At 38.3% G+C, this 72,089-nt stretch overlaps 1 protein-coding gene across 2 annotated transcripts; it reads left to right on the top strand.

Moving 5' to 3' along the window:
- Window positions 1-23,965: 23,965 nt before the first annotated feature.
- On the top strand, window positions 23,966-71,699 carry LOC126824058 (collagen alpha-1(XXVI) chain). Of its 2 annotated transcripts, none has more exons than XM_050553219.2 (8): window positions 23,966-24,314; window positions 53,914-53,988; window positions 57,039-57,145; window positions 58,492-58,562; window positions 60,606-60,942; window positions 61,799-61,839; window positions 63,172-63,295; window positions 71,252-71,699. In XM_050553219.2, exons 1-8 carry the CDS (start codon window positions 24,220-24,222, stop codon window positions 71,659-71,661), a joined length of 1,260 nt encoding a protein of 419 aa, XP_050409176.1. In that variant the 5' UTR covers window positions 23,966-24,219; the 3' UTR covers window positions 71,662-71,699. The 2 variants fall into 2 exon arrangements, with proteins under 2 accessions (XP_050409176.1, XP_050409177.1); XM_050553220.2 differs by lacking the exon at window positions 71,252-71,699 and adding an exon at window positions 66,307-67,646.
- Window positions 71,700-72,089: the final 390 nt, after the last annotated feature.

Here is a 72,089-nt window from a genome sequence, read left to right as displayed (position 1 = left end):
CAGACATTCAGCAATTCGTCGTGGTATGCTCCTAATCAACCGACCAATCACGATTTGGGGCAATCTGACCCACTCCTCTTGCAGTGCCACGGCCAATTCTTGCAGTGTTGTCAGTTGACGTTTACGTCGACGAACACGTCTCCCGATCAAATTAAAAGTAACACACTAAAGCAAAGATACGCTAAACAGTAAATCTTATGCAAGAACCGATAGGAAAGCAAACATGGATAGATAAATCAGCACGCGGCAGTTTTTATCAACCCTTCCATGAAGTGTCAAATTTGACAATGAACCCCTCCCACGTGTATGGCGCTATTGCGTGTCGCGTGCGCAGCTCAGTGGTTCTGTTGGGGCGATAAGTTCTTCATCTGTGAACATACTCTCAAAGCATGTCAAATGTCCATGACTATTTATCATATTGCAACATGCATAGGTATTTGCATTTCAATATCCCCTACTTTTTTTCAAGAGTGTATTTAATTACATAGCATCATATATTTAATTACATGGCATCATATATTTAATTACATGGCATCATATATTTAATTACATAGCATCATATATTTAATTACACAAAATCATATATTTAATTACCCAACATCATATATTTAATTACATAACATCATATATTTTATTTCACTTCCCAGCACAGCAAAATAAAATATCCTAAAAGCCACTGATCATTATGTCATGGGGAAAGGCGAATTTAAATTTGTTATAGGTCACAATTCAGTCAGAAAGAAGTATGGAGATGTGACAGTCAAACTCATCTAATAACTGCCATTGAAACAATTTAAATTCTGTATTTATCCTTTGTCTAACCCCACGAACTAAGAGCCAATTTTTAAATCGAATTATGAAAACTTCCCGCAAAAATTTATTTAAAGCCCACTTATCATTTAAGGGGAACAGGCAGCCTTAAATTTTGTGTTTATATTTATTTTCCACCCAACATACAAAAAGTCGATTAAATTAAACTAAATGGTATATTTATTCACAGTTGCCACCTAGAACAATAATAAAAACCCTTAAATATCATGTATTCTCAAAAACTCAACCCACCAGTCATATCCCGCAGTACCGAAAATTCACCCCAAAAGTCAAAACCCGCGATATCGAAATTCGCGCCCTCAAGTCAAAACCCGCGATATCGAAAATCAAACCCCAAACTCAAAACCCATAGTATCGAAAGTTACCTCACAAGTCAAAACCTGCGGTAAAGAAAATTCAACCAAATCGTTTGAAAGACTTTGATTATGGTGTTATTTCTCAAACATGTTTTAGATGTAAAGAATGTCATGACCATAACATAGAATAAATGTATATTAAAAATATCAGTCCAACAATAATTTATTTTCATTCAGTATTTACAAAGATATGAAGAACTGGATATTTCTCAATAATAACAATAATAATAATAATAATAATAATGACTTTATTTAAAAATGAAATGAAATGAAATGGAGTTTAACGTCCTACTGTTCTGCTCCTTACCTGGGCTAATGAAGACGGGCATACGCCATACAGTGTGCTATGAGGGAAATTTTGCCCGGACAGCGGCACTACGGCCTGCTCTTATATCGAATTCCAACTGCCAAAGGATCTTTTACGTGCACGCCAGACACGACTAGACAGCTTTCCTTGTCAGCCCCTCCGTCCTGCATCACTGACAATGGAGAACCACGCCGGAAAAGACTTTATTTAAAGGGAAAGACCAACGATTTTCAACAAGGATTCCATAATATCCTAATAAAAGTTCCCTTTCATCAGATGTTCTGCCAAACGGCGAAACAATCTCAAAATACAGCTCTAAACGTACTCGTCCAAACTTGTATGTTTACTATAGAGACCAGTGAGTGTGTTGAACCAACTACGTCACTTCCGGTATTAATAAAAATTAATTTCCCGCTAACAATTTTTTTTTTTTGCATAAGTTACGGGGGGGTGGGGGGGGATATTTCTAAATATACATGTATATTTATTATTTATGGAACCCTTGTTGAAAATCGCTGGTCTTCCCCTTTAAGAAGGTTTGAAGATTAGGCTATGATGGTCTTTCTAACATCCTGCCCTTCTCTGTAGCCGGGGGGGGGGGGGGGGTTGGATGGCTGAACGGTTAGCGTGCGCGCGCTGTATCATAAAGTCTGTCATAGAGTCGACTGGCGTGGTTTCAAATCCCCGGTTGTACGTGGCAAGGAGTAGGGTCGCCTGTCCAACCTCGTGGGTTTTCTCCGGGGCCTCCGGTTTCCTCCCACTGCTAAAGACCCCTACGCGCAAGCGAATTATGTAAATAAAATTAAACCATATGTTAGTCCCGAAATGACCTAGTTTGTGTCGAGTAGACGTTAAACCCCATTTCTCTCTCTCTCTTCTCTTCTCTGTAGCTGATAAATACGCGCCACGACGCTTGTTGGGTAAAACCATATTTACGCCGTTAAAAAAGAGGCCAATTTCGTACTTTTAGTGTAACAATACAAGATTTTCTCTCCTTTTCGTTATATAGTTTTTTTGTATTTATTTTTATTATCGCTGTATCATTTATAATATTTATATATAAAAAAAAAATATAAAAAAAAATTATTATCGATATATAATTTATGAAAAACAAAAGTTTTATAATGTCGCTATATAATTTATACAAAATTAAATTATTGCTGTATATTTTTTTTTATATATATTTTTATTCTCACTACATAATTCATAAAACAATATTATAAAATAACTATTGTCGATATATAATTAATTATGTTAGACAAAGTTTTTGTAATGTCGCTATATAAATTATAAAAAATTAAATTATCGCTGTATATATTTTTTTATCTTTGTTGTCGTTATATAAATTATCACTGTATATTGTTTATTGTCGCTATATAAATTAATATATGTTATATAATTCATAATCTGTTTTAGTTGCTACATAATTATAATTCTGTTCATTGTCGCTATATGATTTATAAACAAATTTTTTAAAAAAATGCCGTTGTATTTGTGTATATGCTTGATAACGACTTGTGAAACCTTGTTGAAACGTCACTGTAAAATAAACCATAGTAATTGTTATCCATAAAAGTGTGTTTACTAGGTTTTTGCGAGTACTTTCCGCTTTATTAAGCTTCTTCAGGCAAATTTTAGCGGATTAAGAATATTAATATAGCGGATTAACATATCCTGTATAGCGGATTAAGAATATTAATATAGCGGATTAACATATTCTTAATCCGCTATACAGGATGATACCCCTGAGCCGACACCTCGATGTTTGTGGCAAATGCAATTTTAATGTCTTTCCGTTATATCAATTAAACAGCAAAAACAACGATCTATTAGAAGCAAAGGAATCATATTTTATTGAAAAATTCAAACCATTGCTTAATTCAAGGTGTTGATTTTTGTTATATTAACATTGTAGTGTGTAAAATATAAATGTTTAATTAATAATATTGTTAATGATACATAATGTATGCAATATTATCTTATCGTGCTTATTATAGACATTATAGTTCATTGTTGTAACCATGACGTTATTACGTCACATCAATTGTTGGAATTGGTAAAATTTGCCTGAATCCTGCCCTTCTCTGTAGCCGGGGGGGGGGGGGGGGGGGTGGGGGTGGATGGCTGAACGGTTAGCGTGCGCGCGCTGTATCATAAAGTCTGTCATTGAGTCGACTGGCGTGGTTTCGAATCCCCGGTTGTACGTGGCAAGGAGTAGGGTCGCCTGTCCAACCTCGTGGGTTTTCTCCGGGGCCTCCGGTTTCCTCCCACTGCTAAAGACCCCTACGCGCAAGCGAATTATGTAAATAAAATTAAACCATATGTTAGTCCCGAAATGACCTAGTTTGTGTCGAGTGGACGTTAAACCCCATTTCTCTCTCTCTCTCTCTCTTCTCTGTAGCTGATAAATACGCGCCACGACGCTTGTTGGGTAAAACCATATTTACGCCGTTAAAAAAGAGGCCAATTTCGTACTTTTAGTGTAACAATACAAGATTTTCTCTCCTTTTCGTTATATAGTTTTTTTGTATTTATTTTTATTATCGCTGTATCATTTATAATATTTATATATAAAAAAAAATATAAAAAAAAATTATTATCGATATATAATTTATGAAAAACAAAATTTTTATAATGTCGATATATAATTTATACAAAATTAAATTATTGCTGTATATTTTTTTTATATATATTTTTATTCTCACTACATAATTCATAAAACAATATTATAAAATAACTATTGTCGATATATAATTAATTATGTTAGACAAAGTTTTTGTAATGTCGCTATATAAATTATAAAAAATTAAATTATCGCTGTATATATTTTTTTATCTTTGTTGTCGTTATATAAATTATCGCTGTATATTGTTTATTGTCGCTATATAAATTAATATATGTTATATAATTCATGATCTGTTTTAGTTGCTACATAATTATAATTCTGTTCATTGTCGCTATATGATTTATAAACAAATTTTTTAAAAAAAATGCCGTTGTATTTGTGTATATGCTTGCTAACGACTTGTGAAACCTTGTTGAAACGTCACTGTAAAATAAACCATAGTAATTGTTATCCATAAAAGTGTGTTTTTGATTGTATAATTCATAATTTTTTCACTTTATGACAATTTGTTGTCGCTATATATATATATAATTTGATTAGAAATTATATAACGACAATGAAAAGAATTATAATTATATATGATTATAAATACTAAATTATATATGATTATAAATACTAAATTATATAAGATTATTAATACTAAATTCTATATGATTATTAATACTAAATTATATATGATTATTAATACTAAATTATATAAGATTATTAATACTAAATTCTATATGATTATTAATACTAAATTATATATGATTATAAATACTAAATTATATAAGATTATTAATACTAAATTCTATATGATTATTAATACTAAATTATATATGATTATTAATACTAAATTCACTTTTTCTAATACTAATTATACGTTTAGAATCAATGATAATATGAATTGTAGTATTAAAAATTTAATTCATGTTCTATGTGCAACCAATTCAATAAATTTTACATTCAGGAATGCGGTACTAAACTACGCGTACGCATCCGAGTACATAGACAACAGAGTATACAAACCAATCCTGTTTTGGTTTAAAAAATATTTTATTTCTATTATATCATGATTAATTACACTACTCATATTGTGGATCTGAAAACAAGCCATAGCTTATATAAATTCATCTGTTTTGAAGGTCTCTAAACATTTGAATACTTGTGCTAAGAATTTAAATATTAAATTTCGTATTTTCCTTTTTAGAAAGTCAAACTTGACAATGCTATCAAAGGACCGAATATGTAAACATACTTTATTGACCGGTTCTTACCAGAATTAAATGCTTAATTTGACCCCCTTTCCATCGTGCAGTTAATATTCTAATAATATTTAAATAAAATCTTAATATATGTTTTTACACCTTTTACTTCGACACTGTATAGGAACATAAAAATTAAATTTTTAGTACTACAATTCATATATATTATCATTGATTCTAAACATACATGTATAATTAGTATTAGAAAATGTTAATTTAAAAATAAACACTACTTCTGAATTTTATTAACATGCTACGTTTCAACACACATATAGGTATCGTTATCAGACAGTTGTTTGCTTGATAATGATACCTGTATGGGTATTGAAACGTAGCATGTTAATAAAATTCAGAAGTAGTATATCCATACAAGTGTGTTTATTTTTAGTGAAATCTATTTCTATATGTTTTATAAGGATTAATGTAAATGTAGTATTAATAATCATATTATGGTGGCAACATTTACAAAATGGATTGTGGCACTTAGAAGTAGAAAAACTCACGCAACATGAAATTTAGCTCGAGTGAGTAATTTTTTTAAGGCTAGGAGGTTGACGTTTACTATTAATTTATTGTATGCTATGAAATTGATTATTAAGATTATCGTTAGAAAGGAGAACATTCTTCGCCATTGAGGAGACGACCACTGTAAAGATTAGTCGCATTATTTCTGTTACGTCTATTTTGTATTCCTTATTGTTTTCAAATTTGAGTGAAGTCTGTTTCACTACAGGCCCGGGACTGTACAGCGCAGTGGACGTTTACGGCTGGCCCCGGGATCCTTTCAATTGATTTGATATTTTTTATTTGGTCCGATGTCTATTTTCTGTCTTGTTCGCAGGTTTATCTTGTAGATTTTTGTTTTACGTGTAGTGCGGCCCTCCTACACTTACTATTAGTATCATAAATATGTTGAAAAAAAAAATTATATCGAGGGTTGTGTGTCGAAATAAAGGTAATACAAATAGAGATATTCTTTTCTTTTGGCGTTCTTAATGCTTTAGTAGTTAGACCCTTTCTAATAACCCATGTTAATAACTCCAAGTGGATAATCTTTTTTTCGATAAATTGGATCTCAATTCACCAAGTCTCCGAATTCTTAGATCTTCGTCAAAAATTATAGTGCTAGTTTTCTGGCAAGAGAAAATGGTATATTATTTTTAACATGACGAGGGTGACATGACTTGTAAGATAAATAATTTATAGTATCTGTCTCTTTTAAGTAAATATCTGTAACGAGAACATCTAAAAATACAATTTCCTTATAGCTAGTTTCAATAGTGAATTTAATATTAATACCTGGGTCATTTAAAAGTTTGTGCAAATCTGCTAATTGACCAAGACTAGTTTTACAAATAAGGAAGACATTGTCTAAATATCTTTTTAATTTCTCTTCGATATAGTTTCTGTAGATAATACCAAATCTGTTTCAGTTATTGTACATAATTTTTCTTCTAAAATTCCCATAACGGTGTTACTAAGGTGTAGTGAACAAACTGAGCCCCCTAGCACAGCCTTTAATTCATTAGCCCAGTCCGAGCAGAACATTTCATTTCGTCATGTATTCGTATTTCTGAAGAAATCACACTTCTATAATATATTCTGCTTCGTAATAGTAACGGGGTGGACACATTATACACAGCACAAACAAAAAATCCCCCCAACAGCATTGTTCAATCCCGGATTTCTAATAATATCACAGGCTTCGTAGAATTTACTGGTACATAAAACTTGTATTAAAAAAAATGAAAACCGAAAATTATACCGGCGTATTGTATTCACTACACAATACAGTTTTATTGTCCAGGAGATTGGATGCGCTTTGTATCATAAAATATGTCATTGAGTCAACTGGCGTGGTTTTGATTTTCTTTTTTAGAAAAATTGTAATATCTAATCAATTTTGTTCGGTGAAATACGCGAACAGTCCAAATTGAATGACAATCGTTTTCACCTAATTAGCCCATTCTTCACGTTTTCATGTGGACGTATATTGCCGTCGCCCCTGTCCGTCCGTCCCCAATTTCTTTGTGGACACTCTACAGGTCACAGTTATTATCCGATTTTGACGAAACTTAAAATATAGGTCTATCTTGGCATGTATCGGACCATAACGTCATGGATGATGGCCCCTGATTGTACGAAAAATCACATTTTTAGCTTGTGGACACTCTAGAGGTCACAATTTTGATCCGAATTTGATGACACTTGCAATGCATGTTTATAGCCCAAAGATATTGGTTCCTTTCGATATTCGCGCTTTTCGGAGCGTAACTTCCTGAATTATGGCCCCTGATTGTACGACAAATCGCGTTTTTAGCTTGTGGTCCCTCTAGAGGTCACAATTTTTATCTGATTCAAAAACCCATTTTAGTATATCACAGTTATACACTAATGATGGTTAAGTTCGAATTTCGTGAAAATCGGACTAACACTGACGGACATAATGGCTGCTCCTTGTATGCAAATAGCGTAAACATATGGTATAACAAGAATGTGGACCCTCTAGAGGCCACAGTTTTTATCCGATTTGGATGAAACGTTGAATATGTTTTTATCATAAAGATCTTCCTTCCTATAGATAATCACACATATCCGAACGTAACTTCCTGGATTATGGCCCCTGATTGGTCGAAAAATCCCATATTTAGCTTGTGGGTTTTTTAGAGGTCGCAATTTTTTTTTTCGAATTTAAAAACCGTTTAGATACATCTCCATTCGATTTTATTGTATGGTAAGATACGCTAAATAGAATTATTACAATAGGGGTTAAGAGAAATTTTATTACAATTATTACATTTATTATAATAGGGGTTGATATTACAATAGAGTAAAATTTTATTATAATTATTACATTTATTACATTTATTATAATAGGGGTTGATATTACAATAGAGTAAAATTTTATTATAATTATTACATTTATTACACTAGGGGTTGTAACAATGCACGAGGGCCTATTCTGATTTTAAAATGTTCATTTTTTCTTAGGATATTAGGATCCCAGATTTTCACGGTAAGAGAACAACACCAATATTGGTTGAAATGGAGCAATATTGAATTCAAAATTGTGATTTTAATTTCGAATATTATGAAAAATTTTGAATTAGAGGCTTAACTACTTTCATTTAATTTTCCGATTGTCAATGGTGCAGGACGAGGGGGCCTGACAAGGACAGCAGTCTAGTCGTTCGGATTGGACGAAAAACCGAGGTCCCGTGTATACATTGGCGTGCACGTAAACGATCCTATGGCAGTTGGAGTTCGATATAAGAGTAGGCCATATATAGTGCCGCTGTCCGGGCAGAATGTCCCTCATAGTACACTGTATGGCGTGTGCACGACTTCATGATCCCGGTAGAAGCAGAACAGTAGGACGTTAAACCCCTTTTCATTTCATTTGCTTTTATTTAAGTTTTAGTTTTGACAAAAGCTAATATAATTTTATGGGGTTTTTTTTTGTGAATAAATATACATTTCTATATTTCTTAAAACAAGTATGTTTCTGAAACTAGACAGAAAAATTATCTATTTTATTATTTCCCTTCGGAGACTAATATAGACTTGTAGAGACTTGTAAATTATCGGTGTAACCCCACTATGGTGCGTACTGAACTCCACACTTGTTGTGCTACCACTGCACAGCAGTTGCTAGGCAACGTAGAGTGGGCCTCAGTCAAAACATCATATTAGCAAACAAACAATAATTTATATCTATTTCAGGGTTAGATCTATTTGATAAGGCCAACTTCAAGTTTGGTCAAGGTCACGAGATGTAAACAGGACTAGCGGTAATCCCAACCCTAACGCTTACCCTAAACCTAACCTACAATCTCGCCAACAATCACGTACCCTAACCTTATTTACATCTCAGCGACCTTGACGAAAATTGAGCCGGCCTTAACAAATAGATATAGCCCTATTTTAGAATACATGTATTTCCAGTTTGTGTATCTCAAATGTTCATCGTGAAACTCATACATTGGCCATTCCCTGTCAAATCACCCCCAAGAGAGAGAGAGAGAGAGAGAGGGAGAGAGAGAGAGGGGGTGGGAGAGATGGGGTTTAACGTCCGCTCATACCGTCATAATGTTCCGGTTTGATGACTTTCAAGAAACGTTTTTGGATATATATCCAGTCGATATCGTGAAAGAGTTATTCGATTCATAACTGAGTTATTACATTAAAAGATTTTAAGGCTAATTGATATGATTTGTATTTAGAGAGAGAGAGAGAGAGAGAGAGAGAGAGATGGGGTTTAACGTCCACTCGACACAAACTAGGTCATTTCGGGACTAACGTATGGTTCATGTTTTTCAATAATCCGCTTGTGCGTAGGGGTCTTTAGCAGTGGAAGGACCCTACACCTTGTCACGTACAAGCGGGAAATAGAAACCGTGCCACTTGAATCAATGGCAGACCTTCTGATCCAACGTGCACGCATTAACGTTCTTCTTGTTGAAAGTATATCTATAGTACATGTAGATATATGTACAAATATGGTTGATTTTTTTAACGGCGTATTTTTTATTTATTTATTTATTTATATGTATATATATATGAAATGAAATGAAATGGGGTTTAACGTCCTACTGTTCTGTTCCGACTGGACTAATGAAGACGGGCATACGTCATACAGTGTGATGTGAGGGAAATTTTGCCCGGGCAGCGGCACTTTGGCCTACTTGTATCGAATTCCAACTGCCAAGGGATCTTTTAAGTGCACACCAATATATACACGGGACCTCGGTTTTTCGTCCCACCCGAACGACTAGACAGCTGTCCTTGTCAGGCCCTCCGTCAAGAGTATATATACATATATATATCGTCTAGTATTATCATTTCGCTGATTCATCTGCTATTTGTTAGCATAATAATATACTGATATAAAAAAAGATATCCGAAGAGGATTTCATAGTAATGGAGCACCTAAATTCGTTGAAATCTAATGAAGTGTTTTATCGTACAAACTTTTAGGGGAAACCCCAGTTATTCCCCATGATAATGCATAGTAATAAACTCCCTAAAGCTTGTAATTGACGTAGGTGTGGTTTTATCAGCTTATAGTCATAAAGGGCGACTTGTTTACTTATTAACGATTTGGATCAAACTAGATATTTTTTTTTTGTTTTTTTTTGTCATAGATATTTTTTTTTGTTACCATTATACCCGCCTTCATTATTCAAGGTTGTAAGAGAAAAATTCCCTTTCATTGATTGTTACCATACTATAGTTTCTCTTTAAAGTCGCGCTCCCGGTGTTGACCGAGAAAGTTCATCGTGATTTTCCAGCGTGGTGTCCTCTTTTTAGTGGTGCAGGAAAGAGGGACTAATAAGGGCAGCTGTCTAGTCGCTCGGATGGTACGTAAAAACCAGTTCCCGTGTACCCATTGGCGTGCACGTAAAATCTATTGACAGTTGGAATTCGATATAAGAGTAGGCCGTAACGCCGCTGTCCGGGCAAAATTCCCTCATAGCACACTGTATGGCGTATGCCCATCTTCATTAGCCCAGTCGGAGCAAAACGGTAGGACGTTAAACCCCATTTCATTTCATTTACATCTCTTTAAAGTCAAATACTAAAGCTGAACCCCAGGAATCCATTTTAAGTGCATAACCCGCATTAAGCCCCTGTCACACACTGCGACTTTCGATGCGATGCACTATTCTAACCAGCACCATTCTAATTATCGCTGACGTTCATTGACTTGTTCTAGTAATATGTGAACAATCAAAAATCGCTTACAACTCGTTGAAAACCTGGCGCACGTGATTGATTTTCTCAGGCAATTCATAAGCGTAGGCCTACATTAAAAATTGCTAAACAAAATTAACTCTTGTTGTCGGCGAATCGAGTTGCCAAGTGTTAACAGGGTTTATATCCGGAGACAAAGGGTAGTGCGTGGCTCAATCGCGTATGCAGCAATAAGCAATTTATATTAATTGACCAATGACCTTCAGCTAAAATATCACGTGATCTGAAATACAAAGAGATTTCGACAGAATCGCAGATCGCCTAAATGTTGGTCGTTGCTTCAATTTATATTAATTGGCCAATGATCTTCAGTTAAAATATCACGTGATCTGAAAAACAACGAGATTTCGACAGAATCGCAGGTCGCCTAAATGTTGCTCGTTGCTTCAACAAATAAACAAATCGTCCGTGTGAGCTAGACTTAAGAAAATCGCCAGTGTGTGAGCTAAGCTGAAAGATAAATATGCCTATTTCAATTCAATCTGATAAAAATACAGATCTAGGCTATATTTCGTTTCATTTTTTGGTACTTTCGATGGCCTACACTACATGAAGATCTGACAAGTTGTACTCGAAGGTCGTATCAGGGGTCGTACGAGCGGCTTTTGACCTTATGACGCCAGACATTGATTAATCAATTAGCGCTGACGCTTTTAGTGGTTTAGCCACAGTTCCGTGAATGGTACGCCAAGAAGTCGCCGTAACAGATAGTTTCATTGGCTTATCCCTCACTTCAACCAAAACGCCGGTAATATAGCAAATCTTCCAGATCCTAGTGTAGTAAAAATACGAAACGAAATAGGATCTGTGTTTTATTCAGATTGATTACAAGTCTTTGTATAGGCTTCAAATGTTATAGAAATGATTAAATGCGACCTTTATTTACATAACAAGCCCAAAATCAACTCAGTACACTTTCGGATGGCATGGATACAGCTTGGATGTAAACAGTCGTGCTTTTTAATAATTAAATCATTTACCGTTAATCACTGACGTTACTCCCGATGAAAGGAATGACAATCGAGGGTACCTTAGGCATTGAGAATGTTACTTGACAATCGAGAATATGTGGACGGAGTTACAATCAAGGACCTCTGAATGCCACTAGTTTTATTGTTATTCATAAAGAAGGATATAAATATATAATTAGACCTATATACTGGCCTTGAAACCTATATAATAATATTGCACTGTTTCCATGACTAAGCATGTTGTAAATGTATGACCTGTATGTCCTCATTATGGTATATTAGCTGAGGTATGTTATGTATTGTGATACGTTAATGACACGTGATATTCCACGTTCTATTTCTTTGTTAATGTGACCTAATCTTATATCAAATTCCAACTGCCAAGGGATCTTTTACGTTCACGTCAATGTATACATGGGACCTCGGCTTTTTGTGCCACGCTCCACTGACAATTAAGGGGGAACCACATCAGAAAATCTGGATTAACTTTCTCGACCAATGCACGGATCGAACAAGCGACCTCCAAGCTAGCGAGCCAGCGTCTTACCCACCATGGCTCCTGACAAAAAAATAATTAATTTAATAATACTGCTCATACAAATCTGAACTATTAAAAAACAACATTTAAGAGATAGTCATTTATTCTTTCTATATCTTTTTAATTACATTACTTTGAACAATTCTGGTCGACATTTATCAGCATAATATGACAAATATTTAAAGGGCCAATTCCGATAATATTTTGGGGGAATAAAACTGATTAATCTTGTGTTAAAATCCCTTAAAATCCTCTACCTTACGGCCGAGCAACTAACTCAGTATATGTGATACGTTTTCAAACAACTTAACCCGTCAGTCTTTATCCCGAAATGGAGACCGGTGTCCCAAGCTGTATTATGAGGTGTCTGGATAAAACCAAACATTTTGTTTATAAAAATAATGCTGGAATTTGATATAAGAGTAAGCCGTAGCGCCGCTGCCCGGGCAAAATTTCCCTCATATCACTCTGTATGGCGTATACCCGTCTTCATTAGCCCAGTTTAGGAGCTGAACAGTAGGACATTAAACCCCGTTTGGTCTAGTATAATAATACGGTTAGATAACCTCTGTGTGTATATCATGAAATGACGGATGAATTAAAAACATGGGGAAATGATCATAATGTAGGGTGACCCACTATAAATAAATATCTCCATATATCTCGACAATTTCGCCACAATATTTATATATATGCCAAGCCTCAAATCAGTTTCACACAATTATAGTCACTAAATAAACGATCATGTTGTACTTAATAAGCTATGACCATTAATCATCTATAAATAATAGACTGAAAACTGGTTCCATGTGTCGTCCATAACATCCAGACACTTTTGAGTAAAAGATAGGTTACGTGCCCTTGTTTTGAAATTAGTCTCGCTTAACCAGTCTATCGACCATTCTAGGGCTGATTGACAGGTCGGGATAATCAAGACTACTTTTTTACGAAACATAACAGAAAGCTAGAACAAGAAATTGAAGTTAGAAATGAGCACGTTAGCTAGCTCAACAATTGTTTTAAGAAGCTTGTAAAAGTAAAATGAAACTACTGCTAGTATCATGTTCCTGTCTAACCCGAGTGTTTCTGAGATATTATTTGTACTAAACCAAAAGATGCCGCTCTTAACGGTACAGTTAATGATAAAGCGATTTAAAAAATGAAACGAACGTAATTTCTAAATCTGCTGTAATAACCAAGAAGCTTAATTTTACTGCTATTCAAAATCGTCAACAATAATTTTTTTACGGCTGTAATAGTTGATAGATTTGTAGAGAATTGCACGTGCCATGGCTATTTATAGTATCATACTGTCAGAAAGTTGGCCTCGACACGGCGAATGTGCACGCTTCAGTGGTAGTCTCGAACTATCAGCGGTTGACTGTATTTCTGTAGGTGCGTGGGTCACCCTACATATGACACTTCATATGACTGACTGATAAGCGTATACGGGTTAAACGTTTTAATAATATTATGGAAGACTAAACAACTCTTTATTCAGTGTTCTTAGTTCTTACTAGCAGGATACCCGGCTTCGCTCGGGGGTCATAACTCCGAAACCGGAAGTGGTAGACTAATACCACCTGGCCTATGTTACTTCCCGGTCCGAGCTACCCCTATACCCCAAATTTCAGACTCGGGGCAGACCTAGTGTAGCCGCCAACCCCGTACAGACAGACAGACAGACAGACAGACGACAGTCACAAATATTAGTATAGAAGATGTCATAGTCCTTAATTTTTATTTCTTCATTTGTTGTCGTATTCCGACATTTGTACACTAAAATTAACATTTGTATCTTAAAATCAATGTATTAGAAATCAAGATTTGTTTTACAAATCAGACATTTGTCATATCAATCTGATTGAAATACAGATCTATATTTCGTTTCGTTTTTTTTATACTTTCAATGGCCTACACTACATGAAGATCTGACCGGTTATAGCGATAGGTCACGTCAGGGGTCAAAAGACAGACTTATGACCTTATGACGTCAGACATTTGATTAACCAATGAGCATTGATGTTACTAGTGGGTTACCCACAGTTCCGTGCAAAACACGCCTAAAGCTCGCCGTAACAGACCGTTTCATTGGCTTATCCCTGACACCATTCAGAACACGAGTTAAATAACAACTCTTCCAGATCCAAGTGTAGTAAAGACAAGTAAAACGAAATTTTGAACTATAAAAACGAAACGAAATAGGATCTGTGTTTTAATCAGATTGTTTGTCATATCAGATTTGTAAAATGTATTATTGTTTAACTTAAAGATACATTATGGGAGATTAGATAAAGACTAGCTGACAGTTCTCACTATAATAGTTAAAAACTACATAATGTAAAGGCAATAATGCTGAAAATTTCATTCAAATTGATCCACTATGAACAGAGAACTAAGCGTTTGAAATTTCCGCCTATCCTCGATCATCATTTCTAAAGTCAGTACGATAAACAGCATAGTCTCGATTATCCATTTAATCGTTAAATCGTAAAGGAAAGTTATGCAGTAAATCGGCTCATAATCCACTTAAGATCGCAGACTAGCGCTGCCATCACTGGATTTGAATCCAGTGGGAGGAAACCAGAGGATCGGAGAAAACCCACGAGGTTGGACAGGCGACCCTACTCCTTGTCACGTACAACTGTGGAATCGCAACCACACCACTTGACGCAATGACAGACCTTGATCCAACTCATCCGACCCCCCCCCCCCCCGTCCGGTCACCCGACACCCCTATTTATAAAGATAAATGTATCGTTGTCGAAACGTCGCTAATATAATAAGCCAGTACATTTTATCCATATAAATATGTTTGTTATTAAAGACGACTATAAATCGCAGGGTTATTTTATATTCAACCCGCATTGAAATATCTGGTTGAGTATTTATTAAAGAAAGGAAAAAAAAGAGCTCATATTATGCTTTGAGAGATTCGTGTATTAAAGATACATTATGGGAGATTAGATAAAGAGCTGGTAGTTCTCATTTTAATAGTTAAAGGACAATATTGGTGCCAGTCATTATCTCATATGTGATAGGGGGGACCACGTGGCTAAGTGGGTAAGGCGCTGGCTCGCTAGCCTGGAGGTCGGGTGTTCGATCCCTGCATTGGCCGAGAAAGTTCATCCAGATTTTCCGGCGTGGTTCCCCCTTGTCAGTGATGCAGGACGGAGGGCCTGACAAGGACAGCTGTCTAGTCCTTCGGATGAGACGAAAAACCGAGGTCCCGTGTATACATTGGAATGCACGTAAAAGATCCCTTGGCAGTTGGAATTCGATATAAGGGTAGCCCAGGTTAGGAGCAGAACAGTAGGACGTTAAACCCCATTTCATTTCATTTCATTTCATTTCATATGTGATAGAGCTGGTTAAACACATTCCAAATATAATTTTATAATTAGGAAAGTAATTTTATAACAAATTTCATACCTATAGAAACGCTGAACAAACTTCCAAAGCATTCATTTGAATTCAAAATTGACCACTTCAAAAGGCCTGAAAATCGTTTAAAATAAAAAGATCTCCAGGAAGATTTTACAACTCGCTCTCTCACGTCTCCTGAAGTGGATACCCGTAGCCCCCACCCCTCACCCCATAGTCCCCCACCTCACTCTCCCCCTCTCTCTCTCTCTCTCGCTCTATCTCTCAGACGAGATGGGCAATATCATGATTACCGAAGTAACCATGAGTTGAAGTTTGTTGAGCGCTGAACTTGGGGGGGGGGGGGATGAATGGTTAACACGTGCGCGTTGTATCATAAAGTATGTCACTGAGTCAACTGGCATGGTTTCGATTCTCCGGTTGTACATGACAAGGAGTATGGTCGCCTGTCCAACCTCGAGGATTTTCTCCGGGTCTTCCAGTTTCCTCCCACTGCTAAAGACCCCTACGCGTAAGCAAATTACTGAAATAAAATTAAACCATACGTTAGTCCCGAAATGACCTTGTCTGTGTCGAGTGGACTTTAAACCCGATTTCCCTCTCTCTTTCCCTCTGAGCTGAACTTAAATTCTCCTTTTTCATTAATATATTGTAGAATCATTCAAAATGGAAGGTAGATAACTCTTGTAAGCTAAGTTGTCACCGACTACGCCACGCTGTACATAAAAACAAAATATTATTTCAAATCTGCAGAATTAATTCAAATATTTTAAAAGTGATTTTATATACAGATTTTATTGTTTCTCGTTCTGCTTTTAAGCATAAAATTAAGATGTCATCACAGCCAAGAAAACTAATTTTGTCGCGCTACGGCCAACTCTTATTTCGAATTCAAACCGACAAAGGGTGGCTAAGTGGGAAAGGCGCTGGCTCGCTAGCTTAGTGGTCGAGTGTTTGATCTCTGCATTGGCCGAGAAGGTTCATCCAGATTTTCCGGCGTGGTCCCCCCTTGTCAGTGATGCAGGACGGAGGGACTGACAAGGACAACTGTCTAGTCGTTAGGATTTGACGAAAAACCGAGGTCCCGTGCACGTAAAAGATCCCTTGACAATTGGAATTCGATATAAGAGTAGGCCGTAGTCCCGCTGTCCAGGCAAAATTTCCCTCATAGCACACGGTATGGAGTATGCCCGTCTTCATTAGCCTAGTATAGGAGCAGAACAGTAGACGTTAAACCCCATTTCATTCCCTTTAACGTGAACGCCAACGTGTACACGGGACCTCGATGTATCGTCCCATCCGAATGACTAGACATTGTACCTTGTCACACTCTCTTTCCTGCAAAACTGATAAGGGGAAATACGCTGCAAAATCCGGAGGAACATCGGCCAACACTTGAGGGATCAGATCTCCAGATCACCTGATTAGTGAACCAGGTCTTCCACACAGAGTCACTCAAATCAGCGGAATCAATTTAAAGTAGCCAAGTCTCTAACTCAGTATGTAGCGCTATCGTCGTTGCGACATTGTTTTTAAATTTATAGACAAGGAATAGAGAAATAAGATGACTTTATATTTCATTAATTAATATCTTTGGCAAGTTAGTAATTTCAAACATATTCACATATATAGTGTGCACTAAATCAACTTAGTCTGTAATTGACAGTTGACATATAAAAATGAGCTCTTTATCGAAAACATATGTCAATTATTTACCACCAGAATTACACGTGAGTGGAATTATTCTAATTGCATCATTTAGCTTAAAGTAACCAATCATATCGTTAATTACACAAGTTCAGGGCCATGATCACACTTGATTGTGCGTGATATTCATATGGTTATAAGATTCCAGAGATCGAGGGTACATCTGAGTTCCTAGACAGCCGAGAGGCTGGATAGGGTGGAGAAGTGGTTTTAGCTATATAGTATTGTAATTTGTGCTATGCTTGTATACCTGTATTCAGTTATATGCTATATAAAATGTAGAAGCGAACTATGCATTATTATTCCTGGTAAGACAAACGTCTTAAGAAACTGGAAGAAGTAAATACACAACGTGAAGCAGAAGGAAAGACAGCTAGAGACAAATTCTAGACGATCACAAGGCTACAGAAATATGTAGTAAGAAAAGATGCATGGGTCGTATGTAGGATGTGGCGACCGGTTTCCCATAGACGCTCTCCACGTCAGACAGAAGGCTCATGGTGCTACATATATCATCCAAAGTCTTCGACGTTGAAAACACGAATTATTTGTCAATTTAAATCAACATTGATGCTGTGATCTTACCGGGAGAAGATGAACTTCTGAAATCCAATATTTAAGACAAAATAAACATTCGTGTATCATAAAATCATGTCAAACGGTGACGTCATATTCTTATCTGGAATACTATCGGTGTAGACTGGAATAACCAGACGCTAGACATTGCCATTCGATTGAGACTTTGGCGCATTTCGCCGAAAATAACTGATTAGTAGAAATTACAGTAATGTAAATCAGTTTATATACATTCATATTACATTATTATATGCCTTGCGACCTACCTATTTGTGCCAGTTTCTAGGTCCCAAATATTAGCGATTTAGCTCCTTTAAACATACATTATGCAAGAGCTAAATCTGCCTATTGCAGTTCTTTCTTTAGGCCTGCAATGTTAACTAAATTATTAATTAGACATTAATTAACTTATCCAGACCATAATCAACTCTCGGGGGCAACGCTATCTTGCGATATTTATTGGATTATGATCCTATTTGCTGCTAAACTTTCATTCATGATTTAATCATGAACTGGATAATCGAGACTATCTTTTTTTATCGTACCGACTTTAGTAATGATGATCGAAGCTATGCCGAAATTTCAATTGCTTAATTCTCGGTTCATAGTGGATCAATTTGACTAAAATTTTCAGCAACTTGCCTTTACATAATCTAGTTTTTAACTATTATAGCGAGAACTGTCAGCTCTTTATCTAATCTCCCATAATGTATCTTTAAACATTTTAAAAGTAGTTTATAAACAAATGATACTGTTTTTCGTCCCCCTTTCATCATGCTTAGAAATAACATGCTTAGAAATAACATATTATCAATTCTGCCAAGAAATTAAATCTAAATAATGCTATTCGCGCTCCTTTTCCTTCAATCACGAATGATATTTTTGTAACAATTTTGTTTGGAAATGAGAAATAAAATTGGGTTTAACGTCCTATTGTTCTGCACCGACTGGGCTAATGAAGACTGGCATAGGCCATAGGATGTGTTATGAGGGAAATTTGTCCGGAAAGCGGCACTACGGCCTACTGTTATATCGATTCTCCGGGTCATCCGGTTCCCCCCACTGCTAAAGACCCGTACGCGCAAGCTAATTATTGAAATAAAAATTGATCTATATGTTAGTCCAGAAATGACCTAGTTTGTGTCGAGTGGACGTTAAACCCCCCTCTCTCTCTCTTCCTTCATACATGACCTACATTTGTGAATATTTAAAAAATGTACGCATGTCATCCTATCCACGAGAGATAATATTTGATAAGTAAACGGATCTATTAATTTCAAATAAGCGTGGCCCGAGGACAGGGAGTCGCATAAACTTACGGTACAAGTTGAAGAGGCTTGAGATGTTTTGGTTGAGCTCGGGTTTCCGGTCGACAACATGTGTTGAGACCACACGAGGAATAATTAAAGTGAAAATGAACACTAAATAAATAGAAAGTATCTGTTGTGTACGATTATTATAAAACGGTTTTCATTTTCTATTTATCTATAATTATTATGAAAAAGACTTGATCGTTTTAACACCCTTGCGTAACCCTTTTTCTCCCCGTATAATTATTGAGAGAGAGAGAGAGAGAGAGAGAGATGAGGTTTAACGTCCACTCGACACTAGGTCATTTCGGGACAAACATATGGTTTAATTTTATTTCAATAATTCGCTTAGGGGTCTTTAACAGAGGGAGAATACCGGAGAACCGAGAGAAAACCCACGAGGTTGGACAGGCAACCCTAATCCTTGTCATGTACAACCGGGGATTCGAAACCACGCCAGTTGACTCAATGATAGGCCTTATGATACAGCGAGCACGTGCTAACCATTCGGCCATCCACCCCCAGAGAGAGAGAGAGAGGGGGTCACATTTACATATTGGCGTGCACGTAAAAGATCCCTTATCAGTTGGAATCTGATATGAGTGTAAGCCGTAGTGACTCTGTCCGGGCAAAATTTCCCCCATGACACACTGTGCAGTATAGCGAGAGAGACGCAAACTAGATCATTTCGGGACTAACATATGCTTCAATTTCATTTCAATAATTCGCTTGCGCGTAGGTCTCTTTAGAAGTGGAAGGAAACCAGTCAACCTATTCCTATCTATAATCATATGAAAAAGACTAATGGTTTTAACAACTTTGCGTATCCTTTTTGCCTCAAATATATACTTATTTAAACATACATTATGCAAGAGCTAAATCTGCCTACCGCAGGTCTTTCTTTAGGCCTGAAATGTTATCTAAATTATTAATTAGATATTAATTAACTTATCCAGGCTATAATCAACTCTCGATGGCATGGGATTTCTCCGATATTAAATAGATTAGAACAGTTCAGCCATTTGATTTAAGCTAAATATAGTTAGCTTCGAACAACCAGTACGGTGGTTGAAATTATTGCACACGTCTTGTCAAACCTATCTTCGCTCGCAATAGAGTAATTTGAATGAAATTTTCAAATTATTCATTTTACATTATCTATTTTCGAACTATTATAGCAAGAATGGCTAGCTCTTTATCTAAATCTTACATAATGTATCTTTAAAGGCTCAATACCACTCTTGTTGTAACTGAATAATATGTCCCAATCTTTATTCTGGTCAACAAATTGTACTATTTTAGAATATTTCAATTAATTGATGATACAAATTTCATCTTAACACACCTTATTTAAAAATTTTGAAAAATTCAACATAATGGTTTGAAACGTCTAACGTAAACCTAGTACTTAGATAGAGATATTATTTATTTTCTGGAGCTTTCAAGCCAGCAAGAGTGTTATTGTCCCTTTAAAGGACTATTGTAAGACTGTTATTTGATTTAAAATAATCGCATCGTTAAATTCCGATACGCGTTGCAATATATTGTAAATAAGATCGCAAGAGAAAAAAAACAACCCTACTTTTCATACATCACGCTTCCATAGAAACAATTTGTGGAATTTTGCAAATGAAATTTAGAAATTTGAATGCCGTTACTGCCGATGATAGAACGTGTGTTTTAATGCAAATGGAATAAGTTTATATTTCGAAGGAAAATCCGTGACAGTGATTGTTATCTCATATAACTGTGTTAGTTTTGTTGTTAGGTTTCCAGTCGCTAAATGCCACTAAAGGATTAAAGTCTGACATATTATATCATTCCAAACTTTCTCTGGTGAAGTGATTTGTGGTATAACTATGACCGGATTGTCGAATTGTACTAATTGTATTTGAAATAAAATCTATGCTGTATATTTAATTATTTCCTGTATTTGATCAATGTTAAAAGTGTCCAATTAACACGTATGATTCATTTGATATTACAATTAGTTTTAAACCTACATTATGACGTCACATTAATAATGACGTCATTGTAATAATCATTTTAAACATACATTATGCAAGAGCTAAATCTGCCTATTGTAGGTCTTTCTTTAGGCCTGAAATGTTATCAAAATTATTAATTAGACATTAATTAAGTTATCCAGGCCATAATCAACTCTCGATGGCATAGGATTTCTCCGATATTAAATAGATTAGAATAATTCATCCATATTTAGATTTGAGCTACAAATGGAGGAGCGAGACTTAGCTTCGAACAACCAGTACGGTGGTTGAAATTATTGCAAACATCTGGTCAAACCTTCAAAGGCTAATATCTTCGCTCGCAATAGAGTAATTTGAATGAAATTTTCAAATTATTCATTTTACTTTGTCTATTTTCGAACTATCATAGCAAGAATGGCTAGCTCTTTATCTAAATCTTACATAATGTATCTTTTAGAAAGCACGCTGTAAACTTCGTAGGCGCAATTATAGCCCATTTGGTGAAGACCTGCCATTAAGGACCATTCCTAACCTTTAATTCATTCCATAGTTCATTTTAGTTCATCAGTGATGTAGGGCGGAGGGCTTGAAGGGGATAGCTGTCTAGTCGTTCGGACGGGACAAAGAACGAGGTCCCGTGTACTCATTGGCGTGCACGTAAAAGATCCCTTGGCAGTTGGAATTCAATATAAGAGTAGGCCATAGTGCCGCTGTCCGGGCAAAATTTCCCTCATAGCAAACTGCATGTTTTCATTAGCCCAGTCGGAGCAGAACAGTAGGACGTTAAACCCCATTTCATCTTATTTCATCTTAATATGTACGTTTTAAGCTTTGATTTATTCCAAGTCTGTTGCGCAATTTAGTTCATCTTGGTCCAGTAGTAAAAGCCCATACATTAAATTAGTGACGTCGCCATAAACAAGTTCCTTGCCGGCTGAATCTAAGGGTGTGAAATCTAGTAAAGAAAGAGGGAGTGAAGGGGGATATAACGGCCACTTGACACAAACTAGGTCATTTCGGGACTAACATATGGTTCAATTTTATTTCAATAATTCGCCTGCGCGTAGGGGTCTTTAGCAGTGGCAGGAAACCGGAGGACCGAGAGAAAATCCACGAGGTTGAACCGGCGACCATACTCCTTGTCACGTACAGCCGGGGAATCGAAACCATGCTATTTGACTCAATGACAGACTTTATGATACAACGCGCATGCGCTAACCATTCGGCCCCACCCCCACCAACCTTCGTTTGCATTGGACGAAAGGTCGGGGTAACGTGTACAAGTTGGACTGCATGTAGAAGAACCCTTGGTAGTTTTGGAATTCGACGAAAAATAGTCGCAAGCCCCGCTGTCCGAACAAAATTGCTTTCATCGGGTTTAAACTCCTGCCTTTCTGCAGCAAGACGGACATACGCTATGCGGCACATTTTGCCCGGACAGCGGCGCTACTCTAATTTCGAATGTCAACTGTTCGTGGTTTTTTTAGGCCAATGTATGCACCAGGCTTCGGTTTCGTCGTCCCATCCTAGACTCTGTTCCTTATCAAGGCCTACGTCTTGAACTACCGACAAAGGGGACTCAACACCAAGATCGACGGCATGGACGTCCTGCTCAATGAGCAAGCGTCTACTCACTTAGCCACATTGGCTCCCGATATAATATGATTTTATCCAATATTCACTGCGACACTCCCCTAAGACGCAAACAATTTTATCAAGAGAGAGGGAGAGAAATGGGGTTTAATGTCCACTCGACACAAACTAGGTCATTTCGGCACTAACACATGGTTTAATTTTAGTTCAATAATTCGCTTGCGCGTAGGGGTCTTTAGCAGTGGGAGGAAACCGGAGGACCCGGAGAAAACCCACGAAGTTGGACAGGCGACCCCAATCCTTGTCACGTACAACCGGGGATTCGAATCCATGTCAGTTGACTCAATGACAGGCCTTATGATACAGCGCGCTCGTGCTAACCATTCGGCCATCCAACCCCCCATTAATTTATCAAGAACTCTTAACGAAAGAAAAAATTACATAACCCAAATGATACTGCTGTTTTCAGTGGTTTCGCTTCCCCGGTTGTACGTGACAAGAAATAAGGTTGCCTGTCCAACCTCGTGGGTTTTCTCCGGTTCCTCCGTTTTTATCCCACCGCTTAAGACCCCTACGCGCAATCGAATTATTGAAATAAAATTAAACAATATGAAATGACCTAGTTTGTGTCGAATGGACATTAAACCCCTCCCTCTCTCTCTCTCTCTCTCTCTCTCTCTGCCGCTTTAAACCGCGGTTTTCACATTCGTCACTCTACAGCTGTTTTATAGTAAGTCGTTGTAGTAAAACATATTTTAAATCGAGGTTTCATTACACGGGTTGCTCTCGCTCGCTGTATATGTATATTACTGAACGCGGAGCTCAGTATCTGCCATTCACACGCCAACTTCGGCCTTACAAACTTTTATACATGTCTATACGCTGACCTTAGGTAACCTAATGGTAAGGTTACGTTGAATAATCGCAGGAAAACTTATTTAGAAAAGAAAATGTGTCGGTGAATGGTTATATTTTTTTAGTTAAAGTGTTTGTATGTGTAGATGATATAGACCAACAACTTTAGGCCGTGTATAATGTTTTCTAAGACTTGTAGAGGAAATGAGATAATAGTGTGGTTGATGTTTATTTTTTGTGTGAAATATACACTGGGTTATGATGAATGGAATGGGTAAGTCAATATTTACATAGGTATATACATAGTATATTATATATAAGTATATGTTATGTCTGGGGATAGGTTTATATTATGTCTCGGTGTATGTAATGATATGAGAGGGAGAGAGAGAGAGAGAGAGAAAGAGAGAGAGAGAGAGAGGGAGATGGGGTTTAATGTCCACTCGACACAGACGAGGTTATTTCGGGACAAACATGGTTTTAATTTTATTTCAATAATTCGCTTGCGCGTAGGGATCTTTAGCAGTTGGATAAGCGATCCTACTTCTTGTCACGTACAACCGGGGAATCGAAACCACGCCAGTTGACTCAATGACAGACCTTATGATACAGCGCGCACGTGCTAACCATTCGGCCATCCAACCCCCCATGTAATGATATGGATAAAAGTATACAAAATAAGAAATATTCTTAATACCAATTGATTCGATTTATTGCAGACTTAACGTCCAATACAATAGATATGATATTATGGACAGGTTGCTTTAATTAAATTATTTACACTTAAATTAAAGGGTTGAAAATTGGTAAAAACACAAAAATAAAAAAAAGTCCTTACCTTAAAACACACTTATAAAATCGCTGTCGTGAAAAGAGAGGGTGGGTCTTCTCTCTTAGTCATAATAAAAACAAATTAAAAAAGTTGTCCAGCTGACTGATGTTTGGCGGATAAAAAAAAACCGTGGAGGAAAAGGATCCGCTTGCGTTATGTGATTGGATTAAGATATTAACATACGTACATACGTATATACCTACCATATGTCTGGGTATATGGATGTTTACAATATGTAATCATATGGATAATAACATACAACATTATTAATATTCTTAATACTAATTGGTTTGATTAAGACAATTATAGTAGTAATATTATAAATACTAATTGGTTCGATTAAGACAATGGTCGTAGTAATATTTTTAATACCAATTGGTTCGATTAAGACAATGGTAATAGTAATATTCTTAATACTAATTAGTTCGAGTAATATTATAAATACTAATTGGTTCGATTAAGGCAATGATGGTAGTAATATTCTTAATACTAATTTGTTCGAGTAATATTATAAATACTAATTGGTTTGATTAAGACAACGATATTAGTAATATTCTTAATACTAATTGATTCAATTAAGACAATGATAGTAATATTCTTAATACTAATTGATTCGATTAAGACAATGGTAGTAATATTCTTAATACTAATTGGTTCGATTAAGACAGTAAAATAAGTTCTATTCTTAATACTAATTGGTTCGATTAAGACAGTAAAATAAGTTCTATTCTTAATATTAATTGATTTGATTAAGATAGTGACTCCGAAAGTGTGTGTTCGTTAGAGATGAAATTTAAGGATATTTAAGCCCATGACGTACCAGTTAAACACAAGCGAAGTATTGAAATAAAATTGAACTATATCTTAGTTCCGAAATGACCTAGTTTGTGTCAAGTGGACGTTAAACCCATCTCACTCCTCCACCCCCTCTCTCTCTGTCTGGGTGTCTGTCTCTGTCTCGGTCCCCCCCCCCCTATCTTTCTGTCTCTATCTCTCTCTCTCTCTCTCTCTCTCTCTCTCTCTCGTCTCTCTCTCTCTCTCCGCCAATTCGAATACGATCGACCTGAAACTACTAGACACTGTTCCTTGCACAACTGACGGGGGGTTGCCGAATGGTTAGCACGTGCGCATTGTATCATCAGGTCTGTCTTTGAGTCAACTGGCGTGGTTTCGAATCCCCGGTTGTACGTGACAAGGAGTAGAGTCGGCTGTCCAACCTCGTGAGTTTTCTCCGGATCCTCTGGTTTCCTCCCCCTGCTAAAGACCCCCTACGTGCAAGCGAATTATGGAAATAAAATTGAACCATGTGTTAGTCCCGAAGTGACCTAGTTTGTGTCGAGTGTACGTTAAACCCCATTTCTCTCTCTCCCCTGTTAGATAGCAGGTAAAGTAGGTCAATTTTCAAGGAAACAGACGACTGTTCTCAATCTGAACAACAGATCCACCGTACGGATTGTTCGCTCACTATATTGTTTAGACTGTTCTGTTAATTGAAGGCATTATTTCTCTCCTGCTGCCTTTGAAGTGCATTCCTTAATTCACAGAAATTTGAAAAGCTAGACATTAAAATCAGACAATACACTGGTGTTTACATACAATGTATCAGACATGGGGGAGCCACGTTGGCTCAGAGGGTAGCACGTTGGCTCGCTAACCCATAGGTGGTGTGTTCGATCCCTGCTTTGGCCTAGAATTAAAGTTCATCGGGATCACAGACTTTCACATCCATAATATTATATGGTAAGACCAGATTGCATCTTTTTTTCTTTAAAAATACATTATGCAAGAGCTAAATCTGCCTATTGCAGGTCTTTCTTTAGGCCTGAGATGTTATATAAACTATTAATTAGACATTAATTAACCTATCCAGACCATAATCAACTCTCGATGTCAACGCTAGCCTGCGATAATGGTTGGATTATGATTCGATTTGCTGCATAACTTTCCTTCTCGATTTAACGATTAATTGGATAATCGAGACTATGATTTTTGTCGTACCGACTTTAGTAATGATGACCGAGGCTATGCGGAACTTTCGATCGCTTATTTCTCGGTTCATAGTGGATCAATTTGACTGAAATTTTCAGCAAATTGCCTTTACATTATCTAGTTTTTAACTATTATAGTGAGAACTGCCAACTCGTTATCTAATCTCCAATAATGTATCTTTAAATAGGAATATTGTGGCGAACAATGTTAAAGAATGGGAGCCACGGTGGTTCGGTGTGTAAGACGTCGGGTTGTTTACCTGGCGGTCCCGTATTCGATCCTTACGTTAGCCGAGAAAGTTTATCGGTTTGGTTTTCCTCTGGTCAGTGGTGCAGGACAGGGGGTCAGGCAAGGGACGATGTATAGTCGTTCGGTGTATGTTCGAATGTGCACGTAAAGGAACCACTGAAAGATGGAACTCGAAATAAGAGTATGCCATAGCGCCGTTGTCCCAACTGCATGGCGCATGCCCTTATCCATTAGCCCAGTCGGTGCAGAAAAGTAGGATTTTAGTTAAACTCTTATTCATTTCATTTCACATTCATAGTTTCGGCTAATTCTAAGATAGTAAAATTCATACGGATAATTTGAAAAAGAAAAGATTTAGCGATTTACATTTCAAAATTCCACACCTATAGATTCAGCCAATTTAAGATAACCAGACCCAGACGAATAATTTTAAGTGGAAATCCAGAACAGTAGGACGTTAAACCCCATTTCATTTCATTTGCTTTTATTTAAGTTTTAGTTTTGACAAAAGCTTATATAATTTTGTGAATAAATATACATTTCTATATTTCTTAAAACAAGTATGTTTCTGAAACTAGACAGAAAAATTATCTATTTTATTATTTCCCTTCGGAGACTAATATAGTCGTGTCAATGTAGAGAAATGCAGCCGAAGAGACGTTTCCAAATAAATATATGAGCCTTCACTACCAAAGAAAAGAAAATGAAATGGGGTTTAACATCCTACTGTTACCATACAGTGTGTTATGAGGAATAGTTTGCCCGGACAGCGGCACTACCGCCTACTCCTATATCGAGAGAGAGAGAGAGATAGAGAAAGAGAGAGATGGGGTTTAACGTCCACACGACACAAACTAGGTCATTTCGGGACTAACACTTGGTTCAATTTTATTTCAATAATTCGCTTGCGCGTAGGGGTCTTTAGCAGTGGGGGGAAACCGGAGGAACCGGCGAAAACCCACAAGGTTGGACAGGCGACCCTTCTCCTTGTCACGTACAATCGGGGAATCGAAACTTGGCCATTCTACCAAAGTAAACCAAACTGTTTAACCTTGCATACCTCGTTTAAAATACACCCAGAGAGAAAACCTCTGTTGCCCTTTTTTTTAAAAGAAGAAAATGAATAGGGTTAAAGATTTTTTTTTTATGAAATAGATCATAAAATATATAGGTTTTGTTCGGAGTCATTGATGCGTAACACATCATATCATAGTTCACGCTTTCATAAAGTTATATAGGCCCGACAGATCAGTATAATACTTATACATATTCTACTTAGTAGGTTTACCTGTAACTAGGGTATACCTCCACTGAGAGAGAGAGAGAGAGAGAGAGAGAGGAGGGAGGGGTTTAGACGTCCACTCGACACAAAGCAAGTCATTTTGGGACTAACATGGTTCAATTTATTCAATAATTTGTCTGCGCGTAGGGCTCTTTAGCAGTGGGATCTATTGTCGGACTTATTTGCTAGGTTCTAAGAGTTCGGATGGGACGAAAAACCGAGGTCCCGTGTACGCATTGTCGTGCACGTAAAAGAACCATTGACTGTTGGAAGAGGAGGGCGTAGCGAAGCTGTCCGGGCAAAATTTCCCTCATAGCAGCCCGCATGGTGCATGGTCGTTTTCAGTTATTTCATTACAGAGAGAGTGGGCAGTATTAGTGTAGTATATATAATGTCATTTGGATATACATATCAATGGGAGGTGGGAGGGGGATGGGGTTTAACGTCCACTCGACATCAACTTCACCTTTATTTCAATAATTCGTTTGGTATACTTGAACTGGTATAAGGATGTGAAATGAAATTGAGTTTATGGTTATTTGTTGTACCTCAACCGGGAGCCACGGTGGCTAGGTGGGTAAGGCGCTGGCTCGCTAGCCTGGAGGTCGGGTGTTCGATCCCTGCATTGGCCGAGAAAGTTCATCCCGATTTTCCGACGTGGTTTCCCCTTATCAGTGATGCAGGACGGAGGGCCTGACAAGGACAGCTGTCTAGTCCTTCGGATGAGACGAAAAACCGAGGTCCCGTGTAAACATTGGAATGCACGTAAAAGTCAACTTGGCAGTTGGAATTCGATATAAGAGTAGGCGATAGTGCCGCTGCCCGGGCAAAATTTCCCTCATAGCACACTGTATGGCGTATGCCCGTCATCATTAGCCCAGTATAGGAGCAGAACAGTAGGACATTAAACCCCATTTCATTTCATTGTACCTCAACCGGGATAACGAAGACCGTCATGTGGTATGGTTGGCGGGTTTGGGGGGCTGAGTTTCCGTCTGCTTTAAATCGAATTCCAACTGTCAAGGGATCTTTTACGTACACGGCAATGTGTATACGACATCTCGGTTTATCGTCCAACCCGAAGGACTATAGACACGGGTCCATTGATCTCGATGTCGACCTAGAAAGTTCCGCGGTAGCGGTATTTTTATCCTGTTCCCACTTGTCAGGGGATAGGGGCTGCGTATAGAGACACTTGCAAGGAAACTTCATCGTTCGGATGGGACGAAAACACTGAGATCCTCGATATTTTCAATCCTAGTTTTCCCTTGTCAGTGGGCAGAGACAAAAGCATCTAGACGATCGGACGGTGGACTCATTGACGTGCACTTAATGACGAATTGTAGGCGGAATCGCCGCTGGCCCGTAAAATGTTCTATCATAGCACACCAAATCACTGGGTCTAAATAAATGCTTCAATAATTCATCGGGAGACTGAATAAAATTCCAACATCTTTCAATATCCGAATAGTAGGCGAAATCGCAGCTGTCCGGCGAAATTTTCTATCATAGCACACCGAATCTAAATAATGCTTCAATAGTTCATCGCAAGATTGGATAAAAATCTCATGTCTTTCAAAATCAGAAAGGGGACTTGCCTGGCCGAGTGATTTAACGCGTGTACGTTGTATCATAAGGTCTGTCATTGAGTCAACTGGCATGGTTTCGATTCCCGGTTGTACGTGACAAGGAGTAGGGTAGCCTATCCAATCTCATGGATTTTTTCCAGGCCCACCGGTTCCCCCTCCCCCCAGCTTTAGACCCTTACGCGCAAGCGAAGTATTGAAATTAAAAATTGAACCTTATGTTAGTCCTGAAAAGACCTAGTTTGTGTCAAGTGGACATTAAACCCCATTTGTCTCTATATCTCTCTCGCCACCTATAACCTTTCGATAAAATTATTTGTTTGTTGTTGAGTCAAGAGACGTAGTTTGGATTCCCCGGTTGTACGTGACAAGGAGTAGGATCGCCTGATCATCCTCGTGGGTTTACTCCGGGTCCCCCGGTTTCCTCCCACAGCTAAAGACCCCTTCGTGCCAGCGAATTAATGAAATACAACTGAACCATATGTTAGTCTCTTTCCCCCTCTCTCTCTCTCGCTCTCTCTCTCTCTCTCTCTCTCTCTCTCTCTCAATACCTACAATAAATGGTTCTGTTTAACTGACGGTGGGGGATCACGATGGCTAAGTGGGTAAGACGCTGGTTCGCTTGCCGGGTGGTCGGATGTTCGATCCTGCATTGGCCGAGAAAGTTCATCCAAATTTTCCGACGTGGTTCTCCCTCGTCAGTGATGCATGACGAAGGGCCTGACAAGGACAGCTGTGTAGTCGTTAGGATGGGACGAAAAACCGAGGTCTCGTGTACACATTGGCGTGCACGTAAAAGATCCCTTGAAGTTTGAATTCGATTTAAGAGTAGGCCGTAGTGCCGCTGTCCGGGCAAAATTTCCCTCATAGCACACTGTATGGCGTTTGCCCGTCTTCATTAGCCCAGTTCGGAGCAGAACAGTAGGACGTTAAACCCCATTTCATTTCATTTCATTTTCATTTTGTAACTGACGGTAAGTCTGCAACCTCACAAAGCGTTACGTATCTGAATAACAAAAATAACCACAAAACAGACCAAGTACAGAGTGATGATGTATCAAAAACACGTGAAATTATTTAGTATTGAGGCACTTAACATTCCTATACCACTGTCTGAGATGAAAAACGAAAGAAAGATATCCTCCTGTCTGAAAAAATAATCAGTGTATACGCGTCTACGACCGTAAGTTAGCTCACTATAACGATGATCTGAAAACCTTTATCCCTAGCGGTATTTCTGTGTATAAGTAAGAAAGTACATAGGTTAAATGTATGTATAATTACAGTAGGTTTTTACCCCCTGTGAAGATTAGAGTCTGTTTGTATTATGTTGTAGATAAGATGTATCAATTAACAGTTAGTCTGTTTCCCTCCTGGAAGTCTGTACAATATCGTATAATCCTCATGTGGTTTTATAATCGTGACGTAACATGAAATGAAATGGCTCCCTAATTAAAGATACATTATGGGAGATAAGATAAAGAGATGGCAGTTCTCGCTATAATAGTTAAAAACTAGATAGTGTAAAGGTAATTTGCTAAAAATTTCAGTCAAATTGATCCACTATGAGCCGAGAAAGAAGCGGGTGAAATTTTTGCATAGTCTCGGTCATCATTACTAAAATCATTAATATAAACAGCATAGTCTCGATTATCTATTTTTTCTGATTTAATTATCAATAGCCGTTAGCGGCATATAGGAATCTAATCCAGCCAACATCGAAGGCTAGCCTTGACATCGAGAGTTTATTATGGTCTGGATAAGTTAATTAATGTCTAATTGATAATTTAGATAACATTTCAGGACTAAAGAAAGACTTGTAATAAGCAGTTTTTGCTCTTGCATAATGCATCTTTAAACATATATTATGCAAGAGCTAAATCTGTCTATTGCATTTCTTTCTTCAGGCCAGAAATGTTATCTAAATTAGATATGAATTAACTTATCCAGGCCATAATCAACTCTCGATGACATTGGATTTCTCCGATATTAAATAGATCAGAACAGTTCAGCCATATTTTGCTTCAAGCTAAAACTGGAGGAGCGAGACTTAGCTTCGAACAACCAGTACGATGGTTGAAATTATTGCACACGTCTTGTCAAACCTTCAAAGGCTAATATCTTCGATCGCAATAGAGAAATTTGAATGAAATTTTCAAATTATTCATTTTAAATTATCTATTTTCGAACTAATATAGCAAGAATGACTAGCTCTTTATCTAAATCTTACATAATGTATTTTTAATAGTTTAGATAACATTTAAGGCCCAAAGAAAGACCAGGCCCCAAGTTCACAAAGCATTCTCAGACTTAAGTTGAGAATTTACTCAAAATTATTCTCCTTATTTTAACTGAGATATAGACCTTTTATGAAACGTTTGTTGTTTTAATGTATCAAATACATCAATAAGAAACTATGTGCAAAGTTTTGTGTTTCTGGATCAAAGATATTTTTCATAATTAGTGATTGAAAGTTGAGTAAATTCTCAACTTAAGTCTGAGAATGCTTTGTGAACTTGGGGCCTGCAATAGACAGATTTAGCTCTTGCATAATGTATGTTTAATATGATTAATACAATGACGTCATTATTAATGTGACGTCATAATGTATGTTTAAGGTCTAATATATATAAAGAAAGACCTGCGATAGACAAATTTACATCTTGCGTGTTTAAATGGTGTACTGTTTGTTTTTTTCACTGCCACCCGGTATATCGTCTACAGCGATTACCGAATGTTGCGAAAATTTTAAATTCATCATATTATGACCACTAGAAACATATTCTTTGAAAATAAATATGATTTTAAAATTTGTACTGCAATAGTCAGATTTAGTTCGTTCGTTCTTTCCTGGAGATTTACGTCCACTACCAAAGGTGATATCGTAGACAAGAAAGGCAAATGTTGACATTAGTGTTTAAAGTCCACTTTCACCGAAGGTGATATCGCAGACAAGTTGTCTTTATTTTCATTTTTATTATCTTAGCGCACGCTCGCATGGGTCTTTCATGTGGGAGGTAACCGGAGTACCCGGAGTAAACCCACGCGGTTGAGAAGGCGTCCCTATCTCCAAGCCACATACGCTCACACCAGTGATCGAAACCACAGCCGCAAGCCACAGGTGACCGGACAGCTAGAGGTCGAAGCGCGACACTCTAGACCATGTGATCCCAATTGAGTACTCACTGGTGTCTACTAATAAGTTCATAGCTTTGTTTTTCTTTATTTAGTTTGAGTCATTCTATGTCTCTATAACTATTCTCTGTCTACGGCTGTGTTTATATTTTGCTAAATTCAATTATTGTTCATATATATTTAGCCAGGTGTGCCGCTATTTTTTCATGTGTTCTAAGGTGTGCCGTCGGCAATAAAAGGTTGAGAACCACTGCTCTAGACCACTAGCCCCCCCTTCCTCCAGGCAGATTTAGCATAATGCATCTTTAATATATACGATTAACAGGTGCGCGATCTTTATACTTCTTTAGTGTTTATATATAAGTGTGACTTACGTCTATACATGTGGTGAAATACAATCTAACAATAGTATTAGAGGATTACTCCGGATTAACACCGGATTTCTGCACGAACAGATAGTTAACCCTTGACACTGTCTGCATACAGAATTTAGGAGGTGTAAACGAAGACATTTCACACTTATTGGTGTCAGGTAGGGGTTAACGACCCAACGGTATTTTCTTGTCTGAAAAATTTGAAAATTTTAGATTAGGGGATTTAAAAGCTTTATCCCTAATAGAAAATAATCTGTTTGTTTTAGTAATAGAGACAGGTATATGAGGTTGTTTTAGGACTAATGTTTAAGGTAAAGATTCCAGTTCTTGAGGTATTCATTATTAAAATGAATGTAGCGCCTACTGTACTTTTCAGAACAAAGGATATAAGGTGTTGCAGAGGTTCTATTAGGTATCAAGTGTTCTAGTAATATTGGCGAAATGAAATGAAATGAAATGGGGTTTAACGTCCTACTGTTCTGCTCCTAACCTGGGCTAATGAAGACGGGCATACGCCATACATTGTGCTATGAGGGAAATTTTGCCCGGGCAGCGGCGCTACGGCCTACTCTTATATCGAATTCCAACTGCCAAGGGATCTTTACGTGCACGCCAATGTGTACACGGGACCTCGGTTTTTCGTCCCATCCGAACGACTAGACAGCTGTCCTTGTCAGGCCCTCTTTATCCTGCATCACTGACAAGGGGAAACCACACTGGGAAATCTGAATGAACTTTCTCGGCCAATGCAGGGGTCGAACACCCGACCACGTGATCCCATAATATTGGTATCAAGAGTTCAAGTAATAATGGTACCAGGTGTTCTATTTTGGTGTTCTAGTAATAATGGTATCAGGTGTTATAGAAAGAGTGATATCAGCTGTTCTACTAGTAATAATGGTATCAGGTGTTATATTAAGTATCAGGTGTTATATTAAGTATCAGGTGTTATATTAGGTTTCAGGTGTTCTACTAGTAATACTGGCATCAGGTGTCCTATTAGGTATTGGGTGTTCTAATAATACCGGTATCATGTGTTATAGAAAGAGTGGTATAGCATGTATCATGTGTTCTAGTAATAATGGTATCATGTGTTATAGTAAGAGTGGTTGGTATAGGATGTTCTATTGGGTATTGGGGGTTATAGTAATAATGGTATCACGTGTTATAGTAATAATGGTATCATGTGTTATAGAAAGAGTGGTATATGATGTTCTATTGGGTACTGAGTGTTATTTTGATAATGGTATCATGACTTCTAGTAAGAGTGGTAATAAGATAGTGTTATTAACACACTGGATGGTCTACAACGACTTGATTCTATTGTACCGTCGACAACATTTTTTTAAAGTGACGTGTTGTGTAAAGTGTTGCAGTAAAGTGTTGCATCATGTGTTTTAGAAACGGCATGTCAGGTTTTACAGTATATAATTATGCATGTCAGTTTTATTCGAGATATCTCATCCGGATTTCCGCTCGTCAGACTCGAGGGCCCTGGAAGGAAAAAACGTCTAGTCGGTAGGATAGTACAAAATCCGAGGTTCCTCCAGGAGGTTCCCATTGTCCAGTTAATGATTGTAGAACAGCTGCCTTGTAAATCTTACTTTTCATCCTTTTCCAGTGGACCGTCGGTGAGTAAGACGTTGACTCGCTAATCGGGAGGTTCCGTGTTCGACCCCGGTGTTGGCCGAGAAAGTACACTGTATGGCGTATGCCCGTCTTCATTAGCCAAGTCGGAGCAGAACAGTAGGACGTTAAACCACATTGCATTTCATTTCAGTAGCCGACCTGACTAATACCGCGTTCAACAAGACTGTTGTACTAGTGGTGGCGGGGATGACCGAATGGTTAGCACGTGCGCGCTGTATCATAAGGTCTGTCATTGAGTCAACTGACGTGGTTTCGATTCCCAGTTTGGACGTGACAAGGAGGAGGGTCGTCTGTCCAACCTCGTGTGTTTTCTCCGTTCTCTCCAGAATAAAATTGAGCCATATGTTAGTCCCGATATTACCTAGTTTGTGTCGAGTGGAGGTTAAACCCCATTTCTCTCTCTCTCTCTCTCTCATTGAGTCAACTGGTGTTGTTTCGATTCCGCGGTTGCACGTGACAAGGAGTAGGGTCGCCTGTCCAAACTCGTGGGTTTTCTCTGGGTCCTCCGGTTTCCTCCCACTGAACTAAAATTGAACCATATATTAGTCCCGAAATGACATAGTTTGTGTCGAGTGGACGTTAAATCCCCCCTCTCTCTCTCCCTCTCTCTTCCTCTCTCTCTCTCCCCTCTCTCTCCCCTCTCTCTCTCTCCCCCTCTCTCTCTCTCTCCCCTCTCTCTCTCTCCTCTCCCTCTCTCTCCCTCCCTCTCTCTCTCTCTCTCCCTCTCTCTCTCTCCCTCTCTCTCTCCCTCTCTCTCCCTCCCTCTCTCTCCCCCTCTCTCTCTCCCACTCCCCCTCTCTCTCTCTCTCTCTCTCTCTGTTGTACTAGACTACAGTATTCTGTAGTTGATTATGAATGAATCGTTACAGATGTAATTTATTATGAGAATTAAGTAGTTAGTTATGGATATCATTATACTAATTGTTTTTGAGTATAAGTACCCTGTGTTATATATATGGGCCAGTACTAGTAATCCTGATCACTTACTTCCTGCTAGTGCCACCTTCCGGATATATAATCTTTCAACATCCTTTTATGTCCTTATTACACTTGTTAAAAATTTTAAAAAAAATCAATTGTATTTTTTAGAGTTTTGTCGAAAGAAACAATTTAAAGAAAGGAAATAAAAAATGATACTTTAGGAACATTAAGTGCTACATAAAAATGAAATGAAATGCACCGACTGGACTATTAAAGACGTACGCCATACAGTGTGCTATGAGTGAAATTTTGCCCGGACAACGACGCTATGGCCGACTATTACATCGAATTTCAACTGTAAAGGGCTCATTTACGTGCCCGCCAACATGTACACGGAAACTTGGTGATGCGTCCCATCCAAACGACAGGCCCTCCGTCCTGCATCACTGACAAGGAGGAGGAGGGGGGGGGGGATACGCCGAAAGATCGTGAGGAACTTTATCGGAATATACCGGGATCCAATCTGGGACCTCCAGCTTAGTGGGGAGTTACGGTGGCTCAGTTAGTAGGGCGTGAGCTCGCTAACCTGGAGGCCCCGTGTTCGATCCTGGCTTTAGCCGAGATGTTCATAGGGATTTTCCGGCGTGGTTCCCCCTTGTCTTGGTTTCGATTCCTGGTTGGGCGTGACAAGGAGTAGGGTCGCCTGTCCAACCTGGTGGGTTTTCTCCGGATCCTCCGGTTTCCTCCCATTAGCCAAACTCTCTCTCTTTCCCCCTCCCTCTGTCTGTCTGTCTGTCTGTCTCTCTCTCTCTCTCTCTCTCTCACACTCTCTCTCTCTCTCTCTCGCTAATGTTCCAGTCCCCTGGAATTGAAAATTCCCGTGCTCACAAGTTCCAGGGATTATGAAAAAAAATAACCCTAGAGCGTGGATAATACGTACCCTAAACAACCGTTTGAAATTAGGCGAAATGCATTATAAACGCATAACAATTTTAACAAACAAAATCTTGTGACTCCCTTTAAATGGATTTCGGTCATTATAAAGAATAAATAGTTTTACATCAAAGAATGTTTAGTTAAATTTTAATAGAGAGTACATTAACCACCCAGGACTTATTAGCCTCTAACATTTAAACCTTGGGTGATAAATAGACGCTTTCAATTCTATATTTTATTCACAGGAGAAGCCAAATGAATAATATTAAAATTACTGAATTGGTTTTATTTCTGGAATGCGAGAGAGAGAGAGAGGGGGGGGGGGGTAACGTCCACTCGATACAAACTAGACCCTTTCGAAACTAACAAATTCCTATATAGAAGACGCAAAATGCATAACATTGAATCTACTAAAATGCATTTATTTCTGGAGAGAGAGAGAGAGAGAGAGAGAGACACACACACACACACACACACACACACACACACATAAACTAGAAACCGGACGACCCGGTGAAAACCCACGAGGCTGGAAGGCGACCCTACTCACGTACAAGTGGGGAATCGAAACCACGCCACTTGGCTAATTGAACCATTCGGCCACCCACCAAACCCCTCAGGAATGTGGGACGATTGTATTTTATGTTTAGAATTTAAGTGCTGGTCGAGCAGATGGGAATCGTCATGATATAACGGAGCCACGGTGACTCAGTGAGTATGGCACTATCTCACTAATCAGAGGGTGCCGGTTCGATCCGGGTGATGTCCGAGAATGTTCCTTAGCATATGTCAGCTTGTTTTCCCCTTGTCAATTGATGATGTTGGAGGTTTTGATAAGGAAAAGGCGTGGTTCTGGGGGTTGATAACCCGACTTCCCGTGTTTGGACAGCTGTCTAGTCTTTCGGATAGTACGAAAAACCGAGGTACCGTTTACACACTGGCCATAATTCCCCTGCCCCTCATAGCACACTGTATGACGTATGCCCGTCTTCATTAGCCCAGTTCGGAGCAGAGCAGTAGGACGTTAAACCCCATTTCATTTCATTTAATTTCAAACCCCCATATCATAATTCTATCGCTATTGCCTTCGACTGGAGGGCAATAAACCCGTGGGAATATGAAAATGTTAAAATTTTCTTCAATTTGTTATTATTAAATATAAATATTAATCTAGATAACTAGTAAAAATACGTCTACATATATAAATACACACAGTCGTTTACGCTGTAATAATTGGAGACATATGTGTATTGCTATAAAAAACACCGTCACCAGAAATCTCTTCGAGCCACAGCGAATTTTTAAAATGCAAACTGCAATTTTATTACAGGAATTTTTTAATGGTGCTGCTGTCTTTGGCGGCCCTAGGACAATTCGTCTCTGAACAATTCGTCCCCAGATAATTCGTCGCAAGACAATTCGTACCCGAGGACAATTAGTCCTCGGGGGAATTCGTCCCCGAACTAGGACTAGTCGTCGCCTATGGCTATTATTCGTCCACGGACAATTCGCCTCATGGACAATTATCTGGGGACGAATAGTCCTAGGGGACAAATTGTCCGGGGACGAATTTCCTGTTGACGAATTATCCAGGAACGAATAGTCCCAGGGGACGAATTGTCCGATAACGAGGTGTCAGGGGACAAGTTGTCCCGCATACCCGTCTGTGACACATTAATCTTCGAAGAATAAATACGGTTTCTATTCGTCATAATATGATGAATATAAAATTTTCGCAACATTCGGTAATCGCTGTAGACGATATACAGGGTTGCTCTGAAAAAACAACCCAGTACACCATTTAAACACGTAAGATGTAAATAATCTGCCTATTGCAGGTCTTTCTTTAGGCCTTAAACATAAATTATGCAAGAGCTAAATCTGTCTATTGCAGGCCTTTCTTTGGGCCTTAAATGTTAGACATTAATTAACTTATCCAGACTATAATCAACTCTCGATGCCATCGGATGCCTGCGATGATTTTCAAAATAGTCTCTTTACATTATCTATTTTTTAAAACTATTTTAGCGAGATGTACCAGCTCTTTATCTAATCTTACCTAATGCCGCTTTAAAGTGGAATAAGGGGATCACGTGGCTAAGTGGGTAAGACGCTAGCTCGCTAGCCTGGAGGTTGGGTGTTCGATCCCTGCATTGGCCGAGAAAGTTCATCCAGATTTTCCGGCGTGGTTCTCCCTTGTCAGTGATGCAGGAGGGAGGGGCTGACAAGGAAAGCTGTCTAGTCGTTCGGATGGGACGAAAAACCGAGGTCCCGTGTACACATTGGCGTGCACGTAAAAGATCCCTTGGCAGTTGGAATTCGATATAAGAGTAGGCCGTAGTGCCGCTGTCCGGGCAAAATTTCCCTCATAGCACACTGTATGGCGTATGCCCGTCTTCATTAGCCCAGGTTAGGAGCAGAACAGTAGGACGTTAAACCCCATTTCATTTCATTTCATTTCATTTCAAAGTGGAATAATCCCAAAAGTATTGTACCTAAATCAATACTATTTCACATGTCGTACAATATGGATGTTTGACATCTTCACTCTAAATTGTAGGTCCACCGCTCAAACCATTCCACTTTAGATAGGGTTCTCGTTTCTTGCCTGGGCCACCCGATATATAGATGTAAACTGAACCATGTGTTAGTCCTGAAATGACCTAGTTTGTGCCGAATGGATTGAATACACAATATAAAGTAGAATAATTCCAAAAGAATTGAACCTATATTATTGATAATTCACATGTCGTACAATATGAATGTTTGATAACTTCACTCTAAATTGTAGGTCCACTGCTCAAATAATGTGAACATAGTACGAGTTATAAGAAAGAATGTCAAATTATGTTTTATCGGGTTAAGATAAGAAATCACTTATTTGCTTGAAAGAAATGAATAATATACTCTTTTGCTCTAATACCCATCAATGTCTAGTCGTGCGTATGAGACAAACACATCGGCAACTCTAAAATGAGATAAACTTTTGACATAACATTTATGGCGGGTAGTCTGGGGTCTTTACATTCCCTAAACGAGGCGTAACAAATTCGAGACGTTCAACTCTCTTTCATATTTTTTTCAGCTCTTTGTGGTTGTATATATTAAGATCATCGAGAGAGAGGGAGAGAGAGAGAGAGAGAGAGAGAGAGAGGGGGGACAAATGGGGTTTAACGTCCACTCGACACAAACAAGGTCATTTCGGGACTACCGTATGGTTTAATTTTATTTCAATAATTCTCTTGCGCGTGGGGGTCTTTAGCAGTGGGAGGAAACCGGAGGACCCGGAGAAAACCCACAAGGTTGGACAGGCGACCCTTCTCCTTGTCATGTACAACCGGGGATTCGAAACCACGCCAGTTGACTCAATGACAGGCTTTATGATACAGCGCGCATGTGCTAACCATTCGGCCCTCCAACCCCCCCAAGATCATCGAAATACTAAAAAAAAAAAAAAAAAAAAAAAAAAATTATAGGTGGCGGATTTAAAGTAGCTAAGTCAATATCACCCAAAATCTTCGACATTGAAACCACGCGAATTATTTGTCAATTTAAGTCAACATTGATGTTTGTTATCATACTGGCTTCTGATATCCAATATTTAAGACAAAATAAACATTTTACCACTGGTACACGAATGCGTTTCAGCGCCATTTGTAACAAGGTACTCGAAGAACGTGGCTAGACATATTCCCCAGGTTATGTCTAGAGAGCATGCGCAATAAATACTACCATTGTAGACTGGAATAACCAGACGCTAGAGATTGCCATTCGATCGAGACTAACTTGTCGCGTATTTCGCCGAACATAACTGATTTTGAATTAGAGTAAAAACAGAAACGATTGAATGTAAATCAGTTTATATACATTCATATTACGTTATTATACGTATTGCGACTCATTTGTGTCCAATTCTAAGTGCCTATTATTAGCGATTTAGCCCATTTACCATTGAACTCAATGCGGAGAGCAATACTAGCACTGATGGAGTCTATACGTATATTCAAACGACTTCTACAACCCAGCCGTTAATATGTCAACTAAAACCTGCAAAGTTTTCTAAACCTGTCGACGTCTTCAAAGTTCAAGACTGGCGACAAGATGAAAACCACACGAAGATCGCATTCCGGAGTAACTACACTAATATAAGTTCCATATTGTAATTGATAAAGTAATGTTTACATTTGGAATTCCCATTTTTGAAATTCTCACATGCACATCTGTTGCTCATTTCACTGAAATGGTGTTTAAAAATACAGCAAAGAGTCTGAGATCGGGACTATTTTCACAATTTGGCTACGGTATGGTAGATAATAATTGTTTTAAATGAAATATTTGACGACTTATCCACAATCTGGTAGCTTAAAGTAGCTAAGCCTCTAACTCAATATCATCCACAGTCTTCGACATTGAAAACACGAATAATTTGTCAATTTAAATCAACATTGGTCTTGTGATCTTACAGGAAAATATGGCTCCTGATATCCAATATTCAAGACAAAATAAACATTTTACCATTGGTACACGAATCGTGTATCATAATTCGTTTCAGCGCCATTTGGAACAAGGGACTCAAAGAACGAGGCTAGAGATATTCCACAAGTTATGTCAAATAGTGACGCTATATTCTTATCTGGAGAGCATGCGCAATAAGTACCATCCGTGTAGACTGGAATAACCAGACGTTGAAATAGGCCATTCGATTGAGACTTCTGGCCTATTTTACCGAACATAATAACTAATTTGAAATTAGAGTAAAATGGGAACTATTGAATGTAAATCAGTTTATATACATTCATATTACATTATTATATGCGTGCGTTGCGACTCATTTGCGTCAACTTCTAGGTCCCAAATATTAGCGATTTACCTCCTTTAAATTGAGAGGCAAAATGTCCCTCATACAGAATGGTGTATGCCCATCTTCATTATCCCAGTCGGTGCAGAAATGTTGGATGGCAAACCCAATTTTATTTCATTTGATTTTAACGTTTTGGGTTTTTTCTCATTAAAAAAAATGACAATATGGTTGTTGTTTGGATTACAGGGCTGGGCTGTAAAATTATAATTAGAAAATTGTTGCGCCAGCAGGATAATTTGAAAAGGCCAATGGGTGTACATTTTTACCTATATTTAATTTGGTTTTTATAGCAGTAGATTTAAAGGGGCAACAAGCAAGGTGGTCGAAAATTAATGGGGTGAAAAGAGTTAAATCTTTATTCTTTGGTACCTAGAAATGAGAGAAAGAGAGAGAAGGAAATGAAATGGGGTTTAACGTCCTACTGTTCTGCTCGGAACTGGGCTAATGAAGACGGGCATACGCCATACAGGGTGCTACGAGGGAAATTTTGCCCGGACAGCGGCACTATGGCCAATGTGTACACGTAAAAGATTCCTTGACAGATAGAGAGCGAGAGACGGAGTTTAACGTCCACTCGACACAAACTAGGTCATTTTGGGACTAACATATGGTGTAATTTTATTTCAATAATTCGCTTGCGCATATAGGGGTCTTTAGAAGTGGGAGGAAACCGGAGGACCCGGAGAACCCGGAGAAAAAAAACAAGATTGGACAGGCGACCCTACTCCTTGTCAATAACAACCCATAAGTTTATTGAGATTTCTCAGTGGTGCAGAGCAGGGATTCTGGCAAGGGACAACGTATAGTCGTTCGGATGACACGAAAAACCGAGGTCCCGTACACATTGGCGTACACGTAAAAGATCCCTTGACAGTTGGAATTCGATGTAAGTGCAGGCCGTAGTGCCGCTGTCTGGGCAAAATTTCCCTCATATCACACTGCATGTATGGCGTATGCCCGTCTTCATTAGCCCAGTTCGGAGCAAAACAGTAGGACGTTAAACTCCATTTCATTTCATTTCATTTCTATATTAGGCTCCTTTAATATTAAATAGTTTAATAGCAGTTAGTGCTAATTTACAAATTGTATACAAGTAAATTGTCCGTGTTTAAAATACCGTACTGTCTTTTTATACACGGCCATTCTCAAGGTATCGTATAACTTGACACGTGCAAAAAATACCCCACAACAAATACAACTTCGCTTTTATAAATGGTAAAAAGGTGTTATTTTAATTCTCGGCTCCGGTTATCAAGTATAAAAGAAAGAGTCGAGACTTTATTTTGAAAAGACTGAACAATCTGATCTATGACGTCGATATATTATCCAGTGACACATGTAAAGCAGAGAGCTTTAATTTACTCAAAAAAACAAACAACCCACTAATTATGTTTCGTTCAATTTCTGTTCTGCGCATGGGAGCGCTGTGGGTAACAGGTATATCAGTTTCATGCCTTGTAATTTTCTCTGTGATGTTGATTTTTTTAAAACTTCTATAACGTGTAATTTAAACATTATTGATGTCTGCGTGTTTTGAAGACAACACAAAATTAAAGAGTCAAATACCCGAAATAAAAAAAAAATAAAAAATTTTTGGAGTATAAAAACACAACAAACGGAAAAATAAATTTGATTAAAATACAGGGGCCTGTTTCACGAAATTTTAACTAAGATAAAATCCAAATTTTAATAATTTGATTGGATAATATTAGATTGATTTTAGTGCTTAGCCAATCAAAATTGAAGTGTATACTAAAATTTTGGATTTTATCTTTAGTTAAAATTTCGTGAAACAGGGCCCAGATCTATATTTTGTTTTCTTTTTTTATACTTTCGATGGCCTGCACTACACGAAGATCTGACCAGTTGTAGTGGGAGGTCGCGTCGGGGGTCAGTAGAGCGGCTTTGGCCCTATGACGTCAGACATTTTATTAACTAATCAGCGTTGATGTTTCTAGTAAGACTAGGATACCCACAGTTTCGTGCATCGCACGCCAAGAACTCGCTGCAACAGACCATTTCATTGGCTAATCCCTCACGTAATCCAGAACGCGGGTTATATAACAACTCTTCCAGATCCTAGTGTAGTAAAACAAAATTGTAAACTATAAAAAAACGAAAAGTAATAGGATCTGTGTTTTAATCAGTTAGACAGAAAAATATAATCAAACACATCGACAAAAAACATTAATCAAATCGATCATTTTGAACTTGGGTTATTGACGTTTGAAACCTACATTAGTTTGAATTGATATGGTTAATTTCCGTTAATTGACAGAGTTAAAATGATCCGGGAATTTGTCAACATTTGGTATAAATATCCCGTACCGCAAGAGTCTATATTTAGGAGATAAACACCTTCTGTTTCGTATTTAGAGGGGTGTTATTGTCCAATAGACATGTCCTGATATCACTAGGACCCAAGACGCGTTTATAGACATTGTAACATGCTATTTTAGCATTTTGAAAGAAATTCACTAAAACAGAGGGGTGTTATTGTCCAATCGACAGTGTCTAATTGACCAATCAAAATGCAAGATTCACCCTTAAGCATGTTACAATGATCAGTCATGTTTGTCACGTGACTTGTTTGAAATACAACTTGTATTTGTTCTTAGTCGCTGTCCATTTCCCATAAATATTGACGCCTAAATAAATTCTTGGATTATCCCGTGCCAACTCCATTTTTCACATTTTAACCACAGAGTCTACTGGATGTTTAAGTCTACCACTGGTCTCACAACCTCTATCCATTCGATCAACACATAAGAAGTTGTCTTTACGTCACTTCCAGTTAGTGACACCGAGGTCGTTTGGAATTCGACGAAGAGTATCTGAAACGCCTCTGTCCGGGAAAAGTGTCCCTATTTGAACATTCTTGGTACTGGACACTTGTCCATAGTTTCGTAGGACTTGTTATGCCCAATTTTTGAAGTCTTGTCTTATCGTAAAGATGTTGAAATAAAATTAAACCATATGTTAGTCCCGAAATGACCTAGTTTTTGTCGAGTGGACGTTAAACTCTCTCTCTCTCTCTCTCTCTCTCTCTCTCTCTCTCTCTCGATACAGATTTCGATAAAGAATTTTCAGTTCTTTATATAATAGTTAACAAATAGATAATGACAAGAGAATATATTGAAAATTTCAGTCAAATTGTTTTATTCTGAGTTATGGCCGCTTGAAGAATAATGTAATCTCGATTGTCATTGCTACCGTTGTTAGGATAATAAACAACGTCTCGATTAACCATTTTGTAATTAAATTATCAACTGATTATCGTGTTTAAATCCGTTGAAAATCACAACCATCCGATGATCGCGAGAGATGATTTTAGGCATGCCATGTGAATTAATGACTAATTAATGATTTAGATAACATTTAAGGCCAAAAGAAAACCTACAAAAGGTAGATTTAGCTCTTGCATAATGTATGTTTAATATACAACATTTGAAGAGTCCCGGGGAAGGCTAGCGATGCCATCTAGAGTTGATTATGGTCTGGATAGGTTAATTAATGTCTAATTAATAATTTAGATAACATTTCAGGCCTAAAGAAAGACCTACAATAGGTAGATTTAGCTCTTGCATAATGTATGTTTAATATACTATGCTGTTTTCTTCGAGGCCAACCGGTATATCGTCTACAGCAGATACCGAAAGTTGTGAAAACTTTAAACTTTAGATTTAGCTCTTACATAATGCATCTTTACGTAACATATCTTTAATTGGAATATAACTAATATTGCATTGCCATATTTGTTTAAAGGTTATTATAGGTCACGTACAGGGTCAAACTTGTAAAACTGGTAGCATCGCTTATAGAGATGCCGAAATTCTGACCTTTGTTCCGTTTTCACAGCCTTGTTACAAATATTGTTGTAATCTCTGACAGTTGGGTTTATATACTGTTTTCGTAGTTCACATATCACGTCTGCTATTTGTATTAAAACCTCTTTACATAGATATAAAAAACACAATAGGGCAACTGTGTTACGTAATCTGGGGGTCAACTGGGGTCACCGTCTACGAGCTATAAATCATTTGATACGGGAATTGAAGCAGTTGTTGTTATTTAAACCTAGTTGTCGTGGTGGGTTCAAAGAGAGAGTTTGTAAGTTTTTGTATATTTGCTTCGACTGAATGGGGGTTGAGTGGCCGAATGGTTAACGCGTACACGTTGTATCATAAGGTCTGTCATTGAGTCAGGTGACGTGGTTTCGATTCCCTGGTAGTACGTGACAAGAAGTAGGGCCGCATGTCCATCCTCGTGGGTTTTCTCCGGGTCCCCCGGTTTATTTGCACCGCTAAGAACCCTTCGCAGCAGCGAATTAATGAAATAAAATTGAACCATATGTTAGTCCCGAAATGTACTAGTTTGTGTCGAGTGGACGTTAAACCCCATTCCCCACGTTCTCTCGCTTCGACTGAAATTAAATGAAATCGCGGTTTAGCGTACTACTCATGTTCTCCACAAAAAGGGATTCTGAAGACGGGCACACGCCATGATGTTTATTATGAGGGAAATTTTGCCCGGACAGTGGTGTTACGGTCTACTCTTATTTCGAATTCCAACTGTCAAGGGATCTTTTACGTGCACACTAACGTTTTCATCGGTTGATCCAGGTTTTTCGTTCCATCCTAGTCACAGTGGGCGCCACCCTGACTGGGAGTTGAGTGGTTCGTGTCCTGACTCTTCAGACTTATCAAGCGTGCACGTAATAGATCCTTTGGCAGTTGGATATAAGAATGGGTCGTAGTACCGCTGCCAGGACAACATTCCCCTCATAACACCTTGCATGACCGTCTTCATTAGCCCAGTCGGAGCAGAACAGTATGACGTTAAATCCCATTTCAATTCATTTCATTTTGGAATCGCCGGTTGTACGTGACAAGGAGTAGGGTCGCCTGTCCAACCTCGTGGATTTTTCCCCGGGTCCTCCGGTTTCCTCCCACTGCTAAAGAAACCTACGCGTAAGCGAATTATTGAAATAAAATTAAACCATATGTTAGTCCCGAAATGAACTGTGTCAAGTGGACGTTAAACCCCATCTCTCATTCTCTCTCTATCATTTCATTTTGGTAAGGTGCTGTCCCACTAACCAGGTGGTTACTCCTCGATGTTGGGCGGATTTTCAGGTATTGTTTTCGCCATGTCATTGGTGGTGTAATATAGGACGGAGAACCTTAAGGAACAACGTCTTGATGTTTGGATGGGACAAAAACCGAGTTCTCGCGCGCGTGCACGCAAAATAACCCTTGGCAGTCGTAATTCAACAACAGGACTATGCTGAAACGTCGCTGCCGTGCAAAATGTCACATTTACATGGCATACGTCCGTCTCCGTTATAATAGTTTGCAACGGGTTCAAAATCGGTCAGATGACGATCTTTGGCTTTGATACATAAAATTAATGACCAGGCCTCACGAGAAGGGGTGCAGCCGGTGCGCCGTCCCAAGGCCCAGATTCTATCGGGCCCATGATAATAATATGACAAATTTCTAATACCATGACACTACCCTTATGACAGTATGACAAAATGGTCTACAGACCTTTTAAAAAGATTTTTAATTCCCCAGGAGCATGTTTTACGAAATATTAACTAAGATAAAATCCAAATTTAAGTAATTTAATTGGATAATATTAGATTGATTTTAGTGCTTAGCCAATCAAAATTGAAGTATCGACTACAATTTGGATTTTATCTTTAGTTAAGATTTCGAGAAACAGGGCCCAGAACATGTATAGTGCAATCGAATCATCTAGATATGACCAGGTTGGAAAGGAGGGGTGGGGTGGGAGCAAAACAGGTCCCGCCCCAGCACATGTATTTTTCCTCTCAAGGGTCCTGTGAATAGCCATGTATCTATCTATATCAACTCTGTTAGCGTATGTTTAATTGTCTAGTTTATGAAAGAAACTGAACGCATGTCATTTACAAAAGACGTTAAGTTATATTTTGTTTAATAACTAGACATTATATTGTTATAGATCTTATAGTAAGTACGTACAAAATTTAACAACTTATTGTCAATATGTTTTATCTATACACCACTCTCAAAACCATCTTTTACAACAAAAGATGGGTACACGTATTTATTTTTAGCTTAGAACCATGCTCCTACCTACTCCTATTACCCCATAAACGAACTGGAGACTAGGTTAATAATTTGTATAAACTTTTATCCTACTTCAAATGCGTAGTTTGCTACACTACAATCTGGCTAAACTATTTAAAGATACATTATGGGAGATTAGATAAAGAGCTGGCAGTTCTTATTATAATAGTTAAAAACAAGATAATGTAAATAGAATTTGCTGAAAATATCAGTCAAATTGATCCACTATGAACCGAGATTTTAGCGATTGAATTTTCGACCTTGCCTCGATCATCATTACTGAAGTCGTTAGGATAAAAAACATAGTCTCGATTATCCATTTCATGATTTAATTATAAATGGAAGTCGAACAGCAAATCGGAACTTAATCCAATAAACATCGCGGACTAGCCATGCCATCGAGGGTTGATTATGGTCTGGATAAGTTAATTAATGTCTAATTAATAATTTATATAACATTTCAGGCCTAAAGAAAGACCTGCAACAGGCAGATTTTGCTCTTACATAATGTATGTTTAAATATACATTATGTAATATTTAGTTAAAGAGCTAAACATTCTTGCTATAATAGTTCCAAAATAGATAATGAAAAGGGGGTATGTTGAAAATGTCAGTCACAAAACTTTATTCTGAGCAAAGTTATGATTTTGTTTGGGTTTTTCAAGGAATGAGGTCTGTCTACATCCCATACCAAATTTGTTTTTTTTTATTTCCTATTTTTATTTCCTATTTTTAATTTTGAAAAATAATTTCTGTTGTAGAATAATTTTGTAATTTTTTATTTCCTATTTCTATTTTTAATTCTTAATTTTGTAAAATACTTTTTAATTTTGTAAAAGTTTTTGTAAAATACTTTTTAATTTTGTAAAATACTTTTTAATTTTGTAAAATACTTTTGTAAAATACTTTTGTAAAATACTTTTGTAAAATAATTTTGTAAAATAATTTTGTAATTTTAATTTTGTAAAATGATTTCTAATTTTACAAAATAATTTCTAATTTTGCAAAATAATTTCTAATTTTGCAAAATAATTTCTAATTTTGCAAAATAATTTCTAGTTTTGCAAAATAATTTCTAAATTTTGTAAATTTGTATTGCGAACCAACAAACTGTCCCGGTTCACTTACATTCTACAGTAAAAGGCCTTGTATAAGGCCCCTTGGCAGTTCGATTCGATATGAGAGTAGGCCGTAGCGCCGCTGTCTGGGCATGCTCGTCTTCCTTAGCCCAGTCGGAGCAGAACAGTAGGACGTTAAACCTCATTTCTTTTCATTTCGTCTTCGGCATTTTGTTGATAACAGACGGCCTACCTATTTATATCCTTTATTTTGCCCCGGTTGCATACCTTTCAAACGCATTGTAGCCTATTTAACTATGTCTTTGACTATACAAGGCAAAACCTCATAACGACGCCTTTTTCATAACTATATTTTATTAAACGTCAAGCTTTCCTAAACGGTAGTGGGGTTAGACTGCCGAATGGTTAGCGCGTTGTATCATAAGGTCTGTCATTGAGTCAACCGGCGTGGTTTCGATTCCCTGGTTGTACGTGACAAGGAGTAGGGTCGCCTGTCCAACCTCGTGGGTTTTCTCAGGGTCCTCCGGTTTCCTCCCACTGCTAAAGACCCCTACGCGCAAGCGAATTATTGAAATAAAATTAAACCATATGTTAGTCCCGAAATGACCTAGTTTGAGCAGAGTGGACGTTACATCCCCTCCTCTCCTAACCAGTAAGAGAGAGAGAGAGAGAGAAATGGGGTTCAACGTCCACTCGACACAAACTAGGTCATTTCGGGACTAACATATGGTTTAATTTTATTTCAAATATTCGCTTGCGCGTAGGGGTCTTTAGCAGTGGGAGTAAACCGGAAAACCCGGAGAAAACCCACGAGGTTGGCCTAACCAGTAAACCTACGCCCGTACGACAGTGTCAGACGGAAAGCGCAGGCGCATATAAAGCTACGTCGTACAGGCGAGCAATAGCATGACATGAAGATCACAAATCAGCCGAGGGTTGCTGAATGGTTCTCGAGAAAAATAGAAAATTATATGGCGTATTCTGTCTTCATTAATCCAGCAGGTGCAGCGAATCGGGACGTTAAACCCCATTTCATATTCATATTGAATTGGTTCGTATAAATATAACCAGATAAAAGGGCTATTAATGATAAACTTGACACAAAACATAGACTATAAAAGCTCATGCACGTTTGTTAGCCCAGGACGTGATTAAACGCCATTTTGATCGTTTACTTTGCAATTTAAAAAAAAAGAGTAAAAATAGATACAGTCGCAGCTGGCTTGTAAATGGCGGAGCATGACCAAAACTAGTAAATAAAGGTTTGAAAAATAACAAAAAACGAAGAATGGTTTCGGTAGTGTCTCATTCATGGGTTTTATATACAAAAGGGTTTTTAACTACTGATACTCTATCTAAGTGGTAAGAGGACCCTTATTAGGGATTAACAGGTGACACTATGAGGTCAAAGTTCAATTTAAGGGACTGAAAGGTCACACCCCTGTTGACCGCTGAACGAGGGTGGTCAGTATGAATGGTCACAAGTGGGGTGAATGAGACCAGTTTGCGGGTGTCGTAAGGTAAATTTAAACCATTGGTTGAAGATGAATAAACTACCCAAATATCTATTCACCCACGCACATACACTGTAATTCTACATGTTGTTCTTCCTGCGACTGCGTGTCATATTCGTTTGGCATTTATTTATCTTCCGGTATATCATTAATAAAATGATTTGAGTTCCGTTCTCTGCCATACTGTCTTGACCTGCGCTATAATGTACCATGTTTGTGCATAGAAGGACAGTCGTGGAGTTTTCCTCCTCTTTGTTGAAATAAAGAAACAAATTTTCATACCGATCTTTAGTACGGAGAGAAAGAGAGAGAGGTTGGGTTTAACGTCCACTCGACACAAACTAGGTCATTTCTGGACTAACACATGGTTCAATTTTATTTCAATAATTCGCTTGCGCGTAGGTTTTTTTTAGCAGTGGGAGGAAACCGGAGGACCCGGACAAAACCCACGAGGTTGGACAGGCGACCCCACTCCTTGCCACGTACAACCGGAGATTCGAAACCACGCTAGTTGACTCAATGACAGACGTTACGATACAGCGCGCACGTGCTACCCATTCGAACATTCCCCCCCCCCCCACGATCGTCAGTAGGGAAAACATAAATGACGTTTGTTCAAGGCTTAAACATACATTATGCAAGAGGTAAATCTGCCTGTTGCAGGTCTTTCTTTAGGCCTTGAATGTTATATAAATTATTTAAATACATTATGCATGATGATCGAGGCTAGGCCCAATATTAAATCGCTAAATACTCGGTTCAGGGTGGATCAATTTTACTGAAATTTTCAGCAAATTCCCTTTACATTATCTAGTTTTTAACTATTATAGTGAGAAATACCAGCTCTTTATGTAATCTCCCATAATGTATCTTTAAGGCGTCATGCTTTAAGTGCCCCCAAAACCACCAAGTTTGCATTATATCGATAAATTACGGCATTACACAGAGAGAGAGAGAGAGAGAGAGAGAGAGAGAGGGGGGTAACGTCCATTCGACACAAACTAGGTCATTTCGGAACTAACACATATGGTTCAATTTTATTTCAATAATTCGCTTGCATGTAGGTTTCTTTAGCAGTGGGAGGAAACCGGAGGACACGGAGGATCCGGTGAAAACTCACAAGGTTGGAATGGCGACCCCACTCCTTGACACGTACAACCACGGAATCGAAACCACGTCAGTTGACTCTGTGACAGACCTTATGATACAACGCACACGCGCTAACAATCCCCCCCCCCTACGGTGTTACAAGACATAGATGTAGACTGTTAAAGTGGAATTAGCCATTCTTGCTATAATATTTCAAAAATAGATAATGCAAAATTAATATATTGAACATTTCATTCAAATTACTTTATTTTGAACGAAGTTATCAATGGTTGTGGTTTTGACAAGATGTGTGCATTTATCGTACTAGTCATTCGAGTCTTAGCCTCGCTTCTCCATTTTTAAATCAAATCATTAAATTGCCGAACCGTTCAAATTTACTTAAAATTGAAGACGTCAAATGGAATCGAGGGTTGATTATTGTCTTGCCATGTTAATAAATGTCTATTTAAAACATTTAAGGCCCAAAGAAAGACCTGCAATAAGTAATATTAGCACCGAATTTTTATCCAATAGAAGCATTGATACTCTGACATTTGTAAGTTCAATTTGCTTATGAGTACAACGAGGTGCATGAAAAATAATTCCATTTTCTTTACTCAATAATGTTAAAGCAGACGCTTAAATAATCAGGGCGGGAACATATAGAATGGGTGTTCCGTTTATAATAATGTTTTATCAAGAATAAGAACTATACAAACACACTGAGGTTAATACCAACAAAACCAAAGTTCAATTTTAAAACGTGAGTTATCAAGGACACTGGATTCATGTCGGTTAAATCTATTTTTGTCAAGGTCGCTGAGATGTCAATAAGGTTAGGGCACGTGATTGTTGGCGAGATTGTAGGTTAGGGTAAGCTTTGGGGCTAGGTCCAGGGTTAGGGTTAGGGTTGGGATTAGCGCTAGCCCTGTTTACGTCTCGTGATCTATGATGGAAAATAGAGCTGGCCTTATCATTTAGCACTGACCATTCTTGTCAGCTATCCAGGATACTGAATTCTTGTCAGTTATCAAACTACCCCATGTAATTAAGGAAATATATTTTTTTTCTTGGTTATTTTAAGAATTAGTTACTGTGGTCCACTTTTTGATTGATGGGCGGGGGTAGCATGTGCGCTTTGTATCATAAGGTCTATCATTGGGTGAACTGGCGGGGTTTCGATTCCCCGGTTGTACGTGACAAGGGGTCTAGGGTCGCCTGTCCAACCTGGTTGGTTTTCTCCTGGTCTTTCGGTTTCCTCCCACTGCTAAAGACACGCGCAAGCGAATTATTGAAATAAAATTAAACCATATGTTAGTCCCGAAATGGCCTAGTTCGTGTCGAGTGGACATTAAACTTTCTCTTTCTCTCCCTCTCCCCCCCCCCACTCTCTCTCGCTCTCTCTCTGTAATAAATAAATATAATAAATCCACCATGTAAACAGAGTGACGTGTTGTTAATTAAATTATGTCTAGATTTACACACATCACACATGCTTTATATCAAGCTAGAAAATAGAATCAGGTTTTTAGATTTTTTGCTATATTTTAATGATAAAAAAACAGGATAATTCTCTTGAACTCTTGTCTTAAGATCCCCAAACAGATGATTTTGTGTATCATTTTTTTCTTTAAAAACAAATAAAGTTTGGAGTGATTGATGCCACAGACTCCTGATGGAATTGGGTGATAACCAACAAACTAGTTATAGTTTTAGAATTATATAGATGATTTTATGTATTCATTTTTTTTCTGAAAAAAAATGTTTTCATTTATGGGTGCAGCGACGTGTTGGTGGAAATGGAAATAGATGAGAGTTTTTCTTTTGGGATTTTTTTTTTCTTTTTTTAAATTGGATATCCAAAAAAAAAATATATACTACCATTATATATATGTGAACAAAGAAAATACAAACTAATCAATGTCTAGTTGAAAATCTAAATTGTAGCAGAGGCCCCCATTGCTGCATTGCATATGTCCGTCTTCATAATTCCTATCGGGTGGTTGGATGGCCAAATGGTTAGCGCGTTTGCGTTGTATCATAAGGTCTGTCATTGAATCAACTAGATTTCCCGGTTGTACGTGACAAGGAGTAGGGTCGCCTGTCCAACCGTTTGGGTTTCCTCCGGTTTACTCCACTGCTAAAGACTCCTACGCACCCTCTCTCTAATAAGCTCGATCAATAAGACGTTAAAATTTCTCCCTGAATTTAAGATACAATAAATAATTTGAACGTGACCTTTTTTCTTCTTGTTCTTCAGAAAATGGTGTCCAAAAGTTCAGACACGGATGGTGACGTGTCGACAGCCAAGATGGGATTGGCATCAAGACAGAAGGTAAGTACTGGACATAAATAACTACAAGTATGACGTCGCTGTAGCCATCTTGGAACTGTGACGTCATATCAAGAATCGAAGACGGACAATCGATACGCATCTGTCCAAAACAGACGCATGCAAAGTTTCATGTTTAATTGGCGGAACCTTGGTTTTTGTTCGAAGAGCGTTACCCCCAAGCAAAAGTAGAACCCAGTCTGATTAAAACACAGATCCTATTTCGTTTCGTTTTTTATAGTTCAAAATTTCGTTTTACTTGTCTTTACTACGGAGGTTTACTACACTGGGATCTGAAAGAGTTCTTACATAACCCTCGTTCTGGATGATGTAAGGGATTAGCCAATGAAACGGTCAGTTACGGCGAGTTTTTGGCGTGAGGTGCACGGAACTGTGGGTAAACCACAAGAAACATCAACGCTGATTGACTAATTAATTGTCTGACTTCATAGCGTCAAAAGTCGCTCGTATGACATTTGACGCGACATTTCACTACAACCGGTCAGATCTTCATGTAGTGTAGGCCATCGAAGCTATATATAAAAAATCGAAACGAAATATAGATCTGTATTTTAATCAGATTGAACTTCAGCCGTGTTTCTTTCGGACGATATTAAAATAACCTCAGAATCGATTAAACCCACCAATTTTATAAGACTTTCTATGTTCTATTTCCACCTGTAACGAGAAGAAAACAGAAATGGAATGATGTTTAACGTCCTACTGTGTTGCTCCCACTGGGCTATTGAAGATGGACGTACGCCATACAGTGTGCCATAAGTATGGCTTACTCTTATATCGAATTCCAACTGCCGAGGGATCTTTTACGTGCAGGCCAATGTATACATAGGACCTCAGTTTTTCATCCCATCCGAACGACTAGACAACTGTCCTTGTCAGGCCCCTCCGTCCTGCACAAATGACAAGGGAAAGCCACGTCGGGAAATCCCGATAAACATTCTCGGCCAATGCAGGAATCTAACACGCAACCTCCAGGTTAGCGAGCCAGCGTCTTACCCACTTAGTCACCGTAGCTCCCAAACAACGAGAAGAAAACGTCTTCACGTCTTTGTGTTGAACATTATGACTCAATCTGATTCAAATACAGATCTATATTTCGTTTCGTTTTTTTTATACTTTCAATGGCCTACACTACATGAAGTGAGCCTATGACCTCAGACATTTGATTAACCAATCAGCATTATTGTTACTAGTTCCGTGCAAAACACGACTAAAGCACGCCGTAACAGACCATTTCATTGGCTAATTCCTCAAACCATTCAGAACACGTCAATGATAACAACTCTTCCAGATCCTAGTGTAGTAAAGACAAGTAAAATGAAATTTTGAACTATAAAAACGAAACGAAATAGGATCTGTGTTTTAATCAGAATGATGTTAATTGCTGACTAGGTATTAACCGGGAAAGTCACGAAGTTAATATTTGTTTATGGATACACAATTACTGAATTTATTACTCTCTCGTCTTTAGCAACTTCCCACAGTAATAAACCCAATAATTGTGTATCCATAAACTTGTAGCTTGTGTTAATATGCTAAAATACTAAATGGCTATCCAAGGAGTTAATAGATCTCTTCAATAATTATTGTCAAAGCTAATTATCCATATAATGACTAGAGAAGCCTAGTCGAAACGTCGCTCAGTAATAAGCAGTAATTGTATTCCATAGAATTGTGACCTGTATACTCACTATAATAGTTAAAAACTAGATACTGTAGAGGGAATTTGCTGAAAATTTCAGTCAAAATTGATCCACTATGAACCGAGATTTTAGCGATTGAATTTCGGCCTATCCTCGATCATCATTACTGAAATCGGTAGGATAAAAAACATAGTCTCAATTATCCATTTCATGATTTAATTATGAATGGAAATCGAAACTTAATCCAATAAATATCACAGCCTAGCAATGCCATCGAGGGTTGATTATGGTCTGGATAAGTTAATTAATGTCTAATTAATAATTTAGATAACATTTCAAGCCTAAAGAAATACCTGCAATAGGCAGATTTAGCTCTTGCATAATGTATGTTTAAACATGTGAGAACATAATATGTCAAAACGGTTGAAATAAAGTTTTTATTCAAAATAAATGTTAAAGTTACAATTTCAAAGTATTATTTCTATGTCTTTTGCTCAATCGGTTGTCAACTCACGATTATACGATCATAGGTGTCATTCTCACACTTAAAACTCATTTACACCGGAAATGATAACACAATTTCCTCCCAATTACCTCCCTTGTTTTCTATTCTCCACCATGGAGTAGCTAACTTCAAACGTTTGAATTTGTCGATGAAAATGATATTTTTGCCAATTTCTCAACTGGCAATAGTGAATTATAGGATTAATAGGATTATTCTTTAACAAGGTAGGACTGTTTATAGATGCCATCTATTTTAAGGCTTTATTTTAATAAATTTTAAAAATATAACGTAAAAATATGAAATTGCAACATTAACAGCTATAATTTCACTCATTGATTGGATGCCGCTATGAAATGGATGTCCGGGTAGGGTTTTGTTCCCGTGCCAGTATCCATTCGTTTCTAATTATACCGATGGCATATTACATATTCTTCTCGGATATATCCATGACATATTGATTAAACATGCATTATGCAAGAGCTAAATCTGCCTATTTCAGGTGTTTCTTTAGGCCTGAAATGTTATCTAAATTATTAATTAAACATTAATTAACCTATCCAGACCATAATCAACTCTAGATGGCATCGTTAGCCTGCGATATTTAGTGGATTATGAGCCGATTAACTGCATAACTGTCCTTCACGATTTAACGATAAAATGAATAATCGAGACTATGTTTTATATCCTACCGACTTTAGTATTGATGATCGAGGCTAGGCGGACAATTCAATTGCTAAAATCTCGGTTTAGAATGGATCAATTTGACTGAAATTTTCAGCAAATTGCCTTTACATTATCTAGTTTTTAATTATTAAAGCGAGAACTGCCAACTCGTTATCGAATCTCCCCATGATGTATCTTTAATGTTTTGTGTTATTTTAAAGTTCATCACATGGTCAGATTAGAAAGTATTATACAGTAGTTTATCGTCAACAGAAAGAAGTAAGATGGCGATGTTGTCCTGGTTTTCAAGGAGAAAAATGTGATGAAGGTATGTCCTGGGCCCTGTTTCTCGAAATCTTAACTAAAGTTAAAATCCAAATTTTAGTAGATACTTCAATTTTGATTGGCTAAGCACTAAAATCAATCTAATATTATCCAATCAAATTACTAAAACTTGGATTTTATCTTAGTTACTGCGCTTCTCAACCTATCATGATCAGTAGGCGGGCGGTGATGTGGTCCGCCGTTTATTGGGGTTTTTTTGTTTGTTTTGTTTTGTTTTTGTTTGTTTTTTGTCGAAAAAAGACAGATTGCCACCCATCAAAACAAATCAACAAATATGATATCCTTGAAAGAAATACAATCATTTTAAGTGAGTTTATAATTTTAGGCGCCGTGATCCTGCCCACGCCTTCGAAGAACATTCGTTGTTCAAATTGCTATCAAATAGTTTTATATACACAAAAACACATACTTATGGAAAAACAGCTACTTAATTTATTTAGCTTGATAACGTTGAGAGAATACTCTTCGAAACGTCGCCCAAATAAATAAGTAGCTGTTTTTCCATAAGTTTGTGTTTTTGTGTATTGCTCTGTCCAGTTACTAAATGCCTCTGAAAGAAGATAAGTTTTATATTGTTATTCAAACCCAAATTATCGTCTTGTTTATCACATAAGCATTGGCGAATGACCTACAGGGGGCAGGCTCTCTTTGATTTAACAATGAATGAATGGACAGCCTACGTTATTTTCCCCATCTAGCATATGAAGACGGCTGATTTAACAAAGTTATAAGGCTAATAACAACGTTATCTATAACAAAGTCAGTGCAAAATCTCAAAGCCCATTTAGCAAAGGGCCCCATTGCACCCTTCGCGTAGCCCCTGCATGACTAAAAACATTAACACTAATTCCCGAGTAATAATATGTTATCATTATTATGTTATCATCGTCATCAAGACTAGAGTCACGGTGGCTAAGTGGGTAAGACGCTGGCTCGCTAGCCCGGAGGTCGCGTGTTCGATCCCTGCATTGGCCTAGAAAGTTCATCGGAATTTTACGATGTCGGTATCCCCCTTGTCAGTGATTTTCACTGGATTTGAATCCGATTTGCTACACAACGCTCATTAATGATATGATTTAATCCAAAAATGGACAATCGAGACTATGTTTTTTATCGTACCGACTTTAGTAATGATGATCGAGGCTAGGCCTAAAATTCAAACGCTAATATCTCGATTCAGAGTGGAGCAATTGAACTGAAATTTTGAGCATATTCCCTTTACATTACCTAGTCTTTAACTATTAAACGAGAACCGCCATCTCTTTATCTAATCTTCTATAATGCCCGTTTAAAATGCAGAACTGTAAATCTGAACGGAATTTATTTCAGAATGTTTTAACTGTACCACTATAGGCGATATAAAAACTAGATTAGCCAATGCTGAAAGCATCGTCAGAAAGGTGAGATTAACTCAATTTTATATTTTACTGTTGAATGCCAAATTCCCACTGTTGTGCGCTGTCCAACCTCGTGGGTTTTCTCCGGGTACTCCGGTTTCCTCCCACTGCTAAAGATCCCTACGCGCAAGCGAATTATTGAAATAAAAATCAACCATGTGTTAGTCCCGAAATGACCTAGTTTGTGTCGAGTGGACGTTAAACCTCACCTCTCTCTCTCTCTCTCTCTCTCTCTCTCTCTCTCTCCCACTGTTGTAAGATGCGTTACAATAGGATTGTCCCTAATGAGTCCACGATCTGGTACGTGTAGATACTTCCGGTTACGTTTTGATACAATCAACACGATTGCTACGACTGGCCTCAATATATGATAAGACCTGATAGGATCACCACGATTACTACACGACTAAAACCACGATTTCAAACGCAGCACAAAATCGTGATTGTGGGAACCTAGCATTAACTGGGTTCGATTTCCCTTCGGCATTATGTTGTGGTGACTGAATAGTTAGAATTGTTCCTTACGTGAAGCTTTTGGTGACTCAATCTTCTGTCAATTTTCAATCGAGTCAAGTCTCTTGATTTTGAGCCCGAATATGTTTGGCCTGCCTAACTCGTGGGTTCTTATTAGTCAGAGTCGGATTGTAAATTTCTAGACCGCTGGCCGACAGGTACTTACAGCCCCCCCCCCCCGTAATATTTTCATATGGAAACAAAGGGATTAAAGAAACCAGTTTATGTTTTAATCTCTGTGAGTGGATCACGTGGCTGAGTGGGTAAGACACTGGCTCACTAGTCTGGAGGTCGGGTGTTCGATCCCTGCAGTGGCCGAGAAAGTTCATCCAGATTTTCCGGCATGGTACCCCCTTGTCAGTGATGCAGGACGAACGGCCTGACAAGGACAGCTGTCTAGTCGTTCGGATGATACGAAAAACCGAGGTCCCGTGTACACAACAAACATACCCAGTTTGATGCAGTTAGCCCAAGATAATGATAGCATACGAAAATACTTTCGTTTACAAATATAAGATACTTGGGATTATTCAATATGATTATTATGCTGCATACCTCTAGTATTCCTATCTAGGATTCCTTTCTAATATTACTTTCTAGGATTCCTTTCTGGTATTCCTTTCTAGTATTTCTTTCTTGGATTCCTGTCCAGTATTCCTTTCTGGTATTCCTTTCTAGTATTCTTTTCTATGATCCCTTTCTAGTATTACTTTCTAGGATTCCTTTCTAGGATTCCTCTATAGTATTCCTTTCTAGGATTCCATTCCTACCTCTAGTATTCCTTTCTAGTATTCCTTTCTAGGATTCATTTCATACCTCTAGTATTCCTTTCTAGGATTCCATTCATACCTCTAGTATTCCTTTCTAGTATTCCTTTCTAGTATTCCTTTCTAGGATTCCTTTCTAGTATTCCTTTCTAGTATTATTTTCTAGAATTCCTTTCTATGACTCCTTTCATACCTCTAGCTATTTTTGTGTTTCGTTTTTTTTTTTTGCTTTTAGTTTCTTTGTGTTTCTGTTTGTTCTACTAAATGAACTATAAAAATACATTATTGCTTTCAATAATAAATCAATATTTTGTATGATTATTGTCTTGAAATTTTAAAGGATTCTAAGAAATGTTAGAGCAGTGATTCTCCACCAAGGTGTGCCGCGAGATCTTACTAAGTGTGCCCCGAATTTTTAAACAGCACACTAAGAAAATGCGAAAAACCACACGATTTCAACTGAGTATTCAATGTTATTCAAAGCTGTGTTTTTCTTTATTTAGTTTGAGTCATTCTATGTGTCTATGACTAGTCTGTGTCTACGGCTGTATTCCCTCTGACTTACCATGTTTTTAATTTGCAAAATTCAAATTATTTTTCATATATATTTAGCCAGGTGTGTCGCTAATTTTTCATGTGTTCTGAGGTGTGCCGTTGGCGAAAAAAGGTTGAGAACCACTGTGTTAGTCTTTAGACACCGTGAATGTAATGTGAACTATGTATTATGTCGTAAAAAAGAAAGTATAAGATATTCTCCCTGTTTCAGCTCACATACATGAGAACACCTTCTCGTACAGACACTCCACAACCAATAACCTCGACAGATTGCAATTGTAAGGACGGGGAACCGGGTGCTAAAGGAGACACTGGATTGAGAGGTCCGCCAGGCATCCCTGGTGTTCCAGGTCCCAGAGGTCCAGCAGGAGAACCTGACTCCGCGGCTCTGGCACCTCTAGCTATAACAGGTCGAAAACGAGGACCACCAGGTATCCCAGGTCCAAGAGGACAGATCGGTCCGATGGGGTTACCTGGAATGAAAGGTGAACCAGGAAGTCGCGGGTCACCAGGAACACCCGGCAGAATCGAGTATGACCAAGACACAGGTAAGAGTCGGCTAAATCTATTTGTTAAGCCCAGCTCAATTTTTGTCAAGGTCTCTCAGATGTAGATAAGGTTAGGGCACGTGATTGTTGGCGAGTTTATAGGTTAGGGTTAGAGTAAGTAATGGGGCTAGGTCCAGGGTTGGGATTAGCGCTAGCCCTGTTTACATCTCGTGATGGCGAAAAATTCAGCTGGCCTTATCATTTAGCACTAACCGATAAGAGTCACTTATTGATCGATTAATTACCGTTTAGGACCGATGTTGGGTACTGTATTTAAACATTTATTTACATCGAGTTCACAAAATATTCTCAGACTTCAGAATTTACTCAACTAAAATTGTTTGCTTTATTTTAACTAAACTATAGCCCTTTGTTTTAATGTATCAAATACATCAATAAGAAACTATGTGCAAAGTTTTGTGTTTCTGGATCAAAGATATTTCTCATAAACAGTGGAAATATTAATCGTGGGTCGTTTTGTATACTATTTTAGGTCTATTTGCGGCTTACAGTGTCGACAGTAGAAGATACGATCGTCTTAATACTAGCTGGGGGGTTGGGTGGCCGAATGGTTAGCACGTGCGTGCTGTATCATAAAGCCTGTCATTGAGTCAGCCTGTCATTGGGTCGCCTGTCCAACCTCGTGGGTTTTCTCCGGGTCTTCCGTTTACCTCCTACTGAATTATTGAAATAAAATTAAACAATATGTTAGTCCCGAAATGACCCAGTTTGTGTCGAGTGGACGTTAAACCCCATTTCTCTCTCTCTCTCTTAATACTAGCTTTATATATTTCAATGAAATCGACAACTGTATTTTGCCTAATTTTAAAGCAGTTTTTTATGTTGTCTATTTCAGAGAGAGAAAGTAGATTAATTAGTCTTGAAGAAAGGTTAAAGGTTAGTAAATGTAGACAAATATGCATCATATACTTGATATAGCGGACCTGGCAATAATTAATGTCTAGTTGTTCCGATGAGACGAAAAACCAAGGTTCCGCGTGTACTGTGCATGTAATCAGGGGCGGATCCAGGATTTTCAAAGGGGGGGGGGGCGTGCTGCCACCCCTAGGGAGTGTGATGCCCGGCCCTCGGTGGGTGGACTGACGGGCAATCAACCAAGTCACCAACCGGCTCGTTTCGGAGTAAATTACGACGGGGATCACTAGCATATTTAAGTAATAGCCTTGTAATAGACACTCTGGTAATTGGAGTTCGTCTAACTGTATGGGGCATGCCCCCCCCCCCTCCAAACACACACCAAACCCGATTTTAGTGCAGAACAATAGGACGTGAAACTCCAATAGATTTCATTTAAGTGTTATCCCGAGGTTACCAAAATGAAAAGGGGATTAACGTCCTATTTTGCTATCTACACCAACCAGGGGTAATGAAGACGGATTATGTCTGGACAGGCACCGGCTTTCGCAATCTGATTAAAATACAGATCTCTATTTCGTTTCCTTTTTTATACTTTTGATGGCTTACACTACATGGAGATCTGACCGGTTGTACTGGAAGGTCACGTCAGGGGTCAAACGAACAGCTTTTGACCCTATGAAGTCAGCCATTGATTAATCAACGTTTCAAGTGGCAAACCCACAGTTCCGTGCATCAACAGACCGTTTCATTAACTTATCCCTCACATCATCCAGAACACGTCAATGATAACAACTCTTCCAGATCCTAGTGTAGTAAAGTCAAGTAAACAAAATTTTGAACTATAAAAACGAAACGAAATAGGATCTGTGTTTTAATCAGATTGCGGCTTTCGCGCATTGTCTTCATCGAATCCCAGCTGCCAGGTAGGTCGTATATTCCCAAGTGCCGAATTAGACACCTCAAAAGTTATGGGGATGTAACCTTAATAGATGAGTTTTCATATTTTATCATTGCTAGATAAAGACTAGAGACGCCTAGTTGAAACGTCGTTCAGTAATAGACAGTTTTGTATTCCATAGAATTGATAATGATTAGAGAGGCCTAGTTGAAACGTCGCTCAGTAATAAGCAGTAATTGTATTACATAGAATTGATAATAACTAGAGAAGCCTAGTCGAAACGTCGCTCAGTATTGTATTCCATAGAATTGTGACCTGTATTTAGCATTCCTAGTCGGCGTGATGAACTTCCCAACGGCTCTTTGCCTTAAACAGCGTAAAAATGGACCACACAATCGTATGTGTGTATTAAAGGGACATAACTCTCAATTCAAATTATTAACTTCTTTCAGACATTAGAAAAATACATTTTACAATTAGAAGAGAAAATAAATAAAAGCCAACAAACAAGAGAAGATTATGAAGTATTAGAGGCTAGAGTAGTTTTATTAGAGGAAATATTTCCTAAATTATCAGGTAAGAGAGAAGCAGAGAAATTAGTTTCAATCATTATTATCATCCAGCGGCACGTTTTCCTGTTAAAGTAAACCGGTAGCCACATCGCAAATGTATGGGCGTAGGTACATATCAATTACTATCATACAGCCGAGGTTAGATGTAGGGTACCGGAATCTGCCGAGGTTTGCCGAGTGTATATGCAAGTCAGAAAAGGAGTGACGTTGAGCGAGTCTGACGTATTAGAGCAGGTTATCCAGTCTAACTACCTTGCTAACCAACTTTATCTTCCCATTGGTTGGTTGGATGGCTGAATGGTTACCGCGTGCGCGCTGTATCATAAAGTCTGTCATGTTAACTGGCATGGTTTCGATTCCCCGGTTGTACGTGACAAGGATTAGGGTCGCCTGTCCAACCCCATGGTGTTTCTCCGGGTCCGCCGGTTTTCTCCTGCTGCGCTAAAGACCCCTACGCGCAAGCGAATTATTGAAATAAAATTGAACCATATGTTAGTCCCGAAATGACCTAGTTTGTGTCGAGTGGACTTTAATCTCTCTCTCTCTCTGATAAGTTATTTATCTTTGATGCACATAAAATCTCTCTCTCTCTCTCTCTCTCTCTCCCCCTCTCTCTCTCCCTCTCTCTCTCTCTCGCTCTTTCTGATAAGTTATTTATCTTTGGTGGTTAATCCTGTACACGTGCAACGAACTGATAAAACGGAGTATATTTAGGCACACAGTATGTCTTATTATCATTCATCATTAAAAAAGAAAAATATAGTTTGTGTAGTCGTTTACTAACGGAGCATGCAGTTGTTCTTGTTGTAATTATAAGGCTTGGTGGATATTGACGCTCTGCTATGGAATAGTATTCATATACGTACATTAGCTTATCGTTTAAACTAATACTACAGCCTATACTATAAGAGGGGACTCAAAACCTACGTTTGAGAGTTGGAATTCGATGCAGAGTAGGCACACACATAAAAGAACTCTTGGCAGCTGCAAGTCGACCAAGCTTGGCAGAAATAACGGTGTCCTGGCCAACTGTGAAGTCGAGGTGGCTAAGTGGAGAAGACGCTAGCTCGCTACCCTGGAGGTCGGGTGTTGACCGTGAAGGTTCATCGGGATTTTGCGACGTGGTTTTCCCTTGTGGGTGGAACATGACGGAGGACGTATTCCTGTCTTCATTAGCCCAGTCGGGGCAGAACAATAGGACGTTAAATCTCATTTCATTTCATTTCCCGGCCAACTTTAAGTTGTACGTCGAACCTCTTTAGTCGGATTGGTGCAGAAATGTAAGGCGTTAAACCCCATGTCATTGCCTTCTCCTTCTGCCTGTGTTATTTTCCGGCGTGGTTTCCCCGTGTCAGTGATGCAGGACGGAGGGACCGACAAGGACAGCTGTCTAGTCGTTCGGATGGTACGAAAAACTAAAAGATCCCTTGGCAGTTGGAATTCGATATAAGAGTAGGCCGTAGTGCCGCTGCCCGGGCAAAATTTCCCTCATAGCACACTGTATGGCGTATGCCCGTCTTCATTAGCCCAGTTTAGGGGCAGAACAGTAGGATGTTAAACCCCATTTCATTTCAATTTCATTTCTGTGTTATTTTAAAGTCTGTAGTGTTATGTAGACATAGGCTAATGCATATACAACTGTTCAAAATAGGCATATGTCTATTTATCTAAAATCTAATTAAGTGTCCTGAGTTGTTACAGTGTAGTCGTTGCACGAGATACATCCTAACAATGTATATCTTACAGCATGTGCTTCACCGTAGATACCTTTTAGAGGAGACAATATTTTAAGTATCAAAATAATTTCACTGCATTTTAAGGAGCAACTGGTGATCACATTTATTAGAACACGTAGTGAGCCTACAAATCGGTAGTCGCCGGTTTATTACCATAAGGCATTACAAAACGTTGGGCTGCTGGATTTTCCCGCCTGATTTTCCCCTCTCGGTATTGCAGGGCCTGTAGCTTGCAACAGCGTTTAGTCGTCCGATAGGACGAAAAAACGAGGCCCGATCTACACGTTAGAGTACATGTATAATAAGCCTTGGCGGTGTGAATTCAAGGAAAGGTTTGCGGAAACGGGTAAAATCGCACCAAAAGCAAACTGCATGGCGTATTCCCGTCTTTATTATATCGGGTGGTACAGAAGGGTCGGACGCTAAAACCCATTCGATGTCATTTTGGAAAATGGCGGGGGCTTCTACAAATTTAAATTACCCGTTGTACATTTGTATTTACAACTATGGGCGGGTGTCTATGGCCTCGGGGTAATTTTAAACCCAGTTGCTTCCGGTTCAAACTGTCGCTCTAGTTAGCTCAGTGGTTCTCAGCCTTTTTTTGCCAACGGCACACCTTGGAACACATGAAAAAATATGGGCACACCTGGCTAAATATATATGAAGAATATTTGAATTTTGCAAAATAAAAACATGGCAAGTCAGGCGGCATACAGCCGTAGACAGGGACTGGTCATAGGACTAAATAAAGAAAAACACAGCTATGAACTTATCAGTAGACACAAGTGAATATTCAATTATGATCACGTGGTTTTTCACATTTTCTTGGTGTGCCGTTTAAACTTTCGCGGCACACTTAGGAAAATCTCGCGGCACACTGGTTGGGAAGCACTGAGTTAGCTTTTAGTGTCCTGCTCGACGAAGGATATGCTTACTATTTCTAGAACACCTGATACCACTCCTCAATGGAATAGTAATCGCACTTCCGGTTCAAACTTGTAGTGTCCTGCTCGACTTACTATTTCCAGAATACCTGGCACTACTTCTCAACTGAATTGAACAGTTCACGTAACTAAGCACTGTCTGATTTACTTTTATGTAGAGCACAAGAACATCTGGTACCACTTCTCATTTAAAGCTAACAAATGTCTGTTGTACTGTTCTATTTAGTACCGAATTTTCAAAACAAAATTCTAGTAGAAGCATTATTATTATTGTTATTATTATTATACAGCATGGTCGCATGGGCACTTAGCTTTCCCTCTTTTTCTTTTCACAGCGCTCAAGTTAACAGACGAAACTGCTCTTGCTCCCATCCTTAGAGCTTTAGCTGATCAGCATGGAAGAGAATCATCCATTAATAAAAATGCTCAGACTGCTTCCTATACTGACAATCATCACAGAAAGCACGAACAGATCGATAAGAAACGACTAAGCAAAAGAAAAGGCCGCGCTTTAAAGCAACCCCGAGTGCAAAGTTGATTAATACGAAACTTTTAGCATTAGTTTTGTTTTTGTTTTCCGCGACCTATATTACCTCAAAACACAGAAGAATCCCCCGAGTTGAGAGTTACGCGAGCAACGTATCGTATGTATTTGTGCTAATCTGAAGGGTGTTGGACAATAATGGTTTATCATATCAGAATCCTTTAGTGCTCACCGTGTTGGTTAAAGATACATTATGTAAGATTGAGATAAAGAGCTGATCGTTATTGCTATACACGTTTAAAGATACATTATGTAAGATTTATATCAACAGCTGATCGTTCTGTGTATACTAGTTCAAACATAGACAATGCGAAATGAAAATATTGAAAATTTCAGACAGATTACTTTATTCTGAGCAAAGTTATCAGTGTTTTAAGTTTTGATATAGATTGTTTAATATCTTATCAACGGTACTTAACAATCGAGACTAAGTCTAAATTATCCATTTTGAAATTAAATTATTAAATTTCGACCGTGTTTCAATCTATTCAAATCTCGGTCATCCGATGACCTAGGGAGTTAATTATAGCCCTGGTGTGTGAATAAATGTCTAAATAATACTTTATATAACACCTGAAGCCAAAATTCAGATTCAATGGGCGTCCTTGCTAGAGGTAAAGGGACATAATTTATAGCTGAGGCGCTCCCACGTGACCTCATTGTTTACCTTACAGCATTGTTTTCCTGTTCATTCATTACGAACTGGTGTGTTGATAAACGTTAGTTTTGGTCGTTAATATTGAATTTAATCCCGACACGGGTCTCTTATCATCGATAAGGTCACGTGGAACCGAGTTTTTACTAGCGACGCCTGGTGGGAATTCCTTCAGCGGGGACGCCCATTCAGATTTAGCTCTTACATGATGCATCTTTAAATGACAAAAAGAACGACACAGCTGTGGGTGTTACAACCGCTTACCTCTGTCGACCCCCAAAGAAGATCAAAGCTCAATATGTGTTTAGAGCAGTTGTCGATTTGGAATTTGTGGAACTTTGATTTAAAAAAAAATAGTTGCACCTGCGAATTAAACGACCTGCCTTTTTTCTTCCAAACACCGAGACACTTTGTTTCAGGATTTTAATGGAAGTGAACTGTCTAACATGTTTTTTTTTTATTTGTATACATGGAAATATTAAAATTAAATTGGAAGAAATTGATAGTGCTGTTGTTATGCACCCTGGTTAAAACACAGATCCTATTTCGTTTCGTTTTTATAGTTCAAAATTTCGCTTTACTTGTCTTTACTACACTAGGATGAGGAAGAGTTGTTGTATAACCCACGTTCTTGCTGATGTGAGGGATTAGCTAATGAAACGGTCGGTTGCAGCGAGTTCTGTGGGTATTCTACTAGAAACATCAACGATGATTGGTTAAACAAATGTCTGACGTCATAGGGTTAAAATCCACTCGTATGACCGCTGACACAACCTCCCACTACAATATAGATCTGTATTTTAATCAGATGGATTGTTATGGGGGTCAATATATATTTGTTTTGAGAGGCGAAGAAAGTGGATTATTTATCACTATGGAGTTATCTGTGGTGTATTTGTCCAAAGACCTGTAGGCATTTCCCTAGATTTATTACTTCTGTCGGTAAGCTTTAGCACTGATTGAAGTTATCATTTTCCCATTCGGGTACCCTACATCTAGCCTCGGCTGTATGACGAAGTCCACTATTAGAACTACTTTCAAGTCCCCAGATTACCAACGACGTTTTATCATACAAAGCTTCCAAAGTCTGGAGCTTATAATAAGGACAACTTGGCAATGAAAAGTCTAACTTCTTTCTAAAAGTATTGCAAAAAGTAAACTAGTAGCCGCATCGCAATTGTAGGTAGATATCACTTACCGTCATACAGTCGAGGCTAGATGTAGCGTACCGGAGTCTGCCGAGGTTTGCCGAGTAATTATTTCCCCTAATTTCGAGCAGGATAATTCTTTCACAATCCTTTCTTAGTTTCTGAAGTCAAGAAAGTGGATATATATACATGTATATCATTCGGGTGTTAACCTAGAGTTTTATTCGTAAAACAGATAGAGATTTTAGCTTGTGAATGTATTACTACTTCCGAAAAGCAAGTCCGCTGATGGATTAAGTTCTATTTTATTCGGGGGGTTGGGTGGCTGAATGGTTAGCACGTGCGCGCTGTATCATAAGGCCTGTCATTGAGTCAACTGGCGTGGTTTCGAATCCCCGGTTGTACGTGACAAGGAGTAGTGTCGCCTGTCCAACCTCGTGGGTTTTCTCCGGGTCCTCCGGTTTCCTCCCACTGCGAAAGACCCCTACGCGCAAGCGAATTATTGAAATAAAATTAAACCATATGTTAGTCCCGAAATGACCTAGTTTGTGTCGAGTGGACGTTAACCCCCATTTCTCTCTCTCTCTCTCTCTCTCTCTCTCTCTCTCTTTCTCTCTCTATTTTATTCCCCATTAAGATTTAGGACTAGATAATTATCGAAGCCTATTTCTGGAGAAATTATTAACCAATCTAGGAGTGTGAATTAAATTTTAATTTTCCAAACGGAATTAAAAGAAATGAGGTTTGGCGACTTACTGTTCTGAGCCTATACTGGGCTAATGAAGACGGGCATACGTCATACAGTGTGTTATGAGAACAATTTTGCCCGGGCAGCGGCTCTATGATCTACTCTTATATCGAATTCCATCCGCCAAGGGATCTTTTACGTGCATGCCAATGTATACATGCGGCCTCGGTTTTTCGTTCTATACTAACGACTAGACAACTGTCCTTCTCAGGTCCTCCGCCCTGCACCACTGACAAGAGGAAACCCCGTCGGAAAACCCCGATGAACTTTCTCGGCCAATGCAGGGATCGAACACCCGACCTCCAGACTAGCGAGCCAGCGTCTAATCCACTTCGCCATTTCTCTTAGTGATTGTAGCCACCCTATGAAAAGTATGAATACAGCTAGTATTAACCGGAAACCTAAATGTGTCAAGACTGGATAACCTGCTCTATATGACGTCAGGTTTGTTCAATAAAAACAGGTCATAATAAAGGAGAGAGTGTATTGTGTTAAAGCAGACTACCAATGTAGTTACTGCTTAGCGTGGTAATTACTGTTTAGTGTGTGTCCTTTTAGTGTGTAATTACCAGGAGCGGATCTAGGAATTTTGAACAGGGGGGGGGGGGGGGCGCAAAATGACGGCACTGACCGAGGAGACGGGGCTCGCCGCTGAGAGGGGGGTTTTGGGGGGCGGGGGTCCCCCAAGAAAATTATCCGTCATTTCCTTGTATCTGTAGCCATTCCAAGAGCTATTTGGCTGATATTTTCGTCTAAGTAAACGTTCGGAAATCGTTGAAAGAGAGCCTTAAAATCGAGCAAAGAAGCCAGTTGAACATGCGACTCGAAAATTGTCAAGGCGAGCGAGGCATTATGATGGGAAAAAAGACGAATCTATTCCCTAGTCACTTCACTATTTAAGCCTTGTAACTTGTACTGTGTACTGTCCACACATGAAACAATGCTACATCAAGTTGCACTCATGCGCGTCGGTGATGGGCATGAGTGTATACGCCTCCGATTCCACAAGAGGCTGTCATTGATGTCTGTCTATAGTAGGGTGGCCCACGCACCTACAGAAATACAGTCCACCGCTGATAGTTCGAGACTACCACTGAAGCGTGCACATTCGCCGTGTCGAGGCCAACTTTCTGACAGTTTGATACTATAAATAGCCATGGCACGTGCAATTCTCTACAAATCTATCAACTATTACAGCCGTAAAAAAATTATTGTTGACGATTTTGAATAGCAGTGAAATTAAGCTTCTTGGTTATTACAGCAGATTTAGAAATTACGTTCGTTTCATTTTTTAAATCGCTTTATCATTAACTGTACCGTTAAGAGCGGCATCTTTTGGTTTAGTACAAATAATATCTCAGAAACACTCGGGTTAGACAGGAACATGATACTAGCAGTAGTTTCATTTTACTTTTACAAGCTTCTTAAAACAATTGTTGAGCTAGCTAACGTGCTCATTTCTAAATTCAATTTCTTGTTCTAGCTTTCTGTTATGTTTCGTAAAAAAGTAGTCTTGATTATCCCGACCTGTCAATCAGCCCTAGAATGGTCGATAGACTGGTTAAGCGAGACTAATTTCAAAACAAGGGCACGTAACCTATCTTTTACTCAAAAGTGTCTGGATGTTATGGACGACACATGGAACCAGTTTTCAGTCTATTATTTATAGATGATTAATGGTCATAGCTTATTAAGTACAACATGATCGTTTATTTAGTGACTATAATTGTGTGAAACTGATTTGAGGCTTGGCATATATATAAATATTGTGGCGAAATTGTCGAGATATATGGAGATATTTATTTATGGTGGGTCACCCTATCTATAGTCACTCTATAGGATTAGGGCACCGTCAGCTAAACAACAAGAATTCGTTTGAAAGTGGAAGCATTAACTAGACCAGACTGGTGTGTTTGAGTCGATGGTTTGAGTCATTTGGGATCCCTGCAACGGTTTGGGAACGGACATATTTGGGTCTGAGTAAAGGCACTTTTTATGTTGTAGTTATGTATATATATATATATATATATATATAAATGTACTCCTGGGCCTAACTTTACGGTTGTCTTTATGCAACCCGTATGCCCAACTTTACGTTTGTCGTGCGAAACATGGATGACCAAAACAATAATTTCAGCAGCATTCCTAACATAATCTTTTAATAGTTGGTATTATTATTTTACAGACTCGTACTCCGAGGGTAGTTCCAAATTGGATGAAGGGGAGACAACTAAGAATATGAACACCAGTCTACCAATGTGTGACTGCACGAAGCCGCCAGCTTTTCCACAGTTTCCCGCTGAAATTGCCAAATATCTACTTCAGAAAAACAACAGCATGTCCATGGGATCTTGCAAAGCCCTCACAACAATCGTATCGCAATATCTAAATCAAAGTTTTACCGGAAGCCCTAACATGTCGGAAATTAAAAATGGCGCTATTCATCAGCCGTATGGTGCCAATACGCAACACACTTTTCAACCTCTGGAATCAAGGTTATCTCGTGATTTGTCTGTTCTTTCAACTTCTGTGTCTTGTAAATTATCTGTTAATTGTATATTATCAGTTTTTATTTGTTCCGTATTGTTTATGTAAGTAGTAAATAATAAATATATTTATTGTGTTACAAACTCTGATAAGTCTAATTTGTTGATACGGTTGACTCAGTTTCAGGTTTTTTTTAAACGTTTCCTTAAAGTTTAATGGATGCCCGTACAGTTTAGACTGGACCAGGACAAGACCTCGTGGGGCGGGGGCACAAAGTCTAATAATTTGTTGATACAGTTGACTCACGATTTCAACTCGCAGTTTCTTTGCCGCGTTTCCGATACGGTTGACTCAGTTTCGTGGGGTGTATTTGCAACGTTTACTTAAGGATACATTATGGGAGATTAGATAAAGAGTTGGCAGTTCTCACTATCATAGTTAAAAACTAGATAATGTAAAGGCTACCGTACTGATTATAAAATGTTCATAGCGTCTTAAATATTGGACAGTAGGCCCCCCATAAGATAACAACAGCG

This window comes from Patella vulgata, chromosome 6 (genome assembly GCF_932274485.2).
Source record: "Patella vulgata chromosome 6, xgPatVulg1.2, whole genome shotgun sequence".
NCBI classification, from domain to species: Eukaryota; Metazoa; Mollusca; class Gastropoda; family Patellidae; genus Patella; species Patella vulgata.
Note: the sequence above shows the minus strand (reverse complement) of the source record. Positions and strands in the feature narration are given on the sequence as shown.

Coding starts and splice junctions, on each gene's coding strand:
- LOC126824058 (XM_050553219.2), top strand. CDS start 24,220: ATGTTTTCTAAGACTTGTAGAGGAAATGAGATAATAGTGTGGTTGATG. Junction 57,146..58,491: donor AGGAGAAAAATGTGATGAAG/GTATGTCCTGGG, acceptor AATTTATTTCAG/AATGTTTTAACTGTACCACT. Junction 58,563..60,605: donor CTGAAAGCATCGTCAGAAAG/GTGAGATTAACT, acceptor TCCCTGTTTCAG/CTCACATACATGAGAACACC.